This window comes from Nicotiana tabacum, chromosome 17 (genome assembly GCF_000715075.1).
Source record: "Nicotiana tabacum cultivar K326 chromosome 17, ASM71507v2, whole genome shotgun sequence".
NCBI lineage: Eukaryota > Viridiplantae > Streptophyta > Magnoliopsida > Solanales > Solanaceae > Nicotiana > Nicotiana tabacum.
The window spans coordinates 107,250,949-107,323,037 of NC_134096.1; the positions used below are offsets into that span (position 1 = coordinate 107,250,949).

A 72,089-nucleotide genomic window follows, 5' to 3' on the forward strand; every position below is an offset into this window, starting at 1 on the left:
TGTAAATTCCGGATTTGGATTATGAAAACCACTTGATGAGTTTCACTATACCTATATATATGCTCCAGTTAAGGAGCGAATTTCTAATGAAGAGCTTGAGTTCCTTGTAAAGAGAGGGGATTTGTACCACGTGATCTATATTTGTCTATTTCACTTACTTACTCTGCCTCATATTTGCTACCTCTTTACTGTACCTTATGTTATTGGACCACTAGTGAGTATCGATGTTGACCCCTCGTCACTATTTCTCTGGGGTTAGGCTAGATACTTACTGGGTACACATTGCTTACGTACTCATATTACACTTGCTGCATATTTTTGTGCAGGCACATATATGTCTAGAGGCCATGTGAGAGCAAAGGCGTGTATACATGCGGGGACCTAGGTGAACTGCATTCCATTTGTCGACCCGCAGCCAGTAGAGTCTCCTTCAGAGTATTTACATTTTTTTCCTTGTCCAATTTGTATTCCGGATAACCGCTGTATTTTATTTTATATTCCTAATAAATGCTCATGCACTTGTGATATCGGGTTTTGAGATGATTATGGGTAGTTCTGTATTGAATTTGTTAAAAGTATTATTATTTACTCTGTAAATCCTCATTCTTTACTATTTAAATTGAAGGAAAATATGATTTCAAAAATAATAAAATGAGAACCCAATTAAGTAATTATTGTTGGCTTGCCTAACAGTGGTGTCCGACATCATCACGACCTTTATGAATTTTGGGTCGTGACAGATACAATATGAATTATATTTTAAATTGTGAATTAAAGAATTTGCTGAAACCAAGAGTTCTCTATTGAGAAGCTTTTCTACTAAAATTCTTCATTTTGCTGAGAAGATTAAAACTTCGGCAAACGTTTTCGAGAAAATGTCGCATAGACTAGCCAAATTTCTGAAAAGTAATTCCAGCAATACATATCCATCAAACCAAAAAACAAAAAGAGAAATAAAAAAGCTTTTATTACTACTATAATAGAAGTTGGCTTAACTAATGTCTCTTCGACGAACAGAGCAACGTATTATTATTGCTACAAACATAATTAAGGATTAAAAAATTACTTAGATAGTCCTTTAAGAGAGAATGTATGTTGGCTAATGCTCAAAGGATCATTTTTGAAATAGGTTCTTCTTCCTCCGTGGATTTTAGGAAAGACGGACGAAGGAGATGAGAGTCCATTATTTTAAATAAACACTCAACTGTTCGAGATTATCTAGTAAAGTCATCTTTCTTTCGTTTGTACTAAAAAAAGTCACTTAACTATGTCTATAATACTCAGAAGGTCACTGAACCAGATTTCTCAAACTTTTGATTGTCAAATATTTATTTTACCCTCTAAATTATCAACTTTTATCTCTCCTTTTTTTTACTTTTTTTTTTTTACTTTTTTAAAATTATAACTTTTTCTCTTTTTTAATCTACATTATGGACTTGCCTATAAAATAAATAAATTTTATGTATAAAATAAAAAATAAAAAAATAGTTTTCTAGCATATATAATATTAGAATAATAATATAATTGAGCATAATTTTTAAGAATATATAATATATTTAAAATACTTTTATTTAAATAATTATTTTTTATATTACGTGCATGGAATATATATTTTAAATTTTTTGTTTTCTTTCATTCTTAATGATGTAAATAAATTATTGAGTTTTTGTTGATAATATCAAAATTATAATTACTAACAAATTATTCTAATTAAGTTTTTACTATGCTCAATATTTTATTATTCCAACATCATATATGCTTAAATACAATTTTTATTTTTTAATTTATAAATAATTTTTTATTTTATAGGTAAGTCCATAACATAAATTAAAAAGAGAAAAAAATCATAATATTAAAAAAAAATTTAAAAAAGAAGAAAATAAAAGTTGATAATTTAGAAGGTAAAATAGGTATTTGGCAATCAAAAGTTTAGAAAATCTAGTTGAGTGACCTTCCGAGTGTTATTGGTATAGTGAAGTGAATTTGCTGTTACAAACGAAAGAAATATGTCTTTAGTTGATAATTTCGGATATTTGAGTGACCATTTAAGTAATGGACTCCAGGAGATTAAATTTATTTACTGTTTTTATCTTTTTTTCTTTCTTATGTTTCTTCTCATTTAATATTGTGAAAGATATGGGAAAAAATTAAAGGTTAAATATTTAATCACTGAAATTTAGTTTGACATTTATGTAATCCAATTTCCAAAGAGATGCGAGCTGTGATCTATGTGTTTTACATACGTTTTTGGGTTAAAGAACGATAGATGGAAATTTTCGTTAGAATCTTAAATTTGCTATGCATTTTGGTCTTTTAATTCTTGTAAATTTTCTGAAAGGAGAGTTTTGGTAGCAGTAATTCTTCACCATGGACTGCAAAGAAGAGATGGTCCTCTTCTCTTTTACCATTGGTTCTTTAGTTTAGTTTAACTCTTCCCGTTGACTTTAGGTCTTTCCCGTTAGTTTTAGTAACACTGTTAAGAGTATAAACAAAAGCTGTCCAATTTTACAAAGATAAGGGATGTTATATATTCACTAGTATAGATGAAGGACAAAAATACTTCTATGCCCATACTTAAGGAACTATCAGTCTTTCCCTCAATTATGGAATTTCTAATATTCAAAATCAAAAGACTTATGATTCCTTCATTATACGCGGGAGCGAAGTTACATTCACTTAAGGGTGATTAATTGACCACCACACTGTATATATAGGTAAAATATTAGGTTTTAGAGGTATATAACTAATAAATGATGAAAAATGCATGTTTTTGAGTATGTTTGGATATTATTTCTTATGTGAGTTGCGGGAGATTACATGTTTATAAATATAGAATATGCTCATTACATGTTTATTGTGTGTAGGAATGAATTTGGATGGAAGTTGGCAAGAATTGGATGATTTGATGCAAAATAAGAGTTGAGATGCAAGACATGGGAGCGTGCCACAATTGGTGCATTGCATGAATGTAGGCGCGAAATGGCCTAGAAGATGAACAAAAAAAACAGCAAAGTATGGAGGTTGGTACTGGACCTGGCACGCGAAAGGAACAAAGAAGAAAAATGAAATAACTGGGAGCGTGCTAGAAGTCACGCGTTGCACCAACTCTAGCACGCGACTCAGCGTGTCCTTTTCGAATTAGGAGAGATCAAGGACGCCCCACATCAACCCTAATAGATATAAATACATCATAAACCGTCCTTTTAAAGGGGAGACACTACTTTAGGGTAAGACAACACCCAAGGAGGCAAGAATACGCGAGAAGCAAGAAGGAAGATTTAACCACGAGTTTTTTCCCTTCTTCTTCCTACTTTTCATTGTTGGTTATGACTTTTAGTATTGTAGTTTTACATACTATTATGAGTAACTAATTAATTATCTAGAGCTTTGATGGAACCTCTTGGAGGATGAATTCTTGTTATGTTTTAATGTAATTTAACCTTTGAATTTATCTACTTGTTCAACTACGTGCTTATTTCAGTTGATTGAATGGCGATCGATTGACTGTGCCTATTTATTATGTGTTGCTTGAGAAAGGATATATATTTAGGTGGTTGTTCAACAACGTCACTCCTAACGTATGTGAGAAATCAATACATCGGGTTTAAAGGTAGGTTTAGAAATAACAAGCCTTGACGTGGCCATAGTGAGCGGTTAGATAAAGTCAACTAGCGTAGTTCGAGAGAATATGTCTAGTAAATTGTTGTAGTTACTCGAGAGAGAATTACGACACCTAAAGTCCTCACGGTCAGTAGAGAATACATAGGCAAAATTGTAGGAAACATAGCGGGAAGGATTCCAACAATTGAGGAAATCATAACTCTAAACCTCCTTAATCTTGTTTCCAACCTTTAGTATCTTACTTGCTAATTTACTATTTTAATTTATTAGCTAGTTAGTTAGATATAAGAATCTTAATATTTATAACTTAGGAATTGTTCGAGCTTGCCTTATTGGTGATATTGAACAGTTATAGCAAAACCTTAGTTCTCTATGGGATTCGACTCCGGAATTTTAGACCGGATTATATTTGCAGTGACCGCTTATCCTTTTTAGGACTAGAGTTGGACGTGATCAAATTTTGGCGTCGTTGTCGGGGAACTAACGGTGTAGTTGCAGCTGTACATATTGCTAGGTTTCAAGTTTAAACTTTTATTTTGGTTTGTTCTTTTTTTTAAAAAAAATTATTTTATTTTACCTGTTAATTTAAAAAATATGACATCTTGGAATTATGAGAGTTTAGGTGTTGGTCATTCTACTTTTGATCCTTATACATATTTCGAAAAAATCCACCCGTGGCAAAATTATCAAAATGTTCCTCAGAACGAGTTTTGTGTACCAACTCAATCTTACTTGTGGAATGTGTGGTGGTTAAGATGGTCACTTTCATGGTTGTGCTTATATTTCTTATCCTCCCCCCACCCCTTACTATGATGGTTTTACTTTTTCTTGTGAAGTTAATAGGAACAAAGAACCTAGGGATGCGGACCTGAAGGAGATCAAGGATATGTTAAAGTTCCTTCTGGAACAAAATAATGAGAAACAACAGCATATAGAAATGCAAGAGGAAACTATTCGCAACTTGGAGGCTCAAGTGAGTCAAGTGGTTGAAGCTTTTACTGCTCAGCAAGCCAATTTTGGGGATAGTAGCCAAGAAGAGCATGAATTTGAGGTGCTAATTGAGGAGGTTAGAGTAGAACATCAACAACCTAGCCAACAACAATTTGAGGATATCGATGTTGAAGAAGTGAGACTAGAGTCAGCCAAGGACATTGAGGATATAAATTTTGTTGACTCTAGTATCATTGATGTTGAGGACGTTGAAAGTCCTGAAGTTCACGTGTTTGAGCGCATTGGTCCTCACTCTAAATATTGTTTTACATTAAAATTGGATGATGATATGGAAATAGAGTCATCCGAGCCGATTGAGGAGTCAAGGAATGAGGAACAATGTGCCTACATTCTGGAATTTTTCGTGCCAGAAAGACAGGATTACACACCTCATCTAAAGGCAAAGAAGTGTAGAATAGTACAGTGGTTGTTTGAGCCAACTAGATTTATTCCACCACCCATGGAGCATAGTAGAAAACTTGAAGCAAAATTAGGGGTCTAATTTCTAAGTTCGAGGTGAAGGCAAAAAGTGGTTCACGTCGTGCCGCAACGTTAAATCAAGCGCTTGTTGGGAGGCAACCCAATTTTACCGCTTTCTTTTATTTTTACTTTTTTTATTTGTATTACTTTTGTAGTGTCGTTTTTGATTTTATAGGAGCATGTGAAGAAAAAGCTATTGGAAGGATGAAATAGCAAGTTAGATGGTTAGAACTAAGTATTAGGTGCCCGCACAAAGGGTCATGCATGGGAGAAGTCTGAGTACCCCACGAGCTGCTAATGCTTCGGTCTTTGGCCTACCAGGGAGTTTCTTTTACCCTCTTGTATTTTTGGATGTGCATTGAGGACAATGCACAATTTTAAGTGTGGGGTGAAGAGACTGTTTGTGTGATTTCCTATGCTATTTTAGTTGTATTATTTTATGTGTATTGAAAATAATAAAAATAAAAATAATAATTAGGTTGAAATAATCCCTCTTAGTTTTTCTTATGGCCACAGTTCTTTTCCAAGGGATGACTCTTTGAACCGGGTAGTAGTTCTTTTTGGTAGGTAGAATTTTCAAAAAATTTTGGACTTTTCCCTATAATGGACTTTCTAGACAGTTTTTTTGAGGGTTAAAGTCTACAGAAAAATGCAAAATGAGTTTTTTTAACTGAATGGAATGGGAAAAACTTGAGTATCTATGCTTTTTGACATGTTTTATATTGGGGCTTAGAGGTGGTGCATTTGTGCTGAGTACCTTCTTCTTGATTATTGTGACTATACGCCTTGAGAATATGCGTGACTTCCTTTTGACCCTTGGGCTCGTTTATTGACTCGTGTTGTTACTTCCTAGTGTTTAGATTATATGATGACTGTGCTAGTTGCTTTAACTTGAGAGTCGGGTCTGAGCCGTCCTGAGTAAGTCATGTGCATTGTGTGCGGTGAGATTTTGGTTGTACTCTATGCCATCCCTTGTTAGTCTAGAACTTTCCCCGTGTGTGAGTCGAAGCGAAATGATTAAGTCTTGTGAGTTGAGGAAATGATATAGGCATTTCTTTGGTTGACCCTTGAGCCTATTTGCCTACCATTGATAACATTTTTCGTAGTCAGCCCTTTTGAGCCTGTAGACCTTTTTCTTTGGCACTCACATTACAAGCCAACCCCTATTTTGTTCTAAATTGTATCTTGTTTACCTTTTATCTCCGAAAGCACTTAAGTCGCTGAAAGAGTAAAGAAAGAGATTGGGTAGATTTTGAGTGGAACCATAGAAATGCCAAAAAGGTGCACTTATATTTAAAAGCCTTACTAGCTGGAAATATCAAATTAAGGAGAGTGTGAAAAAAGAAAAGAAAAAAACACAAAAGAAAAAAGAAGAAGAAAGATGAATGACACCTCCCATATCTTTGTTTGAGCTAGTGAGTATCTATATCTTGATGTTCTTAATGAAGAAGGGCTTAATTGTATATGGTTTCACGGCAAAACATTGAATTGGTCATGACAAGAATGTTTTTGAAAGTGAAGTGTGGTGTATTAAAGTGCTTAGGAGGGTTAGTCACTACTTTTCAAATATATCCTACCCGAATATATCCTACCTGTCCCTTAGCCTACATTACAACCTATAAAGTCCTACTTGATCCTAGATTTTACAAGCTTAAATTAGTCGAGTCTTACACTACGGGCAAGCCTATAGTACGAACTTGGGTGGCACATGAGTTAATTTCTTTGCGAGAGTGAGCGAATTCTTTTAATATGTGAGTCCTTAAATTATATTTGAATTCATGTTTGAGTGTGCGGACTGATTACTCTCTTTGCTTTGTTGGTGAGGGCACATGTTTTACGACGAATTGGTAAAGAACTCATATCTTTAGTGGGCACAAGAAGCGAGTCATATAAAGGAATGTAGTGGAGTCAATTTTTGAGGCTAGGATGTTAGAAGAGTCACACAAATATTTTAATTAGTCTTAGCATTGGTTTAGTAATAAGAAAAAGTGTGAAGGGTGCTTATATCGGGTTCTAAGCGTCGATAGAAACCATTATCATTGATATGATACTTGAGTATGCTTTGGAACTGTGTTACTTGTCAATGTGCTTAATTTTAAGTTGCTCGAGGACGAGCAAGAGTTTAAGTGCGGAGTAGTGATAAATGATGAAAAATACATATTATTTCTTATATGAGTTGCGGGAGATTACATGTTTATAAACATAAAATATGCTCATTACATGTTTATTGTATGTAGGAATGAATTTGTATGGAAGTTGGCAAGAATTGGATGATTTGATGCAAAAAAAGAGTTGAGATGCAAGACATGGGAGCGTGCCACAATTGGTGCGTTGCATGAATGTAGGCGCGAAATGGCCTAGAAGATGAGCAACAAAATAGCGAAGTATGGAGGTTGGCACTGGACCTAGCACGCGAAAGGAACAAAGAAGAAAAATGAAATAACTGGGAGCGTGCTAGAAGTCGCACGTTGCACCAACTCTAGCACGCGACTCAGCGTGTCCTTTTCGAATTAGGAGAGATCAAGGACGCCCCACATCAACCCTAATTGATATAAATACATCATAAACCGTCATTTTAAAGGGGGAGACACTACTTTAGGGTAAGACAACACCTAAGGAGGCAAGAATACGCGAGAAGCAAGGAGAAAAATTCAATCACGGGTTTTTCCCCTTCTTCTTCCTACTTTTCATTGTTGGTTATGACTTTTAGTATTGTAGTTTTACATACTATTATAAGTAACTAATTAATTATCTAGAGTTTTGATGGAACCTCTTGGAGGATGAATTCTTGTTATGTTTTAATATAATTTAACCTTTGGATTTATCTACTTGTTCAACTACGTGCTTATTTCAGTTGATTGAATGACCATCGATTGACTATGCCTATTTATTATGTGTTTCTTGAGAAAGGATATATATTTAGGTGGTTGTTGAACAACGTCACTCCTAACGTATGTGAGAAATCAATACATCGGGTTTAAAGGTAGGTTTAGAAATAACAAAGCCTTGACGTGGCCATAGTGAGCGGTTAGATAAAGTAAACTAGCGTACTTCGAGAGAATATGTCTAGTAAATTTTCGTAGTTACTCGAGAGAGAATTACGGCACCTAAAGTGCTCACGATCAGTAGAGAATACATAAGCGAAATTGTAGGAAACATAGCGGGAAGGATTCCAACAATTGGGAAAATCATAACTCTAGACCTCCTTAATCTTGCTCCAACCTTTAGTATCTTACTTGCTAATTTACTATTTTAATTTGTTAGCTAATTAGTTAGATATAAGAATCTTAATATTTATAACTTAGGAATTGTTCGAGCTTGCCTTATTGGTGATATTGAACAGTTATAGCAAAACCTTAGTTCTCTGTGGGATTCGACTCCGGACTTTTAGACCGGATCCTTTTTAAGATTAGAGTTGGGCGTGATCAATAACGTATATTGAACACTCTTTATCGGAATTTTTTTTTTCACTTTGCAAGTTTGAACACCCTTGAAGAAATTCTTGGCTTCGCCATTGATTATACCCTTCCATATCAAATAAAATCAGATTACAAAATCATATTCTTGCAGAGATGGATTTCCAGCCAAACAAAAACCCTCCCCGCTGCTTCCATTAAACGGTTTTAACTGGTAAATAATGATGGCTAGAAAACGACATCCTTCTTTCAACAAGTTCCGGGTGAGATCACAATCAATACTATTTTTGGACAATTTCAAATCCAGTGGTTCGATATTAATTAACGTCCATATTGTTTTAGATACAATCAGCAATCGTGGCTTATTTCCAAGAATAGCACACAAGTCAAACTCTTCCTATAATCGATCATTAAAGAGCTTGCATATGATGTGGTTTTGCTCTGTTGTTTCATCTCCACAGTCTATCTTCCCTAAACTTTTTAGATCTATTAAGCCTTAATTGAACCGCTCCACGTATCTCTGCTTCATACGATGTCCCTCACTTTCTCCTGTTGATTGGTAACCCATCTTATTTCTCTCTTGTTTTTTTTGAAATTTGGTGAATTTTGATTTTTATGATTAACAAATCTGGTATTTGTATTGGGTTAGTTGAAGGAACTGGTCCAAAGCGCTGGCACTTAATCCTAACCGGAATATAATTCACTTTTGCATGAGATATTTCTTGCTGGAAGAGAATTAAAATTGGAGTAGGAAACAAATAAAAAAAGTGTGATCATATATGATAAGTTCTTTACGAAGTAACTCTCTTATTATTGGTACCAACTTGTTACTTATATGTAGTCTAAGTTTATTTCATTCTTACGTGCACTTTTATTATTTTTTCATAGCAATTTGGGAGAAAAGCAAGAAAAAATGAGTTCAAAGTTCTAAACGCGCGGATATTGAATCTGGAACGTGCAGAAAACTAGACAGGAGAACTTGTTTCTTGATACATTGTCAAATTCATCATGTCTAGTCTAGTTCATTGTATTAGGCTTATTGAGTTGTAACCTTATTTGCTTATACAAGAAGCGATTTAAGAGGTTTTTCTCTATTAGAGAATTAAAGTCTTAGGTTAGAGTTAGCTTGACGTTCTGCTACAATCAATTGTTGTAGACAGTTAAGTGGCTAGGATTTAGTTGTTTAAATTTTAAGAATTTTCTAACCTGAAATTGCTCGTTGTTTTAGTGAAGTTCTTTGAGAGAAATACCAAAAGTGAGTCGTGATTTTTCCTCCCTTGAGGAAGAAGGTTTTCCACGTAAAAATCGCATATGTATTTAGTTCTACACTTTACTATTTCAATTATTTAACAAAGGAGCGTATATAAAAATAAAATTCTTATACATGTGTCTAAGTGATATACCAAATTAACAATGTTTGCTCTTGGATATTTTGTATTAATTGAATTCTTCCTTATGTGAAAAATGGTACGATTAGGATACTTTTAGGGCCCGTTTGGACATAAAATTTGGTTGAAGATTTTTCCAAAAAAATTTCGCTCTTTTCTGAAATCAGCGTTTGTTCATAAAATTTTCAATTTTTACTTGAAGATGCATTTTGGAAATTTTCGAAAATTTAAAAAACTGCAAAAAGTTATTTTTTAAAATTCACTTAAATCACTTACAAAACTTCAAAAACAACCCAAACTGAAATTTATGTCCAAACACAACTCTAAATTTCAAGTATCATTTTCACTCGAAAAACTTTTTCGCCATTTTTTCGAAATTTACAATTCTCATGTCCAAACGCCTACTTAGTTTTGCAATTGGGTCAATGAAAATATAGCCCTTCTAGTATTAAAATAAAAGATTAGTGGGGAGGGTTTTTCCAGCTGGAGTTCCATCTCAGCACGAATATAATACTTTAAATCTGACTTTTGTTGACATGGTACTCCATTAGTTTGGAGGGGTATAAATGAGCTCCTTCGTAATTAATAGATGGAAGATAAAATTATTTTATTTCTAACCGTTCATGGACATTTTTGGCCTTTTTGCGAAATTAACTAAGGCTTCGAACCAATTGGGCCAAAAAGGTGATTCTATATGCTGATCAGTCGGTTACAGTGTAATACTTGAACTGGCCACTCCAATGGCAGGACAAATTCAGTCCTAAAACCTTTTAAATCGGAAATGATTACACATCGGTTAATAAGAATATAAGTAGCGTATACAAATCGAACCGAAAAATCGTACCAAATCGAAAAGTCAAATAACCCGATTAGGTTTGGTTTGGTCTTGAGTAAAAAAAACCTGAACCAACCGACATATAAATATATACTAATTTTTATGTAGAATTTTCTTTAAAAAAATGTCTAGAAATATTTGAGATTCTCTTGCAGAATATAATATTTAATAGTATATGAAGTGCTCCATATTTATTAATCTTAAATAGTGGGTTGTATGATCACGTTCTTTCAAATGTTACTGAAATGCGTCAATCTCTTTGTCCTTCCATATTCGTATCATATGTTAAGATCTATTAAATTCTTGTATCTTTTTTCGAATGTAAAGTGATTATTATTATTTAGGTATCATATTGATTTTTATGTGTAATTACCAAATTCGGTTAACATTGAAAATATACATCAACGAAAAATTATTGTCAGACGACTAAAAAAATAATTATTATGTGTTACTAAGAAAATTCTCCCATAAGAATATTTTAATAGATAATATATTTGTCAATTTTTTATAATTTTATTAAACATATATTTACTTATAAAAAATTTAATAAAATAAGATTGAAATAATATTTAAGTAACAAAAAATCCAAAAAATCTGACAAAACCGAACCAATCCAAACCGATATGGTTGGTTTGGTTTGATTTTGATAAAAATCGAACCAACCCGGTCCATGTACACACCTAATTACCAGCTATTAATATTAAGTTTCTTGCATTTTAAACACGTAATTAAGCTATGTTCTATTCAAGAGGTTTGAAAGACCTAAGCACCCCTATAATATAAGGGAACACATATTCAGCTTATGTGCTAAGAGAGAGATAAAAGTGATAGGTTCATAAAACTAAACCCACATGACCATTTAGGAAATGGTCCTTCACGGCAATAGATGAAAGAAAGTTCCATGTGTAATAAATATAGTGAAAGAACTGAAAGGTCCCTCCCTACATTTTGTGGAACTGAAGTAATAGCCTCCACAAAAACGCGTAATTTTAAATTCCTTTTTGAAAATTTTCGATTATTTCAAAAGCTTCAAAGCCTTGAAAGCAGATAACTCTCCTTTATTTTCCATCGACTTCATATGCAGAAAAGTCAAGAGTCCAATGACAAAAAGTTGTGAAGACTTCAAAGACTGAAAAATCGGATTGAATCTTCCTAACAAAATGAGCACAGCCATTCTATTTATACCACGTTAAGCTAGCTTTTGAGTAGATGTGGATGGGGAAGACAGCTATGAGTTTCTTGAAATGGCTGGTCATTCTAATATTCCACTTTTACTACCTTTTCTACCTCAGCATAGCACAGCCTAATTTCGCTTTTCAATCGCCATGTGAAGGTAATGAGACAGAGTACTCTCCGAATGGTGCATATGGCACAAACCTTAACACAGTCCTCTCCTCTCTTTCACGTAACATAGATAGTGATGGGTTTTATAATACTTCCATAGGCCAAGATCCCAACAAGGTTAGTGTCATCGCTCAGTGTAGAGGAGATGTCGATTTACAAACATGCCGTGATTGTATAAAAAATGCAACTCGCTTGATTTTAGAGGTATGTCCTCACAAGAAATCCGCCTTTGGTATTTATGATAAGTGTCTGATAAGATATTCGAATGTGTCCTTCATAGGCACCGTCTTAACTGACCCAAAGAAAATTTATTATTACAACCAAAATTTCTCGAACCCCCAATTGTTCTTTAACCGATATCTGACACCCGTGTTGGAAAGTTTACGAAGTCGAGCTTCAGAGGGCGGGAAGCGTAAGTTTGCGACCAATATTACTCTTGCCCCAGATTTTGTGACAGTATATGCACTTGTACAGTGCACAGCCGATTTATCAGCTGACGATTGCTTCAATTGTTTGACCACTGGCTATCAAACTTTACCTGGTTGTGAGTGTTATGCAAAGCGGGGAAACTACTACTTGATGCCCAGCTGCATTATTCGGTATGAACCTTACTCTTTCTTCAACGAGTCATTTGCTGAAGCTCCGCCACCATCGCCACCACCTGCCTCATTGCCACTGCCACCCCCAGCTTCACCGCCACTGCCACAACCAGGTATTTGAAATCCTCTAATGGAATTGTTAGCCACTTCATCTTTGTATTCAGCTTCTGGGGACACGCTATTCAAGTCGAGCCTCTTATTTTGGCCTCGGCAGCAAAGAAGATCCAGATCCCCCGGCCATAGCTGTTCTCCAAGAGGAGTGACTGAGATTTAATTTATGTATACTCACAGTGTAAAGAAGCGTTTATACAATAAGTGTATTTTAACATGTCCTGGTAGTTTAAGTAACTTATTTTCCAAGATATTGATCCCAATTATCTGTGATTTGAGAGCGTAAAAATTGTTCTAGAATACTGCAAGTCGACAAAAGTTCAGATGTAAGGTGCATATCTATCTATAATTTGTTATAAAATAAAGACGGTAAAGTAAAGACAAGTATAGAGAGAAACTGATATATTATTCGATATTTAAACGGATTAACTGAATTGTTGACCATAATTTTACTCATATACCCTATGGTGCTTGTAATTTGGTCATTATAAAATATTTTGCCTAGTTAACATATGTATATATAATTGTTTGCAACAAATTATTTGTGATACAAAAATAAATTGTAACCACAATATAAATACGAAAAAATATAATTTTATTGATAAATGTTGCGGGTATAATTCTGTTTATCCCTTGATTCTTCCCTCCGATTTGTTATCTGTATGAATTTAGCATGATATGCATCCCCTTGATTATTTGATGATCAAGAAGCATGTAGCGTATATTTGATCTCTTTGTGCATATTCCGTGAGTTTATGGGATTTTGAGATATCTGTTTTTGAGATCTTTTTTAAGGGATTATATAACCTTTTTATATGAGTGGCCTAGGGCTAGGGTAGAGTAGCTTTCAAGATAGGGTTTTGGTAGAGCAGACTTTAAGCAACCCTCATAGACTCCTAGAATTTCAAGAGTCGTCTTGTAGTATCTTGAATTTTTGGATTTAGCTTGATCCGTTAAAATTTTGATGTATACAATAATTATATACTTCAATTCAAATTGCTATTTTTGTTAACATTACGTGAGAAGTGAAAAGAACTGTAGAAAATAAGAATAGTCAGTGTTGTAAATTTGTAATTTTTCTTGAATTATTCTAGAGAGGAAAAAAAATCTAAGAAGAAGAGGTATTATCTTTTTGTCTTTTATTGAGGGTTAGAAACTATGAGATCTTTTGTGTTTTAAAAAGGAAAATTTGTGTTTATAAGTTAAGTCGACAGCTACAATTTTCTCCTTAAACTTTTAACATCATTACATATTGCCTATTTGATTTTGTGATGTGGAACTTTGGGTAGATGCATTTGATCATGCTTTTACATGAAAAAGTATTTGCTAACCTAATACTAACTTGAAGCATTTTTGTAGGGAAGGATGATAAAACCGCACGAACTGTCATCATTATTGTTGTGCCCACTGTCACAGTTATTATTTTTATTGTTTGTATTCCTGTCATCTTGATGAAGAGGCGAAAGAGGAAGTTGGTGGACAAAAGAGAGAGTAAGTGTGGCGTATTAACCTACAATGATTAAGGAAAGTTGAATTTAATTGAGACCATGTTTCACTAATTTGTTCTGTGCTATTACTACTACGTTGGTGAAGGTATACATGTGGATGATATTAGTACTGCAGAATCCCTGCAATATGATTTTTCTACAATTAGAGCAGCAACAAATAACTTCTCAGATGTTAATAAGTTGGGACAAGGCGGATTTGGTCCTGTGTACAAGGTGATTATATTAAATTTACTTATTGTTGCATGAGTTTAACTTTTATAGCGCAAAAATTCTGTAAGTGTATATAATTAAATCATTCTTTCAATTTGTGCTCGTCTGCTTCAGGGTAAGCTTCCAAATGGACAAGAAGTAGCAGTGAAAAGATTGTCTGCAGACTCAGGCCAAGGTGATCTAGAATTCAAAAACGAGGTCTTGTTAGTCGCCAGGCTTCAACACAGGAATTTGGTTAGGTTGCTGGGATTTTGCCTTTATGGAATAGAGAGACTTCTTGTCTACGAATTTGTTCCCAATGCAAGCCTTGACCACTTTTTATTTGGTTTGTACTGCTTAACTTTAAATCTTTTAGTTGCCCTAATCTTTTACACTGCCAGTATTTAGAAGTTAAAACTTTTTATAGATATGAAGCTTATTAGTATTTATTTTGTTTGTCCAATGAGAAAGCAGATTCGGTTAAACGTAGGCAATTGGATTGGGAAAGGCGTTCAAAAATCATAGGAGGTGTTGCTAGGGGAATTCTTTATCTTCATGAGGATTCCAGACTTCGGATCATTCATCGTGATCTCAAAGCTAGTAATATTCTACTAGATGCAGAAATGAATCCTAAAATCTCAGACTTTGGCATGGCATGGCTATTTACACTGGATGAAACTCGAGGCAGCACAAGCAGAATTGTTGGGACCTAGTAAGTTTTATAACTCTCACTAGATCGACTGTTATTTTTCATATCGCTGGGGCTTGGGAAGAATTCTTAAACATTTAACAAGAATAAAAGCTGCATCGAGACATAGGCAAATCTTCCCTTGAAATGTCACTTGAATTTTCAACATGTCATTGTAATCTCTTCTGGACTGGTTACCTCAATTTTATTGAAATAGGACTTTGTTTGTGTCTAGAATTTGAATTATTCGAGGTGAATGGTCATATACCTATAGTTTTGTTCTCAATTTGGTCACTAACAAAGGTGCATTGTCTGATGATGAAAATGAATTTTTTTTCCAGAGTCAGTTCTGGGAATGAATATGCACAATCTTGATCTTGTCTTGAACAATTTTTTTCTTGTCCAGAACAAAACTTTTCCCTTTTTCTTATCAGCATATGAATTCTCCTTGTTCAGAGAGGTTAATTACATATGATCTCTTGGCAGCATAATATAAGGTGTAGGTCTTAACTTATCAAACTTTTTGTTTGCTCAGCCAAGAATAGATCAATGGTCTAAGAGTTGTCTTCACATTGCAGCGAGATACATTCTCACTAAGGGAAGGCAGAAAAAAGAAAGCAGACATCAGGAGACCATAAATACCCAATTTGCAGTATAAATTGCAGCACAACGTTTTACTGTGTCTTCCTAAGTTCATTAAAAAATATTTCAGTTCTTTACTGGCCTTTACATGTGGTCTGAATTTTAACATCAAGGAGTTCCCAGTTTTGACATCTTATTGAGTGGCTGATCGCACTGTTTCTAGACAATAAACTTCAGAATTGATTTTTTGGCCTTTTTACCTCAGTCTGTTCATGTGAAGTGAAACATATATTTGTACCCAAAAAAAAAAAAAAAACTTTAACAGCTGAATCATATCTAAGTTGCCGAATGTCATGTAACTCTTGTTTTTGTTTTCCAGTGGATATATGGCACCAGAATATGCGATGCACGGACAATTCTCAGTCAAATCAGATGTTTTCAGCTTTGGAGTACTAGTCCTAGAAATTTTAAGTGGCCAAAGAAACACTTCTTTCAGAAATGGAGAATCCGTGGAAGACCTTTTGAGCTATGTAAGTAACCAGGTCAATCAATTAAGTATTCATCAACCCTAAACTGGTCGGGATCTGCTACATATGAAATATATGTTACTCCCTCTACCTCCCAAATATAGTCTTTTGGTAAAGTAAATTTATTCCAAGGTACTTTTTCTTTTTCAAATTCACACTGCTCCAATAAGTTGAACGCTAACTAAGTGAGACGTTTAAGAGAAAAATAAAGATTTAATTTAGACAAAGGCTCTTATATTTTTTTCAGTACAAATACTCTTATGAGTAGGGTTGTTTAGTGTTTTTCTTAAGGGTTGTGAATACTCTTATGATCGGAGGCAGTATGATGATATATGATTCGTCTTATTCTGAGAATTGAATTATCACTGCAGACTTGGTCGAACTGGCGCCAAGGAACAGCTGCAAATTTGATAGACCCCATGTTGAGGGGAAGCACGGGACTGGTTCGTGACATAATGAGATGTATCCACATTGCTTTATTGTGTGTTCAAGAAAATGTGGCAGATAGACCAACTATGGCTGCAGTAGTTCTCATGCTCAGTAGCCTCTCTTTGAGTCTTCCAGTTCCTTCAGGGCCTGCATATTATATGCACAATGATATTAGCGCAGAGACTTCGCTTATTCAAGAATACAATTCAAGAATGTCAGAATCTAGAGAACTAGCCAAAAGTAAATCTACTTCTTCGTCACGAAATGAGGCGTCGATAACTGAGTTATATCCTCGTTAACATCCTTGGACATAATAGCCTTTTCTCTGAGTTTTCTTATTTACTTTTTTATTTGTTCGACCTCCTATTAGTTTAGACTTGAGATTGAGTGATTGATGACTTTGCGTTTCGCACTAGGATTTAATCTGAATCATAAGTAATAGTATTTTTTTTGGTTTGAAAGATAATTACACTAATCTACAATTGAACCAAATGACTCCCTTTGTAATTAGTAATACATTATCGTTCCATTTTAAGTGAATATTTTTGCTTTTCGAGAGTAAACTATATAAACTTTGAACTATATTTGAAAACGTATTTTTTTTTATCATGTTGTCGTGAGAAGAATTGTAAATTATAATACTTCGTTTTTAAATATCTAAATTCTAAATATTGAACTATTCTAATTTAATTTAGCTTCAAACATCTCAAATTCTCCAAAAGGGAAAAAGTTATTTTTTGGCATACTAAAAGAAATTATTAAAATAACCTGACAAGGGATGCAGGACAAGTGGCACGGGTATGAGAAGGTAAATTCTTGCATTAAGGGCTACTTGCTTGGTAATGCTAAAAAGCTGAGATTAATGCTAACTTGACGTTTTGTGGGGGAGAAAAGGATGATAAATCCGCTCGAATCATCATTACAATCGTTGTGCCAACTGCTACAATCGTTATGCCTATTATTTGTATTTCTGTCATCTTTATAAAGAGGCGAAAGAGAGAGCTGGTGGACGATATTCAGAGTAAGAGTGGTACATAGACAATTCAATTTAACAAGTGTATTCAGTTAAGCCAAGAGATGATCCTTCTCAAAGCATAGCAAATGATTCAAACCCAAAAGACTGCTTATCCCAGTTGCAGGTAATCTTTTTTTTTTCCTCTAAAAAATACTTGTGCTACGTCACAACACTTGGAAATCTAACCACATCACCCCTACGCTTTCTCCTTAGCATGCCAAAAGTCGGTGCAACTCCGGAAAGACAGATACGTTACTCAAGCGTTATGTCGAACAAGTGGTGTGCATTCTTTCAGTGTGCTTGTATGTAAGAATTGGGCAAAGATGTGCCCTCTTAGAAACAGGGAAAGCAAAAGATAGGAGTGGGAGCAGATTGTAGATGCAGAGCCAAAAATAAATCAGGGAGTTTTAATGTGTCACTTACCTGGTGGCTCGCTTCTTACCTTAAGGCAACAGGGGCGGAGCTAGTATTCGGTTTATAGGTTCCGTTAAACTTAGTAACTTTAGTTTCAAATCTTGTATTTGTCATATAAAAAATTTATTAATATATATAAATTATTAATTTAAAATCAAGTAACTTAAAAGGATTAAAATCTTGAACATAACCCTACTTTTTGTGCCCCATTTTCTTTCCACATTCTTGAGCTCAGTGTGACAAGAGGGTTGCTCTGATGGTAAGCAACCTCCACTTCCAACCAAGAGGTTGTGAGTTCGAGTCACCCCAAGGGCAAGGTGGGGAGTTCTTGGAGGGAAGGATGCCGAGGGTCTATTGGAAACAACCTCTCTACCCCAGGGTAGGGGTAAGGTCTGCGTACACACTACCATCCCCAGACCCCACTAGTGAGATTATACTGGATTGTTGTTGTTGTTGTAAAGAAACAAAAGCTAAGAGATAGCTACATGAAAAAATAAAATAAAAAGGAACTACTACTTCTTTATTATTAAGGATATAGTTGGAAATGAATAACAAATTTAGTATTGAATTCCTGAAGTTACATTAAAATTTGAGACATTTTTTTTTATAATCTAAAGTGACAAGTTAAAATGGGACAGAGGGAGTACTAAACTCCCCTGTAATATAAGGAAATAAAATTTCAAACTTTAAAAAAAGTTGTAAGTCTGAAATCCGATCACAGATGAAAGAAAGTTCGATGTGGTAATAGATTTAGCGAAAGAACTGAAAGGTCCCCACATTTTTGGAAATGGGACAAGAGCCTCAAAAAAAACGCGTTATATTGAATTACCTTTTGAAAGTTTCAAACTTCCAATAATACGTATCTTCTCCTTAATTAGTATCCACTATTCCACTCCCATCCTTTTCAATGCTTTTAATCCTTTCATATTGTCCAGTGACTTCATTAGCTGAAAAGTCAGAGTCAATCTTACCAATAACTAAAAAGTTGTGAAGACTTCAAAAACTGAAATATCAAATTCAATATAATCCTCCTAACAAAACGAGCACAGCCATTCTCTTATACTGTCTCTGAAACGCTAATTAAGCTTTGCGTAGATTGGGAAGACAGTTATGGGTTTCTTGAAATGGCTGGTTATTCTTATATTTCAATTTTACTACCTTTTCGATCTCAGCATAGCACAGCCTAATTTCACTTCTTATGCATGTGCAGATAATAAGACTGAGTTCTCCCCAAATGGTGCATACGACACTAACCTTAACACACTCCTGTCCACTCTTTCACGCAATATGGATAGTTATGGGTTCTATAACACTTCCATAGGCCAAAACCCTGACAAGGTTAGTGTCATCGCGCAATGCAGAGGAGATGTGGAATCACAAACATGCCGTAATTGTATAACTAATGTGACTCTTAAGATCTTAGAGGTATGTCCTTACAAGAAATCGGGCTTTGGTTATTATGATGATTGTACGCTACGATATTCAAATGAGTCCATCATAGGCACCATGTCAAATAACCCTTTGGTTTTTATATATTACACGGCAAATGTCTCGAGCCCCGACGAGTTTATGCAAGAAGATCTAAGAACCTTGTTGGAAAGTTTACAAAGTAAAGCTTCAGCAGGAGGTAAACGCAAGTTTGCTAGAAATAGTACTCGTGGACCTGATTTTCAGACTATACATGCACTTGTACAGTGTACTGCGGATTTATCAGCCGAAGAATGCTTCAACTGTTTAAGAACTGGTTATGAAAGTTTACCTAGCTGTCCATGTTATGGAAAGCGGGCTGCTACCGTTTTGATGCCCAGCTGCAATTTTATATTTCAAGTATACCCTTTTTCCAATGAGCTACCGACTGAAGCTCCGCCACCCGTATGGCCACCGCCACCGTCACCCTTATGGCAATCGCCACCACCACCACCTCCACCACCATCAGGTAAGTGAGATCTTTACGGAATTGTTAGTCACTTCTACTTTTAACCTCTCCGTCTTTCAGATTTTAAATTCCATGTTGGTCGAACAATAAGGTTATACGAGCATATTACCTGACATTATTTCTTTACTAAGTCACCAAAAGTGAACCCCAAAGCAAAAAGGTGATTGGAATTCCTCCTAGAATTATGGGATTGCTAAGTCTATTGGGAGCAAATATATGGATGATTCTAGATCCAATATTAATTATAATTGAATAGAGACCACGGATATCAAAATGAGACAATGTGTCACCTATCAAAGTAAGAACTTTAGGAAATGAAGACAATAAGAAAATGGGGAAGAGCCAAATAACATTTCTTCATTTTTTCTTTTCTTTTTTGAAGCTGTGACTGAAGCCATCTGTCCATCATTGTTCCCTCATTATCTCAGTCTATCCATTTCCTTGTCGAAAGAGACTTGACTTTTTAAAGCTGTGACAGAAGCTGTAGAACCCAAATTGCTTTTTGAATTGGAGAATGAAGAAATGGTATATATCTCTAGGACCGAAATGTAGAAAAATGTTGGGGCATTTGGCTAGAAGGCGATCTGTGAAGAAATGTTCCTTAACTTTGTACAGCTTCTCAAATCTGTGTATTGAGAGAAGGAGAAGAGAGAAAGTGGGGGACGGGAGAGAAGGATGGCGGAGAGAATCAGAGGGAGGGAGGGATTGTCGGGTGAGCCGGCCAGGGACTCGGGCTGGGGGCTATCAAACTAATCTGGGTTTTGGGAATTTTGATGAAAGACAAAAAAAGTCCCTACGTTCCGGGCACGAAATTCAAAAACATAGAAAGACTTTTGCAACTTGTAAGCTTAAAGAAGCCACAATATATTTGTGTAACTATAAAACTTGTAATATTAAATATACCGTAATATTTGTGTGGCAATAAAAGTTTCTCATTACGTGTAAAATGGGAAGTTCAATTTAAATTGTTTTCCGATTTAAGAAGTTGTTATTCTCTATTGAACGAGGGAGTTTTGGTAATTAACGGCTACCAGCACACTAATTTGAGGCGTGTTTTTGTAGTAACCGCTCGAACTGTCATCATTATTGTTGTGCCCACTGTCACGGTTGTTATTTTTATTGTTTGTACTTTTGTCATCTTGAGGAAGAGGCAAAAGAGGGAGCAGCTGCTGAACCCAATTGAGAGTAAGCGTAGTTTATTAATAGACAATGATTAAGGAAAACTGAAAATTTTAAGACCATGTTTCACTAATTTATTGTATGCCTACTACTACTACTACATTGGTGAAGGCATGCATGGGGATGATACTAGTACTGCGGAGTCCTTGCAATATGATTTTTCGGCAATTCGAGCAGCAACAGATAACTTCTCAAATGCTAATAAGTTGGGACAAGGAGGATTTGGTCCTGTGTACAAGGTTATTTAGTTTACTTGTTGTTGCAAGAGTTTAACTTTTATTGTGTAAAAATTCTCAACACTCTCAATGTAAATAAGTTAAGTCCTTGTTGCATAACAACCTAGTTGGACCAATAATACTGTTTTTTACTTTGTTCTGATATGTTTCAGGGTAAGCTTCCAAATGGACAAGAAGTAGCGGTAAAAAGATTGTCAGCAGGTTCAGGCCAAGGTGATCTAGAATTCAAAAACGAGGTTTTGCTTGTTGCCAGGCTTCAACACAGGAATTTGGTTAGGTTGCGAGGATTTTGTCTAGATGGAACAGAGAGGCTTCTTGTCTATGAATTTGTTCCTAATGCAAGCCTTGACCACTTTTTATTTGGTATGCATTAACTTTTTGTTTATCTGCTAGTCTAATTCTTCTACTCTGTTAATATATAGAAGTTATACTTTTCATAAAATATGGAGCTTGAGCATCAATAATTTATGTTCTTCGTTTAATGTTCGTCCAATGAGAAAACAGATTCGGTTAAACGTAGGCAATTGGATTGGGAAAGGCGATCCAGAATCATAGGAGGCGTTGCTAGGGGAATTCTTTATCTTCATGAGGATTCTAGACTATCGGATCATTCATCGTGATCTCAAAGCTAGTAATGTTCTACTAGATGCAGATATGAATCCTAAAATCTCAGACTTTGGCATGGCAAGGCTATTTACATTGGATGAAACTCAAGGCAACACAAGCAGAATTGTTGGGACCTAGTAAGTTTTACATCTCAAATGAGAGACTGTTATTTTTCATATCGTTTCGAAGGATTTTTTAACCATTTAGCTAGCAAGAACAAAAACCTAGAGACTACTCGTAAAACAAAATCATTCGTCGAAATGTTACTACAATTTTTAAGATGAACTTTAATTTGTTAATGTAACTGCTTTCTAAATGGTTACCTCATTTTTGTATTTTTTTTTCTGCACCTCAATTTGTCCAACTAGAATTTTTATCGTCCCTACAGTGATGGTGCCGTATGCTAGAAAAGTCTTATAATCGTTGTTTCTCTTTTGCAGCGGATATATGGCACCAGAGTATGCAATGCACGGACAATTTTCAGTCAAATCAGATGTTTTTAGCTTTGGAGTACTAGTCCTAGAAATTTTAAGTGGCCAAAGAAACACTTGTTTCAGAAACGGAGAATCTGTGGAAGACCTTTTGAGCTATGTACGTAACCTAGTTGATTAATCAACTAAACCTCAATGCCAAACTAGTTTAGACCATCTTCATGCATATAACCCTTTTACACTGCTAGTATATAGAAGTTAAACTCTTGAATCATAATGTCACAGGCTTGGACAAACTGGCGTGAAGGAACATCTTCAAATTTGATAGACCCCATATTAAGGGGAAGCTCAGGACTAGTTCGTGACATAACGAGATGCATCCACATAGCTTTATTGTGTGTTCAAGAAAATGCTGCTGATAGACCAACCATGGCAACAGTTGTTCTCATGCTTAGTAGCCTCTCTCTGAGCCTTCCATTGCCTTCAGGGCCTGCATACTCTATGCACAATGATGGTAACCCGGAGAATTCGCTTATTCAAGAATATAATTCAAGAACGTCCCGTTCATCACAAAATGAGGTGTCGATAACTGAGTTATATCCTAGATAATCGTCTTGTATTCAATTGCCTTTCGTTTGAATGATGAGATGCATGATATGTGGAGGCACCTGTCAATGATAAACGAGAAACTTGAAATTAAAGCCTCAGAGATTAAACCAACATGCTCTTGTGATTTGCCCCCTTTCCCCCTCCTAGTCTAGTGTTAGTGGCTACGATGCAAAATGAGAAATAACTTGTTTATTTGACTTAGTGTCCTCTTGGATTAAGTAAACATGTTACCATCAGTATTGTTTCTAGGTATGGTTTTTATCTGAATTCGTTTGTTTCTGTGTATGGTTTTTGTGTAATTGGTTATTGGATTTCTTTACCCGAAAAACGGATAGAGTTGAATTTGTACGTAGTTCTAAGAATATGTGGTATAGCTTATTACAAATCGTAAGGATAAATAAAAATATCAAATATGGATTGCAAAGAATGCAAAGTAAACAAGGTTGTAAAGAAGATGATTTTTAGGACTAAACAAGTTGAATTACTTTATGAAGCTTAAAAGAATAACTCTTCAATATAGAAAAATATTGTGCTTGAATTACAATGTAAGCCAAAAGACTTGGTCCTTACAGAAATAATAACCTCCCCCTTTATAGTAGATGGATCTTATTTTAGATATAATTAAAAATACACAGTGGGAGACCCATGATAAATCAGCTTTTTCATGATTCCTACCAGGATTCTCTCCTCTAGTGGGATTGCAACGGCTCTTGTCTATGAGCTCGATATTAACTCGAGTTTTCGGTTTTGACTCGAGCTCTCGATCTTGACTTGAGCTCGATTCTGACTCGGATCCTTGAATTGATTCATGGTCAGTGTTGGTCGGTCTCTGAATCATAAGCTCGACAACTTTACTTTGTATCATAGTTCGACTTGGATTCGAGCTTGATAATGATATCGAGCTCGACATTGATCGGTCCCTCGGGCTTGAAGCTTGTTTGTACCATCTTCGGAACCTATCTCGAAGTCTTACTTGGATCCATTATGTTTTGACCTCGATCAATCGTACGAAGGACGAAATCTAATTCGACCGTATACAGATAGTCCCCTCGTTTCTCGGGATGGATGTGGTGAGAAACGATATGATTTTTCAACGGCTCGATAGGATTATAAGCTGACGCTTACATTGGGCCCGACCATGACGCACGTGATAGCTGTCCCGTCGATTTAGTCTTTCAAGGCATTTAGCGCATGTCAGACGGTGGTCAGCAACCGCCGATACTGAACCGTCATTGCTTTAATCTATAAATAGCCCTTCCTTTTATCATTTATCACTTTTACATCTTCAATCTTCCAAGTTTTCCAAATTTTTTTTCTCTGAGTTTATTCGCAAATCTGTGATTCCTCTTTGTAAAATTCTTCTTCTAAACCACCAAATCTTTGTCACCTTCTTTAAATCCAAAATGGTGAAGACATCAAAAATCGTACCCCAAAAAGAAAAAGCTTATTCTTCCCAATCCGCCACCGACAAAACACCGGTGGATCCACGTCCCGAGGAGTGCGTTCCGGCGGCGTGAGTTCTTACCTCCGATTTCAAACTCGATAAAGGTTCGCCGGTTCCTGGCCGATGTGAGCCCGTATTGAGATATATTTGTTCGATAACCCGGGAGCACATCGAGCGGATAAAAAAAGATTGTAACTGGGAGAACAAAGAAGTGGTAGTGCCGTCTCCCGAAGAGGATATTACTACTCACGTAAGAGGGTTTTTAAGCGTGTATACTTACCCTTTCACATTAGGTCCCATCGACTCTGCAATCATAGATTTTTGTCGTAAATACCTAATAACCCTAGGCCATATACATCCTTCCTTTTGGCGGATCGTTATTTTGATATGATATTTTGTGAGTAAAATCAAGGGGATGCCTTTCACCCTCGATCATCTTGTCCGATTATACCGTCCTCGCCTTTTTCGAGGAGAGTTCATAAAACTCCAACGTCGAGCTACCAAAGCTCTATTCTCGAGTATAGACGAGGATAAGGATCGAGGCTGGATGAGCAGGTTCGTTCGAGTAAGGACTTCGGACCTAATTCCGACCGAAAAGATGCCTTTTCCCGAGGAGTGGAACATGAAGCGTAAGTGTAATTCTGCTGCTATCTCTTACTATTTTGTCCTTTCATTTCTTTCTCACCAATATCCCCCTTTTTGTGATGCAGCGGTTCCCTGGATTCCCGACGCACTGCCCGATCTCAAGAACTGGGTACGTGATATGGTTTCGACCTCCTCATACGCCGAGCGCTCATGGCGCGACTTGTCAAAGGGCCGATGGGAGGCAAAATATCACGGTAAGCACCTTTCTCGTATCTTTTGGTAATTCAAATAAGGTGCTTTTCACACACTTTAATAAAATTTTCCGTATTTAGGTGTGGGCAAAGATGCAGTTTTGAGGCCCTCATCCGTCGAGGAAGAGGCTTCGTCCTTTGTCCCAAAGCCGGTGAAAGATAATAAGAGGAAAAGAGCCCCCGTCCTCGAAGATCAAAAACCGAAGAAGAAGACGGCTCGTAATCCGAACAAGATTATCATTCCTTTGACCGTAGAATCAGTTCTGCGTCTGAGGTAAGAAGAAGAAGAAGAAGAAGAAGAAGAAGAAGAAGAAGAAGAAGAAGAAGAAGAAGAAGAAGAAGAAGAAGAAGAAGAAGAAGAAGAAGAAGAAGAAGAAGAAGAAGAAAAGAATGATGGGTCTGCGCTGGCGGCCCGAACGAAGAAGACCATCGACGTTCCACAGGCAGCTGGATCGATGGTGGTTCATAAGGCTCCGCCTCGAACTGAGGATATATCGGAGAGAGATTCGAGCAGAGTCCTCGAGTTGTTGGAGATCGAAGATGCTTCCCATCGAAGCCAACAAATGGGGAATATGTCTGAAGAGGCTCTTCCTGAATCTTTTCGAACGGAAGAGAATTCCCCAGGTGATTCACTTGGGGCAGTAACAATCGAAAACTCGCCCACCTTCCCTGTTTTTTCCGCATGGGCGATTCGGGAAGCCCAAGCTTTGGAGGCCCTCGAATTAGATAGGCCTCATGATGGAGAGGATCCTTTTCGTGACCTGTTTATCGGTGTCGAGGACACTACCGGTACAAGTGACGCATTAGATCTTTTTCACGGAGTGCAGCAGCCTTTGAATCAGGTAAGCCTTAAATTATATGGTGTTACCTTTAAGTTTACTTTTCTTTTCTAACTTCATTTCTTCTTTCTTTGGAGGCCATGGCAGTTCATCAAGAATCATGTTCTCGGTCCCGAACCGAGCTGCATCGATACGAGGCTAAGCTTCAACGGGTTACGGAGGAGAGGAACTCCCTAAAACTCCTCTTAGGCCAAAGGGGAGAGGAAATAAAAGACCTCTGAGCTGAGTTGGCCAAGGCTCACCAAGATCAGATCGATCTGTCCGAGCAGGTAATAATACTTTTAAAAGCCTATGGGCTCGATACCGGAACGATGGCTAATTTTTCGGTCTCATAGTTGCAGCAGAAAATTGAGATGATCGAAAAACTCCGTGAAGAAGTCGATGTGATAAAAGCAGAGTCTTTGAAGTGGAAAGAAGGAATGGACCGCTTTGCTGCAGAGAAAGAAACTGCCCGAGCCCAATTGTCATCGGCCGAAAACTAACTTCAAAAAATGAAGGAGAAAGGCTCGGTCCAAGCAAGAAGAATAGAGGAGCTCGAGGTTCGGTTGGCTTCTGAACTTGCCACGGCCGAATCTAACACAGAAAAGGCAAAGGCCGATGCTGATGCACTGTCATGGGCTGCTTTCCATCATCGACCCATGACCCCTTGGATGCGCCCCGTGGCGTCCCGGCAAGCCTCCCAACGCCTAGCGCCACGGTCGGCCCCGTGGTCTCGGCAGCGCCAAGTGACAAGCGAGCATGCGCCTCTGTCGCCCCACCGATATTCAATGCCAGCGCCCAGCGGCTGGCCAATGCCATCAGTGCCGCGCGCACCGACAATGCCGCGCGCACAAATCATCATGTTGCCATCAGCGCCGCACACCCAGACAGTGCCCCGCGCGCAGACCCAATGCCAAGCACCAGCGCCCAGCCGCTGGCAGATCCAAATAGTGCCGCGCGCGCCCACAGCAATGCGCGCGCAGACCCTGCTACTCAAGACAAAGTTGCTGCTATCGGACTTGCTTCCATAGAAGACTAAGTCCTTTTCATTGTAATTATAGAGTAGTTTTACTTCATTCATTTTCAGTGTGCTTCTACAGCTTTCTTAGGCCAACTCATGTAACTTTGGTTTATTTTTTTTAAGCATTATTAAGGGGGACCAAAGCATTCAAACATTCAAGCATTCAAACAATTCTCTGTACTGGTGTCTCTCCCCCCCGACACCGCATAGCATCTTGTAATAGCTTTCATCATCATCATCAATACAATCATCAGCTTTCATCATCAGTTGCTCATTTTTCGCTGCTCAATTGCTCACGACATTGGTTTTCCCGTACGGCACTGACAATCTAGTCTAGCGTACGGCGAGGACCTCAGTTGGCGCATAGCAACCGCACTGACATCGGTTGCTTAGCCTTACGTCGCCCTTCCAAGGAGCATTAGGAAGGCGCCGCGTAACAGTTGGTATCAGAGCCTAGGCTCGACATCGGACGAGGGAACTCATTGGCATCATCATCACCATTTCTGACCATGGTGAATCATGGGGATCGAATCACGACCCTAGAAGAGACGGTTGACGCATTGCGGCCCATCGTGGATACGTTGCCTGATCTAAAAACCAGCCTAGTGCAAAGGTTGGACGACCTGGACCGCCGAATGCGGCAGGCCGAAAATGACATAGCAAACATCAGTCAAGACTCTGAGGAAGATCGACAAACGGCTGCCGTCGAGGCAACCAAAATTCATGGCCAATTCGAGGACCTCCAACAGGAGCGTGCCGAGGATTTAGCCCATCGGGAACTAGAGGCAGACAGACTGACAGTCATGCAGCAAACCATAGACAACTTGACAGGCCAGCTCAATGTTGTCAATGCTGCACTACAAAGCCTGCTCAAAGGAGGCGAAAACCACATCAGGGGTGCCATGAACATTGCCCCCATTCCACAAAAGCTGAAAATTTCGGAGCCCAAGCCATACAACGGAGCCCGGGATGCTAAAGGAGTGGAAAACTTCATCTTCGACATCGAACAATACTTCGATGCCGTTGGACATTTGGAAGAATCCAAAAAGGTAGCAACTGCTGCCATGTATCTTCAAGGCGATGCAAAACTCTGGTGGCGAGTCAAATACGAAGCCATCAGGGCCGGTGAAGATACTCTCCAGACATGGGCAGAACTGAAGGCCGCCATACGCCTGCAGTTCTTCCCCGAAAATGTGGAATACAATGCACGAAGGAAGTTGCGTGAACTCCGCCACACCAGGTCGGTGCGGGACTACGTGCGTGAATTCTCCGCACTCATGCTAAACATACGGGATATGGGGGACAAAGACAAACTGTTCGCATTCATAGAAGGTTTGAAACCTCATGCTCGTATGGAGCTGCAAAGACAACGGGTAGATACCCTGCCCAAGGCCATTCAAGCTGCTGAGTGCCTTGGGGATTACCAGTTGGAAACTCAGAAGGATAGGCCCCAGCCGCCTGTCCGAGTGGGATACAACGGGAGCCAATCTAGCAACGGTGGCCCCAACAAAAACGGAAGAGATCGAGGTGCATCCAAATCCAAGACTCCTACATCAAGCAGTAACACTACTGCATCAGTTAACAACCATCAGGGCAGAAAGCCCCCATCAGAATGCCGTCATTGCGGCGGGGAACATTGGAACAATCAATGCCCCAATACACAAGTCAATGCTCAACAAACTGTTGACGATGACGAGACAAATTCTCAGACGGTACCGATCCAGTAGGTGCCTTCAACGCATTTGTCGGCTCCATTCATGATACCTTGGCGGGAACCAGTACTGGCAACCCCAAGAAAAAGGCATTCCCAATCGACAAGAAAGGGAAAGGAAAGGCGGACAAGAGGCCTCCCACATCACAAAAGAGGACCTTAATATTCGTTGACATGAAAGTAAATGGCAGACCTATTCGGGCATTGATAGACACGGGTGCTAGCCACAACTACCTGGCCTCAACTCAGGTGCAACGCCTCGGTCTAGCAGTGCAAAAATGCAAGGGTCGTGTCAAGGCTATCAACTCTCCATCTCAGCAAGTGAGTGGAATAGCCAAAGAAGCGCCAATCCAGCTTGGCCCATACAAGGGAATATTCGACCTACGCATAGCTATCATCGATGACTTCGAACTGATAGTGGGATTGGAATTCCTCAGGCAGACCAACACCATCCCGGTACCATATGCCAACATGCTCCTAATGATGGGAGACAACGGGGCCAGACCCCACACCATACCGTGCATATCCAAGAAGATGGCCGCTGGAAACATCACGGCCATGCAGTTTAAGGAGGGAACCAACAAACCTGAACCCATAGTTCCGGCTGCCCTCAACATCATCAAACAGGCATCACATCATCGGGGTCCAACAGCTCATGGCACCCCTCATTGTGTGAAGACTTGCCAAGCATTCCCAAAGGCCAAGTCGGATCATCCAGCACAAGCGGGACTCTTGGAGCCGCTACCTGTCCCACAGAGACCTTGGGAAAGCATTTCCCTGAATTTCATCACAGGATTACCCAAGGTCGGAAATCATGCAACCATCATGGTGGTAATAGACTTGTTTTCCAAGTATGCTACCTTCATCGCAGTCCCACAGAACATGTCGGCAGAAGAAACAGCTCGACTCTTTTTCTCCCATGTCGTCAAACATTGGGGTATGCCCAGCAACATCATCAGTGACTGCGACCCACGCTTCACTAGCAAGTTTTGGACCCAACTCTTCAGTTGCCTCGGATCTAAATTGAGTTACAACTCAAACCATCATCATCATCATCAGCAAACACATGATCAAACAGACCGGTTCAATGACATGCTGGAGGAATATCTCCGCCAATTTGCTACCGGGTCACAAACACATTGGGTGAAGCTTCTGGATGCTGCTCAGCTGTGTTTCAATTCACAAAAGTGCGCCCATACAAACAAAAGCGCTTTTGAAATTGTTACCGGACAGCAACTGCTATTCCCACATAATGTGAATGCACCAACCATTCCATCATCTCATCGAGCTGCCAGTTTCTCTACAGAATGGGAACAAACTTTGAAGATAGTGCGGAGCTATCTTGTCAGGGCCCAAGACAGGGCAACGAGGCATGCCGAACAAAACTGTCACTTTGCCCAACATCAAGCAGGGGACAAAGTGATGGTAAAAACCCCGAGGCGGAACTTGTTTGCAAAGAGGACCCAAGATCCTCGCCTATTGCCAAGCTACATCGGGCCTTTTTCCATTGAAAGGCGCATCGGGAAATCCACATACCAGCTGAACACACCAGCCTGGTGGAAAATCCATCCAGTCTTCCATGTCAGCCGCCTCAAGCCATTTCAGAAATGCATGGAAGATCATTCAGAAAGACAGCTCACAGCACCGAGGGGAACAGACCTCCCAGCCATCAAGAGCCTGACCAATCATCATCATCCTGCAGGTAAGGCTCTGAGGACGTCGCCAACTCAGGTGGGGGAGAATGTCATGGGCTGCTTTCCATCATCGACCCATGACCCCTTGGATGCGCCCCGTGGCGTCCCGGCAAGCCTCCCAACGCCTAGCGCCACGGTCGGCCCCGTGGTCTCGGCATCGCCAAGTGACAAGCGAGCATGCGCCTCTGTCGCCCCACCGATATTCAATGCCAGCGCCCAGCGGCTGGCCAATGCCATCAGTGCCGCGCGCACCGACAATGCCGCGCGCACAAATCATCATGTTGCCATCAGCGTCGCACACCCAGACAGTGCCTGTGTGTAGACCCAATGCCAAGCACCAGCGCCCAGCCGCTGGCAGATCCAAATAGTGCCGCGCGCGCCCACAGCAATGCGCGCGCAGACCCTGCTGCTCAAGACAAAGTTGCTGCTATCGGACTTGCTTCCATAGAAGACTAAGTCCTTTTCATTGTAATTATAGAGTAGTTTTACTTCATTCATTTTCAGTGTGCTTCTACAGCTTTCTTAGGTCAACTCATGTAACTTTGGTTTATTTTTTTTAAGCATTATTAAGGGGGACCAAAGCATTCAAACATTCAAGCATTCAAACAATTCTCTGTACTGGTGTCTCTCCCCCCGACACCGCATTGCATCTTGTAATAGCTTTCATCATCATCATCAATACAATCATCAGCTTTCATCATCAGTTGCTCATTTTCCGCTGCTCAATTGCTCACGACATTGGTTTTCCCGTACGGCACTGACAATCTAGTCTAGCGTACGGCGAGGACCTCAGTTGGCGCATAGCAACCGCACTGACATCGGTTGCTTAGCCTTACGTCGCCCTTCCAAGGAACATCAGGAAGGCGCCGCGTAACAGCACTCATGGCCGTCTATCGAGCCAATGATGAAGCTGCACAGGTCCAAGTAAGAGAGGTAGCCGAGACCGCCAATACTCGAACACATTGGGTCGCTGAACTTGCTAAGTGCCGATCTCGGAGGGAGACCCTCGAGGAGATCCATGCTCGAGGTTTCGACCTTGCTGAAGAGATTAAAAGGGTCAAAGAACTCGAAGCCAATGTTGAAGCCTTGGTTTCCGATGATGATGATAATAATGATGATAATGGGAGTAAGAGCGGGTCCGAGAGCGGGGTGGGGGGCGATAGAGAAGAGATCGCTCCTGGGGATAACCAGGAAGCTTAGTCCTTAATTTTTATGTTGTAATCAATCATGTAAACAATCTTGTAAAAAATATCCCTTTTTGCTGACTTGCTTCTGTTCTGTTTCCTGTCTTGTGAAGATTTTATTCACGCCTTATGAATATATTCACAAGGATTTAGGCAACTTAATCAAATTTGGACTTCGTAGACTTTATAACCGAGTGAGCGCTTACTCAAACTTGAAAAAAGGTAGCTCATATGCTTAGTAGTCGAGTTGAGTGATTGTTTGAACCTTGGCTTACTCAAACTTGAAGTGATGTAGCCCTTAGGCTTATTAGTTGAGTGAGTGATTGTTTGAACTCGAAGTACAAATAGCCCGTAGGCTTAGTAGTTGAGTGAATGATTCGAACTCGAAGTAATGTAGCCCATAGGCGTAATGGTCGAGTGAGTGCTTGCTCGAACTCGAAATAAAAGTAGCCTGCAGGCTTAGTAGTCGAGTGAATGATTCGAACTCGAAGTAATGCAGCCCGTAGGCGTAATGGTCGAGTGAGTGCTTACTCGAACTTGAAATAAAAGTAGCTTGTAGGTTTAGTAGTCCAGTGAATGATTCGAACTCGAAGTAATGTAGCCCGTAGGCATAATGGTCGAGTGAGTGCTTGCTCGAACTTGAAATAAAAGTAGCCCGTAGGCTTAGTAGTCGAGTGAATGATTCGAACTCGAAGTAATGTAGACCCGTAGGCGTAATGGTCGAGTGAGTGCTTGCTCGAACTCGAAATAAAAGTTGCCCGTAGGCTTAGTAGTCGAGTGAATGATTCGAACGCGAAGTGATGTAGCCTGTAGGCGTAATGGTCGAGTGAGTGCTTGCTCGAACTCGAAATAAAAGTAGCTTGTAGGCTTAGTAGTCGAGCGAATGATTCGAATTCGAAATAATGTAGCTCGTAGGCGTAATAGTCGAGTGAGCGCTTGCTCGAACTCAATCCTGTTTACATAATAAATCTCGAAATAGAGGAATTTTTCTGGGATATAAGATATGGGTAAAGAAGAGAACTTTCTTTGCAAGTCATTATACATGTGTTCATGTTTTGTGTCAGGGCTCAGGCCGATTACACGAGCATGGTTCGTTTTGACCATTTGGCTCTTATAACTTTTTGTATTGGGACCATGTTGTAACGAAATAACTTTCTTGCATCAGAACATGATATATTTGAGGGCTAATGCCCCTCCCCCCAGTATTCGAGGTCGATTGTAAAGAGGCCTCAGATGCTGTCGAATTGTTTCTAAGTTTAGTACGATCACTGGTTTCTAAGTTTAGCGTCGCTCAGCCTCTTCTTTAGGTTTTGAATGATAGTTTTGTTTGTTGATTCGGCCTGTCCGTTCCCACTAGGATGATACGGTGTTGATAATATCCTCTTTATTTTGTGGTATTCGAGGAATTTCGTCACTTTGATGCCGATAAACTGTTTCCCATTGTCATACACTATTTCGGCGGGTATCCCGAATCGACATACGATATGATATCAGATAAAGTCTACAACCTCTTTCTCTCTTACTTTCACGAAAGCCTGTGCTTCAATCCATTTAGAGAAATAGTCAGTCATAAATAAAATAAATTTAGCTTTACCTAGGGTCGATGGCAGAGGGCCGACGATATCCATTCCCCATTTTATGAATGGTCATGGGGATAGGACTGAGTGAAGTTGCTTTCCGGGCTGATGGATCATTGGTGCAAACCTTTGACATTTGTCACATTTTCGAACAAACTCCTTTGCATCTTTGCCCATATCGATCCAATAATACCCTGCCCTGATTATTTTTCGGACTAATGAATCGTCCATGGAGTGATTCCCACAAGTGCCCTCGTGCACCTCACGTAGGATGTAATCGGTGTCTCCTGGACCCAAGCATATTGCCAATGGTCCATCGAATGTCCTTCGATATAGCGTTCCATCTATAATTTATGTGAATCGAGCAGCTTTGGTTCGTAGGGCCCTCAAAAATTTAGGGTCCAATGGGAGCTTTCCATTCTTTAAGTATTCAATATATTTATTTCTCCAATCCCAGGTTAATCTCGTAGAATTTATCTCGGCATGGCCTTCTTCGATCACGGATCTTGAGAGTTGAATGACAGTCCCCGAGCTTATCCTGTCTTCCTCGACCGATGATCCCAAATTTGCAAGTACATCAGCCTCACTGTTTTACTCTCGTGGAACATGCTGTAAAGTCCATTCTTCGAAATGGTGCATAGTGACCTGCAGTTTGTCCAAATACCTTTGCATTCTATCTTCTCGAACTTCGAAGGTTTTGTTTATTTGATTTACCACCAGCAAAGAGTCACACTTGGCTTCGATGACTTCTGCTCCCAAGATTTTAGCTAGCTCGAGACCTGCAATCATGGCCTCATACTCGGTCTCGTTGTTAGTCAATCTAGTAGTTTTGATAGATTGCCTAATAGTGTTACCCGTGGGTGGCTTTAAAACGATGCCTAGCCCGGACCCCTTCACGTTCGAAGCCCCGTCCGTAAAAAAGGTCCATACCCCCGATGACATACCCGATTTTAGTAAGAGTTCTTTTTTGACTTAGGGTACGAGGGTCGGCATGAATTCGGCCACGAAGTCCGCTAATATTTGAGACTTGATGACTGTACGGGGTTGATATTCAATATTGTACCCACTGAGTTCGACGGCCCATTTGGCCAATTAGCCTGACAGTTCGGGTTTGTGCAAAATATTACAAAGCGGGTAAGTGGTTAATACGCATATGGGGTGACATTGAAAGTACGGTCTTAACTTTCTAGAGGCGCTTATCAGTGCAAGTGACAATTTTTCTAGGTGCGGATATCTAGTTTCTACTTCTCCTAAGGTTTGACTTATATAATAAACGAAAAATTGCGTACCTTGCTCTTCTCGAACTAGGATACCGCTTATCGTGATTTTCGATACTGCCAAGTACAAGTAAAGTTTTTTGTCTGTTTTTGGAGTATGAAGCAGTGGTGGGCTCGATAGATATCATTTTAATTCCTCTAATGCTTGTTAGCATTCCGGGGTCCAAGCGAAATCGTTCTTCTTTTTTAGTAGAGAGAAAAAATTGTGACTTCGATCTAACGACCTCGAAATGAATCGGCCTAAGGCTGCAATCCGTCCCGTTAGCCTCTGTACAGCTTTCACACTGTCCACAATGGTGATGTCTTCGATGGCCTTGATTTTATCGGGGTTAATCTCGATCCCCCAATTTGACACCATGAAGCCGAGGAACTTGCCCGAACCGACTCCGAAAGCACATTTATCGGGGTTGAGCTTCATGTTGTATTTCTTTAAAATCTCGAACGTTTCCTGCAAATGGGTCAAATGGTCCTCTGCGCGTAAGGACTTAACTAGCATGCCATCAATATAAACTTCCATTGATTTACCTATTTGTTCCTCGAACATTTTATTTACTAGGTGTTGGTAAGTAGCTCCCTCATTTTTTAGCCCGAAGGGCATCACATTATAACAATATGTTCCATACTTGGTGACAAATGAAGTATTTTCCTGGTCTTTCAGGTTCATTTGGATTTGATTATACCCGGAATAGGCATCGAGAAAAGTAAGGATCTTGTGGCCGGCCGTGGCATCGATCATGCGACAGATGTTGGGCAGCGAAAAGGAATCTTTGGGGCATGCTTTGTTCAAATCCTTATAATCTACACACATTCTAAGTTTATTCCCCTTTTTAGGCACTACAACTACATTGGCTAACCATTCAGGCTATTTCACCTCCCGAATGAACCCTATTTTGAGAAGTTTGGTTACTTCGTCCTTTATGAATGCGTGCTTTACCTCGGACTGTGGTCTTCTCTTTTTCTTTACCAGTCTGAACCTAGGGTCCAAGCTCAGCCGATGTGTCATTATATCCGGTGGGATTCCTGTTGTATCTAAATGGGACCAAGCAAAACAATCCATGTTATCGATAAGAAATTGAATAAGTTTGTTCCTGAGTTCGGGGGTTAATCCCGTTCCCAGGTATACCTTTCGTTCGGCCAAACGCTCGATTAATATGACTTGTTCCAATTCTTCAATCGATGATTGGGTGGCATCGGAATCATCGGGAAGCACGAAGGATCGAGGAATCCTGTGATCATCATCTTCATTGATCTTCTGATTTTCTGGTTGGGTTAAAGCTGGTGTTTGTGATTTCTATTTAGCACTTTGTTCCCCTTTTGAGCTCGATCCCTTTATTGGAGAAGGCGAGGATATCAGGTTCGCTTCCCCGACGGCAAACATTTCTCTTGTGGCCGGTTGCTCCCCGTACACTGTTATGACCCCCTTCGATGTTGGGAATTTAAGAACCTGGTGTAGGGTCGAGGGTACAACTCTCATGTTATGGATCCATGGTCTTCCAAAAAGGGCATTGTACCTCATGTTGCCTTCGATTACGTGGAATTTCATTTACTGGATGGTCCCAGCCACGTTTATCGGCAGAATTATCTCGCCTTTAGTGGTTTCACATGTCATATTGAATCTGTTTAGGACCAGGGTCGCGGGTACGATCTGGTCCTATAGACCGAGTTGTTGTACGACCTTCAACCTAATGATGTTGGCCGAGCTCCCTGGATCAATTAACATACACTTAACTTTAGTTTTATTCATAAGTATGGATATTACCAGTGCATCGTTATGAGGTTGTATCACTCCTTCTACATCTTCATCATTGAAAGACAAAGTTCCTATGGGTGCGTAATCCTAAGTTCGAGATCGCTTTTCTCTCATAATCGATGTCTTAGTGCGTTTAAGCACGGGCCCTTGAGGGGTATCGACACCGCCGATGATCATCTGAATGACGTGCTGTGGTTCTTCTTGTTTGTTCTGCCTGCCGAAATCCCTATTTTTGAAATAGTTCTTCGCCCTGTCGCTTAAAAATTCTCGAAGGCGTCCTTTATTGAATAACCAGGCTACCTCCTCTCTTGGTTGCCTGCAATCTTCTGTTCTGTGGCCATGAGTGCCATGATATTCGCACATTTGATTGGGATTTCTCTGGGCAGGATCGATCTACATGGGTCGAGGCCATTTAGTGTCTTTGATGCGTCCGATAGCCGATACGATGGCGGATACATGAATGCTGAAGTTATACTCCGATAACCGAGGCGTTTCCTTAGATCCGGTAGGCTTGTCGAACCCACTTCTGTTCATCGGTCCCCGAGACCCTTGACCTTGATCACTTCTTTTGTTGATTTGTCCGGGGTTACATCTCGATTCATTGATTCTGTGGTTTCCGTTATACGGTCGATATCGATCCCTGATCGGACCTTGTTCTCGATTGATATCCCTTCGAGCAGCGGGTTCATCCCCCAACTGATCGTCTTCGACTCTTATTTTTGATTGGTACCGATTATGCACATCGGCCCAAGTGATAGATGGGTACTCGATCAGGTTATGCTTCATTCGTCGTGATGCCGTCGAACTTCGTTCGTTCAAACCTTGAGGGAAAGCTTGAACAGCCCAATCGTCTGTGACTAGTGGCAGGTCCATTCGTTCTATTTGAAAACGAGATACAAACTCCCTTAGCATCTCGTTATCTTTTTGTCTAACCTTGAAAAGGTCTGATTTCCTCGTTGCGAACTTTATGGCCCCGACGTGTGCCTTTACAAAAGAATCAGCTAACATGGCAAATGAATCTATCGAATTCGGTGGTAGGTTATGATACCAAATCATTTCTCCCTTCGAGAGGGTCTCTCCAAACTTTTTCAGCAACACAGATTCGATTTCATCGTCCTCCAAATCATTACCCTTGATGGTGCACATGTAAGAGGTTACATGTTCGTTGGGGTCGGTCGTTCCGTTATATTTGGAAATTTCGGGAATACGAAACATTTTGGGGGTTGGTTTTGGAGCCGCGCTCGAGGGGAAAGGCTTTTGCACGAATTTCTTGGAATCCAACCCTTTTATCAGTGGTGGATCCCCCGGGATCTGGTCGACTCTAGAATTATATGTTTCTATTTTTTTATCGTTGGCTTCGACTCGCTTTGTGAGCTCCTCGAGTATTTTAGTGATTTCGGGAGTAGTCCCCGATTCTTGCTCATTTGACCTTATTATGGCTGGCTCTGTTCCGTGGGCAATTTTTCGGGGTGGAATGGGCTCCGGCCTACTTGGTAGCTGGGTTTGGCTCTGCAACTAAGCTATCGCTACCTGTTGGGCTTGTAACATTTCAAAAATCATACGCAAGCTGAAGCCGTTTTCCTCAATGTTATAAGTGTTTCGAGCTGCAGACCGAGTGCCACCATGAATGCTATTTTCAGGTTCAGAATGTATGTTCACCTCAATGGCCATATGCGAATTGATATGTATCGGCACTCTGATCTGAGCTCCAACGGCGTTGACAAGTGGTCTTTCGGTACTGGGTGTCAAGTTATTGTTCTCATCTTGAAGACCAGCTTCGTTGCCGATAGGTAAGGCCATTTGATTGGTAGTTAGTCGTTGCTAATCCGAAATCCGAGATACTTCCGGAAACAAGCACAAAACGGTGTGTTTTTACAGATTCGTGTCAAATAACCACTGTTATCCTTAGTCCCACGGTGGGCGCCAAACTGTTTATCCGAAAAACGGATAGAGTTAAATTTGTACGTAATTCTAAGGATATGTGGTATAGCTTAATACAAATCGTAAGGATAAATAGAAATATCAAATATGGATTGCAAAGAATACAAAGTAAACAAGGTTGTAAAGAAGATGATTTTTAGGACTAAACAAGTTGAATCACTTTATGAAGCTTAAAAGAATAACTCTTCAATATATGAAAATATGGTGCTTGAATTACAATGTAAGCCAAAAGACTTGATCCTTATAGAAATAATAACTATCCCCTTTATAGTAGAAGGATCTTACTTTAGATATAATTAAAAATACACAGTGGGAGACCCATGATAAATAAGCTTTTCCATGATTCCTGCCAGGATTCTCTCCTTTAGTGGGATTGCAACGGCTCTTGTCTATGAGCTCGATATTGACTCGAGTTTTCGGTTTTGACTCGAGCTCTCGATCTTGACTTGAGCTCGATTCTGACTCGGATCCTTGAATTGATTCGGGGTCAGTGTTGGTCGGTCTCTGAATCATAAGCTCGACAACTTTACTTTGAATCATAGTTCGACTTGGATTCGAGCTTGATAATGATATCGAGCTCGACATTGATCGGCCCCTCGGGCTCGAAGCTTGTTTGTACCATCTTCGAAACCCATCTCGAAGTCTTACTTCGATCCATTATGTTTTGACCTCGATCAATCGCATGAAGGCCGAAATCTATTTCGACCGTATGCAGGATTAATGTGGGAATATTGTTTGTTGTGATATGAGTTGTTGGGATTGGCGTTGGATGGTGAACCTAAAAAAAACACAGTTTGGCAGCAAGAATATCATATTCTTGACGATCGCACTCCAATTTTCGACATAACAATTGCTAAAAAACATTTTCCAACTATCCAGATATATCTACTGTCTGAAGAAATTTCAACTTTCTGACTGAATTTATGTGAGATAGTTCAAAACTTCTTCTGGAAAAAAATAGATATTATCCGCAGCGTAGCATTATATAATTATTTACCAAATTACACATCATATAATTATTTACCAAAATATGTAATTTTTCTATGGCATATCTGTTACTCGTTCTGTTTCAATTTATGTGAACATATTTTATTAGGTACAGAGTTAAAAATGAAGTGAAGACTTTTAAAACTTAACCTAACAAATAATAATATTTGCGTGACTATAATTCTTTTTAAATTTATGGTCTTAAACATGTCTTTTATATAATGGCTATTGTAGCTTCTCATTGGAGATAAAATTGGAAGTTTAGGTTAAAGTTTTTCAATATTTAGAAATGAATCATTCTTTTTGAATAAACTAAAAAAAATAGGTTCACATTAATGGGAACAGAGCGACGTTTGGGCGGTGAGGTTCGTGTGGGCAACTTGCAAGGTTAATTGCTATGTCAATTCAATTGAATTACTTAAAGAGGTGAAGATGTTTGTCCTGGGATATCTACAAGTTAAAATTCAGGAGAAATCACTGTGGAGTAAAGCTATAAAATAAACAAGATACCACAAGTGAAAAATCAGTTGGATTTTCCTTGAAATCAGATAAAGTTGAATCAACGTTCAAAGAAGAGCAACTGACAGCAAGGATTTTCGACCTCTTTGGCTTGTTCTCACCAAAATCCCGTCTCCATCTCCCCCATAAATTAGAGTTGTTGAATCCATTAATTAAGGCTAAGAGTCAACTTGTCAATGCCGGCCAAAGGAAAAACCCAAGTCAAGAGAGTTTACCAACTTTAGTTTTAGGCGTACTTATCACACATGTTTTACACTTAATAAAGCAATTTAATTACTGTGGTAACATATTAAAGTAAGAATACATATTACGTCATCATAATGAAGATATTTTGAATTAATTCACTCATTTGGTGTAAATACTCGATTAGATAAAAAAGAAGTTATGGCCGTAGAAGAATCAATCTCTTTTCTTACTTGATTAACTTGGGTTTAGAAACTAGAGTTTTTCTGCTCACGCAAATGTACCTGTACCCAAATATTTAATAATCTCCTATCTTGTAGTGTATGGTTCGCCTCTTCTTAGATGTGAATTTCTTTATCTCGTACCCCTTTTGGTACATTTCTTTAGCTCCTAGCTGTGAACGCTAAATAATTAAAATTATTTGTTTTCTTAGTATTTGAATGTTTATAATTTATCTTTGTTTTAAAAATAAATATAAAAATGAGGTGTTGTTGCTAGCCAGGCTTCAACATAGGAATTTGGTTAGGTTGGTGGGATTTTGTCTCGGCAATTCATCCGGTGACTTCACGGTCGCCAAAGAAGCCCCAAGAAGCATCAAACATTTCCGATGAGATCCATGGAGCAATTCTTAGATAGCAAGCACTGGAGCAGAGAGACTTCTTGTCTATGAATTTGTTCTCAATGCAAGCCTTGACCACTTTTTATTTGGTATGATTGCTTAACTTATATTTTAGGTGATTCGATAGTATAAGTTGTCACGTAGGAGTTGAACACTATCATATAAATCGCCAGGAGTCTAGACTTCGCATAATTTATTATGATCTCAAAGCTAGTAATTAATGTTCTTCTTTCTAGATGCAGAAATGAATCCTAAAATCTCAGATTTTGGCATGGCAAGGCTATTTGCACTGTCTGAAACTTAAGGCAACACACACAAATTTGTTGAGATCTAGTGAGTTTTACATCTCTTATTAGATAGACTGTTATTTTTCATATCGCCAGGAAGAATTCTTTGACTATTTAGCTAACAAGAATATAAACCTCTAGATGAGAACAAACCTTTTCTCGAAATGTTACTAGAATTTTCAGGATGAATTTTGTTATGGTAATTGCTTCAGGAATGGTTACCTCAATTTTGTTGACTACAATTCTAAACACCCCTAAAATTAATACTAATTGTTCCAGATAAATAGCTATATACATTTTTAATACTAATTATTCTAGATAAGTGGTCATATACATTTTCTTTTTCTCAATTTAGGGTGTGTTTGGTATGAAGGAAAACATTTTCCGTATCAAGAGAACGGAAAATATTTTCCAAAACTCTTTTTAATCTTCCCCACTTTATTTTCCATCCCCACCAACCCAACCCCCCACCCACCCCATCCTGGTCTCAACCCCCGCCCTCAACCCCCACCCTAAATAGAAATATTATTGATGATATTTTCTTTTCATATTATAGATAGAGTACTTTCTTCTATTTCAACAAAATAAGTACTTTATTTTCATGTTGTAGAAAGAGTACTTTCTTTTGTAACAAAAAAAAGTATTTTCTTTTTAGTTTTGGAGCACAAATTTTAACGTTATTGTAACACTCCTCAAATCTATAAAAGTTTCAAGACACGTAAAATATAGAATTTAATTTTTTTAATCTTACCTTGAGTGCATAAAAGTTATACTTCTATTACGGATTTAACCCTTGTGATTGACTTTTGAGTTACTTCTCTATTTATAAATAATCGAATATACAATTAGAAAAATATTAATAATGTTAATCTTATTAATTATTACAAGTGGGTATCATTAATTATTAGTTAAGTCAAAAAAAAAATGAGGGGACAAGCCTAAAGCCCATAAAGGGTTGTTGGAAGGCAAAAGGATTTAAAAAAAACCCTTATACGAAAAACAGAACAAGTGTTCTGTTCACTCATGAAACAAAGAACCACGAAACAGAGGCAGCCTTGCTGCTTACTCGCTCAGGCATCGGAAAGTTCTGAATTTTTTTTACAAATCACTAGTTCTTGAACTCGGGTATATAAATTTTCTATTGTCAGTTATCCTACATTAGTAGTAGGTAAGAATTGGATTATTAATTCCCTTCTTTCTTTGTATTAACATTAAGTTTCATGTTTAGATGTGAAACTTTAAAATTAATTAAAGTGCATTGGTTGTTGTAGAATCGATTATTTGATGGGTATAAATTGGATTAGGGCCTACGTATTGGCTCGAGGAGTTTTGAGGTGAGTTGGTATAACCCTTTATTAAAGTGGTTTAACTCGCACAAGCACACATACAAGGTGCTTGATGAATTATTTAAAATAGTTAATATGTACTTAATTGGAGCAAGTGAGTACCTATTAACTTAGTTTTGTTCTAGCTAAAGTTTAGATGAGTTATTCTGATATATGTGCATAAATTTTCAGATTTTTGTGTTATTCTTATATGCTATTTTCATGTTGAAAAATCATGAAAAAGCAAGAATCATTAGAAATACTTTTGAATGTTTATTTCATACTTTTGCCATGCTACATTTAAGGATACCAGTATGAGTATGTATAGGTTGTTCCAGAAAAGATTTAGACTTGAATGGTCAAGAAAGTTGAGAAGTTGATTTTGATCCTAGCGAGGTTACACAGAACAATTTATTATTAAAGTATTTTTGGGAGTATCCTCTATTCTGCGAAGGGGTCATCATCCAGGCCGAGGGTCCTGATCAAGGTGTTGAATTCATGAAACTACTTGTGCTAAAGTAGGGAGCACACGAGCCGAAGGTCTCGTTGTTTAGAATTTACCTAGTCAGGCTAAGGTATGATACATGAGCGTTGAGAACCATGAAACGAGTGGCACCTCGTGGATTGTGCCTATTTGATCAGGTTGGGATCGAACCCGTACCGATCACACGGTAACTAAGACAGAAATAAGTCAGGATAGTTGGAACTCCCGAAGCATAAAGTGATGTATTTTTTTAGATAAGAAAGAAAAAAAAAGAATTTCTTTTAGAATATTCATAAACCGCTGTCATGCAATTATTTTAGAATTGTTCGTAGAATCTTTATGTTTTTCATGCATTTAGAATCTTTGCTTGTAATATATATTTATTAAAGTTTCTTCCCCAGTTGTTGAGACTCACTGAGTAAAATGGATGGTACTAACATTCTCTTTTGAGAATCTGCGTTGGTCTGCGGTACGACGTAGGAACCGATTTTGCAGCCGAGTAGGCTACAGGTTAGGACTTCCCTCACTTCCAGTGCTATTGGTGAGCTCTGCTTTTGTTCGTAGAGTACTTATTTGAGTCGTCATTATTTAGTTATTTCTTTGTTTACTTAGAGAACTGGTCAGAAAATCTCATGTCCTGAGCAGTGCGTCAGTTTATTAGTAGAGACTTCATAGACACAGTCGGTGGGTTAAGATTCAGGTATTTTTGATAATAACTTTGCAGTATTTCAGTAATTACTACGAATAAAATTTTGTAATTAGTTTATTTTAGATATTCAAATTAATTAAAAGTATTTGGTTAACGTATTTTCTTGTTGCATATAAAGTTTGAGGTTATACTGGTTTTGATAGGCGCAGATGGTTCGCTCGGTCAAATTTAACGATCGGGTGCCGATCACGGCTGTTCAGAAAATGAGTCGAGACAAACTTGGTATCAGTGCATTAGGTTTATGGAGTCCTAGGGGTCTATGAAGCCGTGTTAGTAGAGTCTTATTTATGGGTATGAAGCGTGTCATACTTATAAATAGGAGGCTACAAGCATTTAAGAAAAGTCTCATGTTTTCCATACTTTAAATCGTGCAGTAGAGCCTACCTTTAAGAAATTATCTAATGTATTTGTTTCTCTAAAACTCGCAGAATTGGCTCGTACTCACAACTCTGACACCGACACTGAGGATACTGCTCGAGAAACTATTGCTACTATTATGGCTCAAGGTAGAACTAAGAAGGCTTCAACTCAAAAAAGGAAAGGTAAATCCACAAAGGGGTTCAAGTACCCCGAGTTGAACATGAAGAATGGGTAGAGCATGATGAGGAAGTACCTCAGGATCCAGTGCCACCCCCAACAGTATTTCCGACTCAGACAACTATATCTCCAGAGGTGGGTCAAATGTTTAATGTTGTCAACAGTGCTATGGAGGTGTTTAAAGCCTTCATGGCCAACCAGAACAAGAGAAGAGCTGAGATTCCACCTCAATCAAATAAATAGAACAATTCTAAGTCTTCAAGAGTGAATTAATTTTTGAATTTGAGTCCTCCATTGTTATGTGATACAATAGTTGATGAAGATCCAATGTTGTGGCTGGAGGATGTCAAGAAAGCCCTCCGAGCGATGAAGGCATTTGATGATAAAGATGTGGAATTGGCTGCCTACCAGCTTAGAGATGTGGCTAGAGCTTGGTTTGAGATGTGGGAAAAGGAAAGAGATGAAGATGATGGTCCGCCTACTTGGGAAGAATTTGAAAAGGCCTTTATGGCTAATTTTATATCAGAAGAGGAAAGGGAAGCTAAGGCTACAGAGTTCGAGCAACTCAAGCATGTGAATAAAAGTGTGCAAGAGTACTATATAGAATTCATAAGTTTGGCTAAGCATACTCCTCACATGGTTAAGACAGAAAAGGCAAAGATCTGCAGGTTTGTTGGTAGTTTGGCTTTCCACATTAAGGACACGACATCAGCTGCAGTGGTAAGAATGACACTTTCTCCTCTGTTGTGGGTTTTGTCAAGCACTTAGAAAAAGACAGATAACAAAGAGATAAGAAAAAGAGCATAGCAAGAAATCCAGGACAACGGACGGGTTTAGTGGTACATCCAGCGGAGGAGGAAGGGGTTCCTTCAATAAGGGGTCATTAGCACCAACTCAGTCCAGTCATCAGTCAGGTGGTGGGTCTTCCTTCAGACGTACTCAAAGTTATGGAAACCAGTCTCGCCAGAATCAGAATTTTAGGATACCATCCTCATATAGCCAGAGTCATGTTGAGCAACAATCACAATAACAAGGTCTTTATGGTACATGTAAGCGGCAACATTCAGGTTACTGTAATCTCGGGTTCCACAGTTGTTATCATTGCGGAGACAATGGTCATATAAAGGTAAACTGCCCAAAGTTGCGACGTAATTTCAGTGGGGGATAAACTCGTTCTTCTAGTTCCTCGGCTACTACAGTTGCACCTCCTCAGGTTTGTGGTTATCATAATCAGGTCGGACATGGAGCATGCAGAGTTGCAAATCGAGTTACTCAGGGAGGGGGACAACCCCGTTTGTTTGCTACACTTGATCGTCAAAGTGCAAAGGCATCTGCAAAAGTTATTACAGGTATACTTCTAGTGTGCTCACATAATGCTTATGCCATAATTGATCCAGGTTCAATATTTTTGTACGCGACTCCATACTTTGCAATTAACCTCGGGCTAGAACCTGAATAACTTAGTGAGTAATTCCTAGTATCTACTCCAATTGGCGAGTTAGTTAAAGCCACAAGAGTCTATAGAGGTTGTATAGTTTCAGTCCAAGGTCGCGGCACCGAGGCCGATCTTATAGAGTTAGAAATGGTAGATTTCGATGTGATCATAGGTATGAATTGGTTGTCTTCTTGCTATGCCATGTTAGATTGATGTGCCAAGATAGTCAGGTTCCAACTGCCATGTTAGGATAGTTGGAACTCCCGAAGCATAAAGTGAAGTATTTATTTTAGTTAAGAAAGAAAAAGAAAAAAAATTCTTTTAGAATATTCGTAGACTGATATTATGAAAGTATTTTAAAATTGTTCATATAAGCTTTATGTTTTTCATGCATTTAGAATCTTTGCTTATAATATATATATTTTATTAAAGTTTCGTTCCCTGTTGTTGAGACCCACTGAGTACAATGGATGCTACTGACATTCTCTTTTGGGAACCTGAGGTACAACGTAGGAAACAGTTTTGCAGGCGAGCAGGCTACATGTCAGAAATTTTCTCACTTTCAGTGTTATTGGTGAGCTCCGCTTTTGTTCTGGAGTACTCATTTGAGTCATCATTATTTAGCTATTTCTTTGTTTACTTGGAGAATTGGTCAGAAAATTTCATGTCCTGAGCAGTGCGTCAGTTTATCAGTAGAGGCTTCATAGACACAGTCGGTGGGTTAAGATTCAGGTATTTTTGATAATAACTTTGCAGTATTTCAATAGTTACTACGAATAAAGTTTTGGACTTGGTTTATTTTAGATATTCAAATTAATTAAAAGTATTTGGTTAAAGTATTTTCTTGTTGCATATAAAGTTTGAGGTTATAATAGTTTTGATAAGCGCAAACGGTTCGCTCGGTCAAATTTAGCGACCGGGTGCCGATCACGGCTTGTTCAAAAAATGGGCCGTGACAGTTATTTTTGCGTAAAAAAGTAATGCAACACATTATTTCCTTTGGGTTTGTGTGAATTTTTAGAAGAATAATTAAATTCTTAAAGAAAAAAATATTGGGTATTTGGATGGGGGAGGAGAACATAGGAAATATGGAGACTTGGGGGAAGGGGGTAAGGAGAGTAGCATAAAAAATTATTTTCTAAAAAATATTTTCTACTCTCTAACCAAACATTAGAAAATATTTTCCGGAAAAATTTTTTCACTCACCTACCAAATAAGAAAAAATAAATTATAAAATCACTCATTTTCCATAAAAATATTTTCTACGAGAATATTTTCCATAAAAAATATTTTCTTTCGTACCAAACAAACTTAGTTACCATCTTAAACGCAATATCTCTGTTGTTGAAAACGAAGTGTATTTCCAGAAATATGATCTTCTGACAGAAGTGAGTTATGAATAGGTAATAGGTTAAATGTATTTTGTCTAGAACAATTCTTTTTTTCTCTTTCTCTGTCATACGCAGTGTCGGCTCAATGGCAAGGCCACTAAAGTAATTCCCTTAGGCCTCGAAAATTTCCAAAAATTATTATTTTTTATGCTATTTACATATTATATATTTATTAATAAATAGATTAGATTTTATATTTCAATTTTTAGAATATGATAGAGGTTATTCAGATAAATAACTGAATTTTATAAGAAACATGCAATATATGAAAATGAATAACTGAATTCACTACTTTGACAATTAAAAAAATAAAGTATCTTTTAGATATGATTATTTCTTATAAAGAGTAGATAAAGATATTTTTTCACTTCAAAATATACTTAATTTATTCTAAAAGTATTAAATTTCTTTAGTATATACTTATGTTAGCAAAATTGAGATTATTATATTATAAGAATTTATAAATACACTATCTTACCGTCAATATATATTTCTTATAATATAATATAAGTCTTAGTGAGTCTGAGTTACCAAGTATTTTCAGTGATGGGACCTAGCAAGTAATTGAGTGAATGACCAAGATATGTACAAAAAGATTAGTACGCAATAGTTACAAAATTAAAACAAGAAACAAAACGAAATAATAAATAATTTAAAGTCTTTTATTAAATTTTAGTTTTAGGCCACAACTTAAGTTGAACCGCCTCGGGTCATACGAATCTGAACTTTGTCTTGTTCAGAAAGGATATATACGATCTCGTGGCAGCAAAATATAAGAAGATAGATGTACTAAAAGTTTTCTTCACAATGCTGTGATATACTCTCACCAAAGAAAGGCATCAAAAAGAGGAAATATCTATTGCAGCACAAGGTTTCAATGTTTTCTAAGTTCTTTGATAAATGTTGTAGCTCATTAATGACATTTACTTGTATTTTGGCTTTTTTTGATGAGAAGTGCAAAATATGTGCACAAAATAAAATTACCTTGTTTTAATTTATGTGAACCAATTTAATTAGGCACGGTGTTTAAAATTTTTTTTTGAATTTATGGTGTAAAATGAGTCACATATTTTGTGTGACTATAAATCATTGTATAAAGGTAAATTCTTTCCAAATATGGAAAGGGGTGATTATTTTTGGCACGGATTAAAAAGGAAATAGGTTCACATAAATTAAAATAAATGGAGTATTAATTGAGCCCTATCTAGCAGTGTTTTAAAAGGCGTGGGAGTAAGACGAGGCGTTTTACATATGCCTCAGCGAGACGTAAGCCCAATAAGTACTTAATTTTTAATATTTTATAGAATAATGTAATTACAGTAAATATTTATCAACACGTAAAATTGCATAAAAATTAAAGTAAACTATAAATATGTGGAAAGATTTTATATATATGTGCGTGTGTGCGCGCGCGCGCGCGCTCCATCGCCACAAAAAACTAGTCAAAATAATATATTATACGGTACTTATAAGCACAAGTAACTTGAGTCTAAAAGAATAAAGTTTTCTACATGAAGGAACAAAAAAGATGACTAACCTGCAATTTGAACTTTGAACTTGATGCTATGAAGAAAAATGGAGTTCTTTTTGTATTTGTAAAAAAGAAAGTTGAATATTCGTTGCTTTTGGGAGATATTAACAGACTAGATGACAAAATAAAGAATCGGGAAAGACCATGAATTAGGGCTTCAATCAATAAAAATGGTCTTGATTTTTAAATTTAATACATTTCAATTCCTTTTTAAAACTTTGAGTAATTACCAAGCTGACTTTTGAGAATTTGGGTATTATATGGAGAACTTATTCAACAAATTTTGTTTTAATTTAAAAAAGTCTATGGGGTTTATGCCTCACTAAAGAAATGCGCCTCAAATGCCCCGAATGCTCGGGCATACGCCCCGAACGCCCGAGCGTATGCCCCAAATTGTTGGGCGTAAGCCTTTTGAGACTTTCGCCCCACACCATCGCATCGGGACGTTTTTGGTGCGCCTCGCCCTAGGGATCGCTCCGAAAACGCCTTTTAAAACACTCTCATCCAGTATCTACGGTGCCGAATGCTAGAGAAGTCTTGAAACTCTTGTTTTGGATTTGCAGTGGATATGTGACACCATAGTATGCAATGCAGGGAAAATTGTAAGTCCAATCGGATGTTTTTAGCTTTGGAGTGGTAATCCTGGAAATTTTAAGTGGCGAAAAGAATATGTGTTCCAAAATTGGAGAATCTGTAGAGGACCTTCTGAGCTATGTAAGCAACAAAATCAATTAATCAACTCTTCCACGCACAATAATGTTAAAGCCCAGAGATTTCACATATTCAAGAATGTGAGAATCAAGTAAATTTATGCACATCACAGAACGAGGCATCGATGATTTAGTTATATCATAGATAACAACCTTAGCTATAATTACCTTTTTTTTACTTTTAATGTTGTTACTTAGAGAAGTGTATTATTTGCTCAATCTCCAATAAGTTTGCGATTGAAATTGATAGATTGATGATTTTGTGTTTCAAACAAAATTCAATTTGTTTCGCAAGCATATTACACCTGCAAAAATGGTGGAAAATTTTCAATTAGAGGGTTTATTTTGGTACAATATAATGAAAGTAAAAGGACCTTAGATATTAGTACTATTTGTTTTTGTTTGGTCTAAATTACTACTCCATATTTGTTACCAGCATAGGTTTTTGCTAACTTTAATTTTTCCTTTCAAAGAATAGTTGATGAGTGGTGGTACCATCTTATCTTTCATCAATCCAGACTTTAGAGACGATAGATAATATTCGACCAGAAAAATCATTTGGAATATTGAAGAGCATGAAAATAAACTGGTACCACCACCAGCTATAAAGTTTTAGTAACACAAGACTTAAGTCATTTATATTATCCTTCGTCCCATGTCTTCTTTTTTCCTTTCCCACTTTCATGGCAGTTTACTAACCAAATACAAGGCGAAATTATTAATTAGTAGAAGTCATCACAAGTGTTAAAATTTTCTGCCTATTACTTTTGATACTACTTTTTTCCCCTAGTCCTATCACAAATAAGTGCCCCATATATATTCTTCCTCTTTGAGTACCTTAAAATATTCTATGACGACATAATATAATTTTTTTAAATATCTATATAATATGTAAAATTTAATCAGCTTCTTTTAATCAAAAGTGCTCAATATTCTTTGAAAGCAGTGTACAAAAAGTTAGTTTCTTCGGATCTATTTGATTCACTGTGGATAAGAATATCATAAGATGGATTCCAGGGGCTCAATATCATCCAACTAGATAAGCACCAGCATTTTTCCAGAGCAATAAAGCTTCAGAATTTGAGAAACTTCTCCCCCATTTCTAACAAAATCTTACAAGTAAAGAAACTATAATTATTAGGCCATTACCACCAATCTTAACCTTTTTTTAAAAAATTAAACAATTACCTTAAACCTTAATTTCAGGTGTTTATTATCTAGTTCCATCAGTAGTATCTGTAGTAGTTGTTAACAGAAAAAATAGAAAATTACCACTAGATAGTTTCAGCTACACACTAGTCCATCCTTCCTCCTCAGCTCAAAAAGAATAGAATTCACTAGTAATAAATATGGATAAGAATAGTTTATTCCAATATAATTTCAGTTTACTAGCATGTTTGGCAAACTTCTAAAATCTGCTTATTTTAATATGTGTTTTTTCCAAAAGTACTTTTCAAAAAATTACTTTTGGTGAGAATCCGTTTGTGTTTGATTTGAAAAGTATTTTTGAGCAGCAATTAGTATTTAACCAAGTTTTTAAAAATCGTTTCTAAATATATTTTCTTAAAAGTGCTTGTCAGAAAAGTTGTTTTGGAGAGAAGCTATTTTTTTTTGCTTTTCAAAAACTGTTTTTGTTTCTCCACAAAATCACTTTTTCCCTTCTAAAAGGTTGGCCAAACACCTTATTTTTTTGGAAAAAAAAACACTTTTCACAGTTACCAAACAGACTATAATTCTAAACCTCCTCCCTGTCAATTGAAAAAGAAAATTGATAACAAGGAAGAGAACAAGGACTAGTAATGAATAGGCAACAAAATATGTAATGATATTTCCAATCTTGGCATAATCAATCAATGTAATATTAATCTTTCGGCTTGACAAATATACAAAGAACAGGAGGTAGGTGTAGGTGTGTACTGCGCCAACGTAATATGCAACAAGATAAATGACTAGAGGTGTAAATTTTGGAAATATTTTTATGTATGTAGTCTTGCTAAGTAAGAAATTTTCCTTTAGAGTTGAAACTCTATAATATTTTTTTTTAAAAAGGACAGTCTGGTGCATTAAGTTTTCACTATGTGCGGGGTCCGGAGAAGGGCCGGACCACAAGGGTCTATCATACGCAATCTTAGCATGCATTTCTGCAAGAGGCTGTTTTTACGGCTTGAACTCGTGACCTCCTGATCACATGGCATCAACTTTACCAGTTATGCCAAGACCTCCTTCTCTCTATAACATTTTTAATGTGGATTATTAATTAACAATGATTAATTAATACTAATTATTTATACAAAAATATATACATTATATATTTATAGAAAATTGATATAATTACCCGATACATGCATGTATATTTTTCCAGTTTACTTTACTCAACCATGTAAACCAAAAATCATCCAACTTATCAAATCCAAGAAGCTTCTATGATGCTTCATTTCACCCGTGCACTCCAAAATATGGCTGATAAGCTTCTTGCGTGATGTCTCAATTGATTTAAAAGCAAGTTACACGTCATTTTCGTCTATTCTAGGTGAGGACTAGTAGGCTCTATCATCATTACATTTGCAAGTATTAGAATAAGCTTAAAACGATCATATGCATGTAGTAATAATAACAACTAGAACTATATAGAAAAGTTACATAGATCATCTCATGTTATAAATGTTACCACGATTATATTGCTTTTTTCTTTCTTTTTAGACATTTCAAAACTTTGAGGCATCACAAGAGAAAAGTGCTTGTCAAGTTCAACAGATAGCATTTAGTAAGTGCAAGACTGACATTAAAGAACTCCTGTAACGATCCGATCGGTCGTTTTGAAAGTAATAGTTCCGATTCCCTATTTACTGCTTCTCCCATATCTATTCCTGCTATTCTGACTTGCCGGGAGGTTTCGTTTTGGTTTTTGAAATATTTTGGGATACTTAGTCCCTAAATGGAGGTTTAAGCCTTAGGATTTGGACCGTAGTCGGAACTGTGTGAAAACGACTCCGGAATAGAATTTTGTCTGTTCCGTTAGCTCCGTTAGGTAATTTTGGGTTTAGCTGCGTGTCCGAATTGTGTTTTGGAGGTATGTAGCTCATTCAGGCTTGAAATGGCTAAAATAGGAATTTAAGTTTGGAAGTTTGACCGGGGAGTTGACTTTTTGATGTCGGGGTCGGAATCCAATTTCGAAAATTTTCATAGCTCTGTTATGTCATTTATGACTTGTGTGCAAAATTTGAGGTCAATCAGACTTGATTTGATAGGTTTCGACATCAGATGTAGAAGTTGGAAATTCTTAAGTTTCATTAAGCTTGAATTGGGGTGTGATTCCTGGCTTTAGCGTTATTTGATATTATTTGAGGCTTCGACTAAGTCTGTATGATATTTTAGGACTTGTTGGTGTATTTGGTTGAGGTCCCGAGGGCCTCGGGTGAGTTTCGGATGGTTAACGGATCAAAAGTTGGACTAAAACAGCTGCTGCAAATTTTCTTATGCTAGAAATGCAGAAATCGAGCCCAGGGTCGAAGGCCATGATCGAGGGCCAGAATCGAGGCAAAACCGAGGGTTGCCTGGGCAGAATTATAAAACAGGGACTTCGTCCCATTTGTCATTTTTGACAAATTAGAGCTTGATGAGAGACGATTTTTGATAGATTTTCAAGAAAAAACATTGGGGGTAAGTAATTCTAACTCGAATTTGGTCAATATACACGAATATATCATTGTTTTCACCATTTAATTAGTGTTTTGAGATGGAAATTTGGGAAAATTTTAGAAATCTCATAGAAACGAATTTTTGAGATTTTGGTGTCGATTCGGAGTCGGATTTGAGTGAAACTGGTATGGTTGGACTCGTAATTGAATGGGTTGTCAGATTTTATGAGTTTTGCCAGATTCCGAGACGTGAGCCCCACACTTGCGATTTTTGAGTTAATTTTTGGATTTTTATTGAAAAATATAGTATTTTCTTATGAAATTGATTCCTATAATTTTTGTTGACTCTATCGAATTATTTTGGTTTGATTCGAGCCATTCAGGGTCGGATATTCGTGGAAAAGGCATTCTTACTGATTGATTGAGTTTGGTTCGAGGTAATTGACTTGCCTAACTTTGTGTGAGGGAACTCCCTGTAGGATTTGTATCATTTTTGATATATGAGCGTCGTGTACGTGAGGTGACGAGTACGTACACTGGCTAATTGTGTAAAAACCCGATTTTTCTTCTAAGTAATAACCTTATTTCCTTCTTATTTGAGTTGCATCAGCATGTGTGATATCCGGCTACACTAGAATAGCATGCCTACTTGCCTTAACTGTTGACTTGAACTACGTGCATCATGTTTAGTGAATCTACCTGTCTTTCCTTAACTGGTAACTTAGGTTGAACTGTAGAATTTCGTATCGTAACTATTGAATTCTATTGTTTGGCTGCATATTTACTTTGGGACTACGGAATGGCATTCCGGGAGATCCCCTTGTACTGCATATTTACTTTGGGACTACGGAACGGTATTCCGGGAGATCCCCCTATACTGCATATTTATTTTGGGACTACGGAACGGTATTCCGGGAGATCCCCTTGTACTGCATTTGTACTTTGGGACTATGGAACGATATTTCGGGAGATTTTCTTGTACTGTATATTTACGTTGGGACTACGGAACGGTATTCCGGGAGATCCCCCTTGTTCTGCACATTTACGTTGGGACTAAGAGAACGGTATCTTAGGAAATCCCCAGTTGTTATCTATGTGTACTGAGTTGTTGTCTTCTATGATTTCATTCTTGTTAAATTTTAGTCTTTATTTTATTGCGATGTTTCATTTTATCTTATGTTATTATATATATACCAGTATGGCCCTGATCTGACCTCGTCACTACTCGATCGAGGTTAGGCTTGGCACTTACTGGGTACCGATTGTGGTGTACTCATGCTACTTTTCTGCACATATTTTTTATGTGACGATCCAGGTACTCCTTATCAGCCGCACTATCAGTGAGCCGGGACAGCTTTGGAGATTTCAAGGTATATGTGTCGTGTCCGCAGACCTCCGAGTCCCCTTCTACTCTTCCCTATGTCCATTATCTTCTGTATTTTCTTTTGATAGACTTTGATGTATAGAGACACTAGATTTTTCTTTTGTAGTTTGTGATTCACAATGTTCCGGGTTTGGGGAATGTTGTATAGTATATTAAGGAGTTGGTTATTGTACATGCCAAGTGTCATGGTACTCAATTATAGTGTTATTGCTACAGTTAGTTGTTAAATTTATGTTTTCATTTCAGTTATTCCATAAAATGTTAGGCTTACCAAGTCATAGAGACTAGGTGCCATCACGACGTCAAAAGGAGGGAAAATTGAGTCGTGACAAGTTGGTATCAGAGCTCTAGGTTCATAGGTGTCGTGAGTCACAAGCCGGTTTATTAGTGTCTTTCGGATCGGTACGGAGACGTCTGTACTTATCTTCGAGAGGCTATGGAACTATTAGGAAAATTTCACTACATTGATTCCTTGTCGTGCGAAAATTATTGATTTCAAATAAAAAAATTCTAAACTTCTATAGTCTATTCTCTCACAGATGGTGAGGACACGTACAAGCGGATCTGATGACCAGACACCCATGCCCTCTGGTAGAGCCGCGAGAGGCCGAGGCCGGGGCAGAGGCCGAAGACGTCCACATGGTGCAGCCAGAGTACCCGCACAAGCTGCTACAGAGGAACCCCCAGTAGCTCCAACTGGAGGGCAAACACCTAAGGTACCTGTTTCTGCACCAGTCCTCTAGGAGACTCTAGCCCAATTTCTGAGCATGTTCAGCACCTTAGCTCAGGCTGGATTGATTCCACTTACTCCTGCCACATCTCAGGCCGGGGGAGGAGAACAGACTCCGGTCGTCGGTACTCAAGAGCAGCGGGTTCAGGTCGACCAGGTTCTAGAGATTGTACCAATGCAGCCGGTAGCTCCAGCTCAGCCCGAGGTTAGGGCAGCAGCTTCTAAGGTGGAGCAGCTCGGACTTGAGAGGTACATGAAGTACCACCCACCTACCTTCAGCGGATTGGCTACAGATGATGCTCAGGGTTTCCTGGAGGAGTGTCATCGTATTCTCCGTACTATGGGCGTAGTGGAGACGAGCGGGGTTTCTTTTATTACATTCCAGCTTAGAAGAGCATCCTATCAGTGATGGCGTGCTTATGAGCTGAGTAGTTCGGATGAGGAAGTTTCGCTTACATGGACTCAGTTCTCGGACATGTTTTTGAGAGAGTATGTCCCTCAGATCCTCAGGGACTCATGGCACGCGGAGTTTGAGCAGCTGCTCCAGGGATCTATGACTGTGTCAGAGTATGCAGTCTGTTTCAGTGATTTGGCCCGACATGCACCGGACTTGGTTGCCACAGTTTGAGAGAGGGTTCAACGGTTTATTGAGGGACTCCACCCCAGCATCTGGATTAGTATGGCCAGGGAGTTGGAGATGGATATGTTTTATCAGCAGGTTGTGAGTATTTTCAGGATATTAGAGGGCATGCTTGCCCGGGACAGAGAGAAGAGAGAGGCCAAGAGGTCGCGAGAGACTGGTTATTATTCTGGTGCTCGTGCCCCAGCAGCTCACCATGGTAGGGGTTATGTGAGTCACCCCGATCATTCAGCTCTTCCAGCCGTCAGTGGTATCCCAGCCCCTTCTAGGCCCTAGGAGCCTTATTATGCACTGTCGGTATCTAGTGTGCCTCCTGCATGGGGTGTTCCTAGCGGCCAATCCAGTAGATGTGGCCCGAGCCAGCCACAACAGCCACGCCCTCCCAAAGCTTGTTTTGAGTGTGGTGACGCTCGCCATATGGTGAGGGATTGCCCCAGATTTAGGAGGGTTGCACCTCCACAGACTTCTCAGCCACAACGTGCTCCACCGGGTCCTCAGGCTATGATTATAGCACCAGCTGCCACCCCACCTGCTTTGCCAGCCCGAGGTTGAGGTAGGGGAGGTACAGGTCGCCCTAGAGGGGGAGGCCAGGCCAAATATTATTCCCTCCCTATTCGTACAGAGGCAGTTGCTTCTGATTTTGTCATTATAGGTATTGTTCCAGTCTGTCATAGAGATGCGTCAGTATTATTTGACCCAGGCTCTACATATGACTATGTGTCCTCTTATTTTTCCCCGTATTTGGGCGTATCTCGGGATTCTTTGAGTTCCCCTATTTATGTGTTTACTCATGTGAGAGATTCTCTTGTTGTGGACTGCGTGTATCGGCCGTGTTTGATTGCTCTTAGTGTTTTTGAGACCAGAGCTGATTTATTATTGCTCAGCATGGTGGACTTTGGTATTATTTTGGGCATTGACTGGTTGTTGCCCCATTATGCTATTCTTGATTGTCACGCTAACACCGTGACGCTGGCTATGCCAGGATTTCTGCGATTAGAGTGGAGAGGTACCTTAGAGTATACTCTCAGTAGGGTTATTTCATTTCTTAAAGCTCAACGAATGGTTGAGAAGGGTGTGACGCGTATCTAGCTTATGTGAGAGATGTCAGCATTGATAACCCTACAGTCGATTCAGTTCCAGTAGCGAGGGACTTTCCAGATGTGTTTCCAGCTGGTCTTCCGGGCATGCCACCCGACAGAGATATTGATTTTGGCATTGATCTGTTGCCGGGCACTCAACTCATCTTTATTCCTCCGTACCATATGGCTTCTCCTGAGTTGAAGGAGTTAAAGAAGCAGTTATAGGAGTTTCTTGATAAGGGCTTCATTCGGCCCAGTGTATCACCTTGGGGTGCTCCTGTCTTGTTTGTGAAGAAAAAGGATGGTTCTATGTGTATGTGCATTGATTATCGCCAATTGAACAAAGTCACAGTGAAGAACCGGTATCCTTTGCCTCGTATTGATGACCTATTTGATCAGTTACAGGGTGCCAGAGTATTTTCCAAGATTGACTTGTGTTCAGGTTATCATCAGTTGAAGATTCGGGAGCCAGATATCCCGAAGACTACTTTTAGGACCAGATATGGTCACTATGAGTTTCTTGTTATGTCTTTTGGGCTGACCAATGCCCGGGCAGCTTTTATTAACTTGATGCACAGTGTGTTTCGGCCTTATCTTGACACATTCGTCATTGTGTTTATTGACGATGTGGTATACTCACGGAGTCAGGAGGATCATGAGCAACACCTGAGGACTGCGCTTCAGACCTTAAGAGAAAAAGAAGTTATATGCAAAATTTTCAAAGTGTGAGTTTTGGCTAGACTCAATGGGATTCTTGGGTCTTATAGTATCGAGTGGGGGGATCCAGGTGGATCCAAAGAAGATTGAAGCAGTGCAGAGTTGGCCCAGACCGTCCTCAGCTACAGAGATCCAGAGTTTTCTTGGTTTGGCGGGGTATTACCGTCGATTTGTAGAGGGTTTATCATCTATTGCAGCTCCAATGACCAGGCTGTCCCAGAAGGGCAATTTTTGAGTTAGTTTCGCCAGATTCCGAGACGTCCCCACAGGCAATTTTTGAGTTAATTTCGAATTTATATTGGAAAATATAGTATTTTCTTATGAAATTGATTCCTATAATTTTTGTTGAGTGTATCGAATTATTTTGGCTAGATTCGAGCCATTCAGAATCGGATATTTGTGGAAAAGGCATTCTTACCGATTGATTGAGCCTGGTTCGAGGTAAGTGACTTGCCTAACTTTGTGGGGGGGAACTCTCCGTAGGATTTGTACTATTTTTGATATATGAGCGCCGCGTACGTGAGGTGACGAGTACGTACACGAGCTAATTATGTAAAAATCCAATTTTTCTACTAAGTAATGACCTGATTTCTTTCTTATTTGAGTTCCATCAGCATGTGTGGTATCCGGCTAGACTAGAATAGCATATCTACTTGCCTTAACTGTTTACTTGAACTACTTGTAGCATGTTTAGTGAATTTACCTCTTTTTCCTTAACTGGTACTTAGGTTGAACTGTAGAATTTCGTGTCGTAACTATTGGATTCTATTGTTTGGCTGCATATTTACTTTGGGACTATGGAACGGTATTCCGGGAGATCCCCCTGTACTGCATATTTACTTTGGGACTACGGAACGGTATTCCGGGAGATCCCCCTATAGTGCATATTTACTTTGGGATTACAGAACGGTATTCCGAGAAATCCCCTTGTACTGCATTTGTACTTTGGGACTATGGAATGGTATTACGGGAGATCCCCCTGTACTGTATATTTACTTTGGGACTACGGAACGGTATTCCGGGAGATCCCCCTGTTCTGCACATTTACGTTGGGACTAAGAGAACGGTATCTCGGAAAATCCCCAGTTGTTATCTCTATGTACTGAGCTGTTGTCTTCTTTCTATTATCTCATTCATGTTAAATTTCAGTCTTTATTTTACTGCGGTATTTCATTCTATCTTGTGTTATTATATATATACCAGTAGGGTCCTGACCCGACCTCGTCACTACTCGACCGAGGGCTGACCCGACCTCGTCACTACTCGACCGAGGTTAGGCTTGGCACTTACTGGGTACCGATTGTGGTGTACTCATGCTACTCTTCTGCACATGTTTTTCGTGTGCAGATCCAGGTACCCCTTATCAGCTGTATTATCAGTGAGCCGAGACAGCTTTGGAGACTTCAAGGTATATCTGTCGCGTCCGCAGACCTCCGAGTACCCTTCTACTCTTCCCCATGTCCATTATCTTCTGTATTTTCTTTTGATAGACTCTGATGTATAGAGACACTCGATTTTCCTTCTGTAATTTGTGATTCACGATGTTCCGGGTTTTGGGAATGCTATGTAGTATATTGAGGAGTTGATTATTGTACATGCCAAGTGGCATGGTACTTAGTTATAGTGTTATTGCTATAGTTAGTTGTTAAATTTATGTTTTCATTTCAGGTATTCCCAAAATGTTAGGCTTACCTAGTCATAGAGACTAGGTGTCGTCACGACGTCATAAGGAGGAAAAATTGGGTCGTGACACTAATGGTGCATAAACATCAATTAATTAAGTGGAGGAGACACCTATGTTTCATTCCATTAATTTGACAATCATAAACTTGGCTACAAACTACCTTTAACAAAATTGTTTCAATGAAACATGCATATATATATAATTTCTCAAAACTTAATCCAAAAAAACATGCATATAGCTTCTATTTCTCAACAAGTCATTTTGAAATTCTGCTTATTTATTGTGATTGCAAATACGTGTTATTGCCATGAAGACAATGTTACATACATAGAGTTTGAGGCTTTAAGCATTAATTTGTCCCATTATTTTAACTTATTCTTCGACCTCTTTCTTCACTTAAAAGAGTAGCAATTTGATCAGTCACCATTATGCGCGCATCTGATTTAATATCTCATTCTATGAAGCAACTCCACTGTTAAGAAGCCAAATATGCTTGGATGTTGACATGGACAATTGGTGAAAGTTATATAGACGATGACAAGTGGCAAAAAGACCCAAAATAAATTCTAGTTTTCCTCCCATGTCTTTGTACTATACCGTCATATTTTAAACCATCAACGTTTTTTCCTCTTAGGCCTCTACGCCTTCTTAAAACCCTCTCCTCCAAAGCACACTCTCATTGTAACAAAACATTTCAAGAAAATGAATTGTCACAACAGCTACCTAAAATGGACATTCTTTCTTATTTTTCTTACCACCTGCAGATTTTCTATAGCAAAACAAACAAACCTCGCTTCAGATATACCCAAATTGGATCAATTCTTGAATGCAATCTATGAATGGAGGGCTAATCAGCAGCAAAAACAAGCAGATACCGGTCTAAAATTACTTGAAGCTCCCACTGTAGTAGCAGGGGTGCTCTGTTTTTTAGCAGCCTCTATATCAAGTGCTGGTGGGGTTGGAGGTGGAGGTTTATATGTACCAATTCTCACTATAATAGCTGGTGTAGACCTCAAAACAGCCTCCAGCTTTTCTGCATTTATGGTCACAGGTGGCTCTATTGCTAATGTTGTTTGTAACATGTTCATTAAAAATGGTGGCAAGATTTTGATTGATTTTGATATAGCATTGCTGTCGCAGCCGTGCATGTTATTGGGTGTTAGCATTGGAGTTATATGCAACCGTGTTCTCCCGGAATGGCTCATCACTATACAATTTGCTGTTTTTCTTGGTTTTTGCACTTTCAAGACATGTAAATCAGGGTTTTGTTTTTGGAAGTTGGAATCGGAAGTGGAGGTGATGAGGAGAAATGGGAATCAAGAATTGGAGAATGGGTTGCTGAAAAATGAAAGTTTTGGTGGAGCTGAGCCTTTGTTGGAGAAGGAAGAAAAGGGATTAGGAAGCAGCAGCATTCCATGGATGAAAATGGGGGTGTTGGTGATGTTCTGGTTTTCCTTCTTTTTCCTCTACCTTCTTCGTGGAAATCGATATGGACAAGTATGCCCTGTTTTGTTTACACGTATCTTTTTTCCTTTGTCTTATTTTTCCTTTTTTGGACACTTTATGCCATAACTGAGTCCTAGAGATATGAATTTATTTCCAAAAAAATCAATAATTTGGAGCTCTCATTTCTCGCACTGGTTACTAAAATTACCTAGAGGCTAGAGACCTTCGCACTTTACTGAACTTCATAAAATCCTCTTCTCCTTTTCCCTTCTGAGGCCAAGTTCAGTTGTATTTCACATCATTAGAATGTAATGCTGAATTCTGTTTTTATACTACTTTTGGCATCACAAATATATGCCCAATTCTTGTGCTCTTGAGAATCTCTGTCCTCTTCCCCTGTTAAAAGTAATAATTGCGACCAAAAAAATGATCTAGTTTGTGTTGAGACCTCTTGTTTTAAACAAGGCGTTTTGCGACGCGTACCAAAAACGCTCTGGGGCGATGGTGTGGGACGAAAGTTTCAAGAGGCGTACGCCCGGGCGTTCGGGGCGCATTTTTTTAGTAAGGAGTAAGCCCCGGAGACTTTTTCAAATTAGAACAAAATTTATTGAATTAGTCCTTCATATAATACCCAAATTCTCAAAAGCTAGTTTGTTAATTACTCAAAAGTATTAAATTTAAAAGTAAAGACCTTTTTTATTGATTTAAACCCTAATTCATGATTTTTCCAATTTTTTTATCTTATCCGCTAGTCTGCTAATATCTCCCAAAAACAACGAATATTTAATTTTTTTATACAAATACAAAGAGAACTACATTTTTCTTCATAACAGTAAATTCAAAATTCAAATTGCAAGTTAATCATCCTTTTTGTTCCTCCATATATAAAATTTTATTCTTTTAGACTCAAATTACTTGTGCTTGTAAGTAACGTATAATACATTGTTTTGATTATTTTTTTGTGGGGATGGAGCACACATATATATAGTTTTCTTCAATTTTTATGCAATTTTACATATTTATAAATATTAATTGTCATTATATTATTTTATAAAATATTAAAAATTAAATACCTATGGGGCTTATGCCCCGCTGAGTAATATGTAAAACGCCCCGCCTTACGCCAACGCCTTTTAAAACACTTGAGACCATGAAAACTAAAATTGGGAAAAAATAGAGCGTAAGAATCTTTTAAGTGTTAAGTTACTTGTTTGTAACATTGTAACAGAAATTGATTGATCAATGTGCAGGGGATTATTCCTATGGAGGTGTGTGGAGTTGGATATTGGATCATCTCATCAGTGCAGTTTCCTTTGGCTATCATCTTTACATCATGGATCTTGTATAATAGAGAAACTCAGCATAACATACCTTCCAAAAAGCAGGTATTTATCCATTAAAACCAAATTATCTGTCTTTTAAGAATTTTGCACAAAAAGAGACATTTAATAGCCTTAATCATAAACTTATGTGGCATTACTATCATTTATCTCTCCTTAAACATGCAACTGTTAACACTTCATTGCAAAAGTAATACGTACATGACTTCTTTGTTTTTTCTAAAACATCAAATCAGGTGCGGCTCAATGGATCTCATGGCCTAAGACGAAACCATATTGAGAGACCCTTAAATTTATTTTATAAAATATTTATACTAACAACAAAATTTACTTTCTAAATAATAAATTAATCATTTAAGACAAAAAATAAGCAAATTTCAAAACAAAATACTAGAAAGAAGAGCACAAAAAATAAAGTGATGGACTATCGGATGTTGAGGTCCACAAATTTTGATTTGGCTATCATCACAAACAAGAAAAAGAAATAAACGTACATAACGTAATAGCTTAAGTTTTGAGCATTAACGGTGTCAAAAATATTTACTCCTTATGATCAATTTAAACAATAATTGTAGTTCATTCTATTAAGTAGCACTTATTGGTGAATATCTAAAATAAATCATAAATAACCTAATATAATATGTCGAATTACACTAAAAAAAATGGTGCATGAATGTTTTACTGTTCATGCAGTTTGAGAGAATATTGTAAAAAAAATTCATTATGTTGTCGATATATATAAACTTAAGTCCTATATATAAAAAGAATAAAATTAAAATTGAAGACCGTGGCAAATATAATAATTAATCAGTAAAGAAAATTATCATAATTTATGAATTTATTGATATAAAATAACCTCAATCAAATAAAAAAAAAATTGTAACACTTTTCTTTATATTAATTATTTATATAATATATAGTAATAATAATAATAAGAATTTAAAATAAATTTGGGTACTGCCCATGCTTTTAGAGCCGCTGCTCCTGCGTCAAATGTTTTGGAACCAATTCATTTAGCTAATACAACTACGAGAGAGTAACTTGGCTCGTTTATTAAATAAATGCAGGAAGGAAGCAGTGAAACAAAACATGGACCTTCAGGGAAGCTCATATTCCCATTAATGGCACTACTAGCAGGGGTTCTGGGCGGCGTTTTTGGAATTGGTGGTGGAATGCTAATTAGTCCCCTTCTTATCCAAGTTGGAATAACTCCTGAAGTAATTAAGCTTTCCCTTAATTGCCTGTTATTCTTCCATCTTAGTTATCCTTAAATTTGACTTTTTTCTTGTAGGATTCTGATGACTTTAATTTGTTTTACAACAGGTGACAGCAGCAACCTGTTCATTCATGGTTTTTTTCTCCTCTAGCATGTCTGCTGTGCAATATCTATTGCTAGGGATGGAGCAGGTGGATAATGCCCTAATCTTTGCGCTTGTCTGTTGTGTTGCCTCGATCGTTGGATTAGTAGTAGTTCAGAGAGCCATAGAACATCATGGGAGAGCATCCCTCATTGTGTTTTCTGTTGGCATAGTTATGGCTTTAAGCACTGTTCTCATGACCAGTTTTGGAGCTGTTGATATCTGGAGGGATTACACTAGTGGGAATTACATGGGTTTCAAGCTGCCTTGTTGAGAAAAGAAAAATATGAATGAAGTCTTAAGAAATGCGCCACTTCAAGAAAGTTTTGCATTTTTATGTTCTATTTCTTGGGAAGCTTTTGTTAAGTGAAAAAGTGAGCTCTGAGATGTTTGTAACGTCGATTGTGAAGTTTAAGCCATGATTTTACATTTACTTATGTATTTCCAATTGTTATGCCTAAGCCATGATGATTATATAACAACAATAGCTTGTACTATAATTGTCTCATTTAGAGAAGATGTTTCTTCAATGAAAACCTACTTCAGTATCAAACATAATACATACACGGCTCCACTTAAACTTGAGCTAGTTCCTATTGAACACTTAAACTCAAGAAAAGTATTTCAATTAGCCACATTTTATTAAGACAATCAGAAAATAGAACGCAAATACCAATAAGGTACAGAAATAAAGCTCTTGAGGAAAAACAAAAGCTATGTTCGTTGCTATGGCGTCCTCTCCTCTCTCTTCTCTTCTCTATCTCTTTTTCTCTCTCCCCAATATGATGCAATCAAAGATACGAAATGCCGACAACGTAAACTGCTGAAGAAAATTCGAGAATCATCAACCTCACCTCTAACACCGGCGTTATTTATCAAAGAATCAATCCGTCCAAAGGCGTCCCAATCTTTATGTACGCCGGTTTAAATGGCAGAACCATTATCACTAATGCCAATCTCATAGCTGCGACTCGTTCCTAAATCGAACTTACCTCGTTCGAGTTTGAGTTAACTCTGCTGATCTCATCGCAGAGAGATATCAATTGAGTAACACTACATTTCCTAAGATACTCCGGTGACCATCACTACTTTTCCGGCTAGTTTCCTCCATGGCTCTAACTAGCATGCCACTTTGGCATAGTTCTCTAGTATTCTTTTTGGTTTGCTCTTATGGAAATAGTGGTTACTCAGTAGTTACTTGGACATAACGGGAGTGAAGGGTATAGTCAATGGTTGTTAAAACGGAGTAAATGATAAGATTATTTATGCTATAATCTTAATACAATCACCGACCCAGGTGAAAACTCCATAAACTGACATACATGGGTCATGGGTGAAGATTGGAGAAACAAATTTGAGGTTTTTGAGAGTATTCTGGAATCTGGTGGGGAAGTGAGAACAGAATTTGGAAAGCCAGCCATGGGACTTGTCGTCCGTCAACAAAATTTTTGGAAACGCGGCTTTAAAGAAAACCAGCGAAAAAAGATAATGGAAGAAGATAGGGAGAAAAAAATACCAAAAAAATTAATTAACCATTTTTCAGATATGTACGCGCTCAAAGAGAGTGTAAATCACATACTTTCCCATGTCAACAAAATGTGTTTAACTAAAATATTTTTGTTGAATTTAAGTGTTTAATAGGAACTAGCTTGAATTTAAGTGCTTAAATGAAAAAAAAGGGAACGAGTTTAAGGGCTACGTATGTATTTGGCCTAACTGAAATATAGAGTTAAATGCTGTCAGATGGACAAACATGACTCCCAACAAATAAATTGCATATACAGCAAACCAGACCCAGAAAATAAAAATCATTTTTATCGTTTTATCTAGGCGGATGAGGAAAATTATAATCCAGAAATAAAAACTAGCATGAGAGCTTAGTAATTAAATGAGTGCTCAACCTCTTCCTTCCAAATCCATAAAAATTGGAGCAAGTAGTAGCTGACAGTATATTATCTACAGGGTAAATGACAAGAAAGAGCATATGGTAGCAGCATTTATAACAACAACAACAACAACCCCAGTAAAATCTCACTTCATACATAGTCGCTGTAAAACATCTGCATTGTTGACCTAGAGGATATGAATTTATTAACTATTAACCATTCCTGCTCTAACAACTAGAAGCTGTTAGCTGACTGTAACTCTCGATTCAAAATTGTACAGTCAAAATTGAACAACCAAGAATAGCATGTCTTGAGGATGCTATGCTTGGTAGGTGATATAAATCAGATAAGGTATTCATGTAAACTTCAACAAGATTTACACGTTAATATACATAACCAGTTGATCGACTACCTCATTATAGTATGATGCACCAATCTGATTATATTAGGAGAACAAAATGTCAGAAAACGTCAACAAACTTGTTGACATACGAGTCAAAACATTCCCATAGTTCTTAGTAACAAAAAGTCGCATAAGATTTAAGCAACTGGGGGACGGAGAGCATGATCCTCTGAGGTATCAACTGCAGCAGGAGGCACAAACTGCCACATAGGGATTCCAGGGTAGCCAAGATATGGCATCATTTTGCTTGCATAGACTTGATGTGGGGAAGAAAAAGGAGAAGCCATTGCAGGAGGGTGTGGTAAAAACCCAGGTTGAGCGTTCGTGGTCTTCAGTTGCTGCTCAAGTTTGTCTTTCTCTGCTTTCAGCTTCTGTTTCTCATCTCGGAGTTCATTTTTCTCAGCCTACAACAGAACAAAAGAATAACCACTTTATACATAGCTCATGAGTGAGAAAATACCAACAAAATAATGAGTTCAATGATCACACCTTCAATTCATTAACCTTCTCCTGCAAGTTGTCATAAGACTCCTTGAGCTTCTGAGCTTCATCTCTCAACTGCACCACCATTCGAACCGCATCACTCAAGATAACAGATTTATCCATTTTGGGCTGCTTTCCAGGTTCCAGGATAGAACTTAATTCTTGGAACCTTGACGAAATAAAATAGAAGAATACAAAAACAATTTTATATTTAAAGATAATTCCAGCAACCAGCAGTAACGAATTTAAATGCAGCACTAACCATCAGTCAAGCATGCAAGAGTTGGATAACACACAGAAAAAGAGAAGGAGAAAGAGAGTGTGTGTGTGCCTGTCATTCAGCTTGTCCCTACGCATTTTCTCCCTGTGTGCTTTTGAATCAGATGCACATGCTCCAGATCTTGCCCTGAAACAAAAAAAAGTTTCATATAAAGGAAGATTGGGAAAGAGGCATAAGAAACACTTCAAAAACAAAGAAAGAATAACATGATATTGTTAATGCTACAAGACATCACTGATGCTTTTTCAACTTTCTGATATACAATACAATAGAAAACATAATACAGTAGAACAAGAGATATTCTGATGTTATGTGCTCTGGCTACTGTTTTCAACTCTTTCAACTGTTGTTTAAAAAACTCGCAAATAATTGATTAAAAGAAAAATACCTCTTTTTGGAGCCGCAATCCTTCAAACTATCTGAATTGCCATAGGAATCATCTAATCCAGAACTGTAATTAGGTAAGAAACACATCACAGTCACCACCAATTCTAACGATCAATCGGCTTAGTTGTGCAACAAAAAAATGGAAACGTTTTCATAATATTAAAGTTATTAATGCAAGATATTGAAAAGACTGAAAGGACTTAGCACATACAATCCTCCTCATACAAGATTAAAGAAAATAGATGAGTATCTCTTCTACGGATAAGACTGCAGATTAAACTAAAACAATCTATAGGCGGAGATAAAATCTCTTCAAAATCAAGTGTCTCTAAACCTCCAACTTTATATATGAAAGACATATCCATACTCAATCTTCCTTTTCCTTGTTTTGGAAAAGGAAAATGGGTGCAGAGGAAGGAAGGCCACAGAAATAATTTTCATATTCCTAGAAGCTTGTTTTATCCATGAGCTCTGCATCTTACTTAGCATAAATCCTAATTTGTTCATCAGTATTTTACGAGATCAGCTAAAGCATCTAACTTGGAAATCTTTGAAAACCTATATGTTTATGGATAACTCAATCCAACCAAGAGCAGAATAACAATAAAATCAATAGCGGAATAACAATAAAATCAATCATTTGACAGCTTCAGAACAGTGAGGCACCTACAGACCGAATCCAATTAGACTAACAAAATCTTCTTACTTCTACGCTATAGAGGCCACATACAACATTGGCAGTAGAAGAATAAACTTGAAAATACTACAAAACTCATTATTTCCCTTGTTTAATCACAAACTAATCATTTATATAACCTACTGAGATAGTCACCATCCTCATCTTACTCACACCCTCCTTTATTCTGAAATATACCACATAATAGCACAAAATCACCCTCAGAACTCAAATTGAACTTTCCTCTGCTTATTGAAACTGAAACTAAAGCTATTTGACAAGTGTACAAGCAAATTTTTCTTTTTTCCTTTTCTTTTTCAATAAGGAAGTGAACAAGTTAAAATTACTTGTAGCAGTCAACACTCAACAGATAATGAGTTATATACACTGCCACAAAAAATGTTTTCATTGTCTTCTTTTTGGCTTTTTAAGCAGTACACTTAAAGTTCAGTTCTTTTTTTGTTTTTGGCATTTTAAATAGTTCAGTTCAATTCTTAATTCAAGAAAATTCAACCCCACATTCCCATTTCACCAACTTAATTAATTTTTAAAAAAGGATCAATAAAAGAATGAAACTTGAATTGCAAAATAAGATAAGAATCAATCTAATGAAATATCAACTAGAGTAAACTTCAATTAATTTACTAAAAGTTCTTGAAAAACAAAGCTATGAATTAAAAATTACCTGAGATTATTAGGAAGGGAAAAAGCAGTAGAGGGCCATTGAGCATTGGGTTCAAGGGAAGGAAGGTCTTCCATTAACCCAAGTTCTAGGAGCCAATTTGAACCATCTTCTTCTGTTTCCGCCATTTCTTTTCTTCGAAAGGTGGCCGGAACTGAGAGTTAGCTGGCGCCGGGAAATTTTCTGTTGAAGAGTGTTTTTGGACAGTGGCGGGCGTGTTAGGTGGAACGGGAAAAATGGAGGAAAATGAGGAGGAGATGGAGAAGTGGAAGGAAATTATATGAGTGGTGGAGGGAGATTTTGGTTTTTGACAGTTAAAAATTGAGCCCTACTTTTACGTCACCTTCACCTTCAGTGACATTGGCTTTTGACACCATTATTCCTTCTTTTTAAAGCATCTGCTATAGAATTACTAGTATAAAAAGTTGCTACTCTGCATATTTTAATCCGAATTTTCACCTGGAATATATGTCCATTAAGGTAGATAAAATTCTTTTCTAAACTAGCCAAGATTGTTTAGCCAAGTTTCCAAATTTATTTTTTAAGAAAAATATTTTTAGTGAGAAGCAGTTTGTTCGGCTAATTAATTTGAAAGAACTTTTGAAAAAATACTTTTAAAGGTATTTTTTTCAAAAGTGCTTTTAGGAGAAGTTATTTTTTCTTCTTCTCAAAAAATGCTTCTATTTTTACTCAAAAATAACTTTTTTTCTTTCTAAAACCTGACCAATTACTTCAAATTTGAACAAAAAGTACTTTCCGTAAAAAATACTTGGCCATAAGATTTCAATTTTCAAATCTATACATTATTAAAAGGAGAGAAAAACCCCTCTCCTTAAGCCAAGTGGCAGCCTAGAAAAAAGCCAGCATAAGTAGTTAATAATTAGTTATTGATTATTATTTTTAAATTTAAATATCTATAAAATAAAAAATAAATTCTATATATTATTAAAAGGAGAGGAAAAAGCCCTCTCCTTAAGCCAAGTAGCAGCCTAGAAAAAAGCCACATGGCATAAGTAGTTAATAATTAGTTATTTAGTTAATAATTAGTTATTGGTTATTATTTTTGAATTTAAATATTATAAAATAATAAAATAAAAATATTTTACAGTAAAAAATGAAAATTAACAAAAAGCACTGACCATTCAAATTGGAGAATAGTTTCAATTTGGAGTTTTTAAATTATTTTAAAATAAAAAACTAAAATTACAAAAAATAATGGCAATTCAAAATTTCTTTGTTTTTCTTAATAATTTTTGTTTTTCTTTTTAAAACTACAAAGTTTATTTATTCAGAAAATATTATTGAGAATAATAGAATAAAATATAAAATATATATCTTCTATTATATTATTAAAAGAAAGTGGCATACAAAAATTTAAATAAAGTAATATCTAAATAAAGCAATATGCTAATAAAAGTTTCTATTAACAATGTAATAATACTAAATATTGGATAATATAATAAAGAAAAATACATAACATAAAAGTTATTCGATGACTATATAAGTCTCATTAATTTAATAGAAATTTTATTCATTAAAATTAATAATATTATTGAGAATAATCTATATCTATCTATATATTATTAAAAGGAGAGAAAAAAGCCCATATGGCATAAGTAGTTAATAATTAGTTATTTAATTAATAATTAGTTATTGGTTATTGATTTTGAATTTAAATATCTATAAAATAATAAAATAAAATATTTATTAATAAGAAACGAAAATTAAAAAAACTATCCATTCAAATTGGAGAGTAGTTTCAAGTTGGAGTTTTTAAACTATTTTAAATTAAAAAACTAAAGTTACAAAAAATAAAAAACTGCAAATTCAAAATTTCTTTGTTTTTTTTAAAGAATTTTATTTTTATTTTTAAAAATAAAAAGTTTAGTTATTTAGAAAACATTATTGAGAATAATAGAATAAAATATAAAATATATATCTCAATAATATTATATAAATTTTAATGAATAAAATAATAAATATTTTATATTTTATATTTATTGTTTTTGATATTTTAAATAAATATATATAAAATAATAAAATAAAATATTTTATAAAAAAAAACGAAAATTTAAAAAAAAAATGTCCATTCAAATTGGAGAGTAGTTTCAAGTTGGAGTTTTTAAATTATTTTAAAATAAAAAAACTAAAATTACAAAAACATAAAAACTGATTTTATTCATTAAAATTCAGATAATATTATTGAGAACAGTAGAATAAAATTTAAAATAAAAGAATTTTTAAAACGTAATAAAATATATATCTTCTATTATTTTACAACAAGAAAGTAGTAGACAAAAATATTAAACAAAGTAATATGCTAATAAAACTTTCTATTAATAATGTAATTATACTAAATATTGGATAATATAATAAAGAAAAATATAATAAAAAAGTTATTCGATGACTATATAAGTCTATTTAATTTAATAGAGTTTTTATTCATTAAAATTCAGATGATATTATTGAGAACATCAGAATAAAATAAAAATTAAAAAATAAAAAATATTTCAAGATTAATAAAATATATATCTTCTCTTATATTACAAAAAAGAAAGCGATTAGACAAAAATATTAAACAAAGTAATATGCTAATAAAAATTTCTATTAACAATGTAAAATTACTAAATATTGGATAATATAATAAAGAAAAATATAGAACAAAAAAGTTCTTCAATGATTATATATCGTATTAACAAATAAGATGACAATTTTAATTTATTAAAGCAATACGATCTAATATGTTCAAACAAGCACGATCACAATTTAATTTAATTAATATTGTTAATATTGCGACTACTAGTGATAATCTGTGGTTAAAAGTGGACACATATCATTACGCCATGCCAAAAGAAGTGCTAAAATTGTTCCAAAAGAATAATCAACAGTTTTCTTTAAAAACTTTTTTTCTGTATTGGGATAATTCAGTTGTCTATCGAAAAAAATAGAATTTAAAGTGGCTAGTCATTTTGTTTTTCTTTTTCTAACTTCGTAAAACGTAAATATTATATGGAGAGGAAAAGGGAGAGGAAAAAGCCCTCTCCTTAAGCCTAGTGGCAACCTAGAAAAAAGCCACATGTTAATAAGTAGTTAATAATTAGTTATTGGTTATTATTTTTAAATTTAAATATCTATAAAATAATAAAATAAAATATTTTATAATAAAAAACGAGAGGAAAAAGCCATCTCCTGAAGCCAAGTGACAGCCTAGAAAAAAGCCACATGGCATAAGTAATTAATAATTAGTTATTTAGTTAATAATTAGTGAATTTAAATATCTATAAAATAATAAAATAAAATATTTTATAATAAAAAATAAAAATAAAAAAATATCCATTCAAATTGTAGAGTAGTTTCAAGTTGGAGTTTTTAATTTATTTTAAAATAAAAAATTAAAATTACAAAAAATAAAAACTGACAATTCAAAATTTCTTTATTTTTTTAAATAATTTTTGTTTTTGGTTTTAAAAATAAAAATTTTATTTATTCAAAAAATATTATTGAAAGGAGAGGAAAAAACCCCCTCCTTAAGCTAAGTGACAGCCTAAAAAAATGCCACATGGCATAAATAGTTAATAATTAGATATTTAGTTAATAATTAGTTATTGGTTATTATTTTTGAATTTAAATATCTATAAAATAATAAAATAAATTATTTTATAATAAAAAACAAAAAAAAAAAGCTCTCTCCTTAAGCTAAATGGCAGCCTAGAAAAAAGCCACATGGCATAAGTAGGTAATAATTAGTTATTGGTTATTATTTTTGAATTTAAATATCTATAAAATAATAAAATAAAATATTTTATAATATAATATTAAAATTTTATTATTTTATTCATTAAAATTTATATAATATTATTGAGATATATATTTTATATTTTATATTTTATTTTATTATTCTCAATAATGTTTTCTACATAAATAAACTTTTTATTTTTAAAAAGAAAATATGTCTCTCAATAATATTATCTAAATTTTAATGAATAAAATAGTAAATATTTTATATTTTATATTTATTGTTTTTGATATTTTCATAAATATCTATAAAATAAAAAAGAAAACATTTTATAATGAAAAACAAAAAATTAAAAAATAAATTCCATTCAAATTGGAGAGTATTTTCAAGTTGGAGTTTTTAAATTATTTTAAAATAAAAAAATAAAATTACAAAAA

General features: G+C 37.0%; 3 protein-coding genes across 3 annotated transcripts; 2 read left to right on the forward strand and 1 right to left on the reverse strand.

Moving 5' to 3' along the window:
* The first annotated feature begins 11,733 nt into the window (after nucleotides 1–11,733).
* Nucleotides 11,734–23,418, forward strand: LOC107777885 (uncharacterized). Its single transcript, XM_075235783.1, is given in 17 exon segments — nucleotides 11,734–12,786; nucleotides 14,144–14,275; nucleotides 14,378–14,505; nucleotides 14,617–14,827; nucleotides 14,956–15,193; nucleotides 16,131–16,281; nucleotides 16,650–17,004; nucleotides 17,561–17,728; nucleotides 17,773–17,846; nucleotides 19,232–20,072; nucleotides 21,135–21,257; nucleotides 21,363–21,490; nucleotides 21,640–21,850; nucleotides 21,992–22,089; nucleotides 22,091–22,230; nucleotides 22,534–22,684; nucleotides 22,810–23,418. Coding segments are annotated over 17 exon segments (4,320 nt in total). The 5' UTR covers nucleotides 11,734–11,939; the 3' UTR covers nucleotides 23,134–23,418.
* A 36,125-nt stretch (nucleotides 23,419–59,543) lies between these two features.
* On the forward strand, nucleotides 59,544–63,560 carry LOC107816466 (sulfite exporter TauE/SafE family protein 5). The gene is made up of 4 exons (XM_016642189.2): nucleotides 59,544–60,472; nucleotides 61,672–61,806; nucleotides 62,829–62,978; nucleotides 63,085–63,560. Exons 1-4 carry the CDS (start codon nucleotides 59,678–59,680, stop codon nucleotides 63,391–63,393), a joined length of 1,389 nt encoding a protein of 462 aa, XP_016497675.1. The 5' UTR covers nucleotides 59,544–59,677; the 3' UTR covers nucleotides 63,394–63,560.
* Nucleotides 63,561–65,291: 1,731 nt separating this feature from the next.
* LOC107816467 (transcription factor ILR3) lies at nucleotides 65,292–68,273 on the reverse strand. The gene is made up of 5 exons (XM_016642190.2): nucleotides 67,920–68,273; nucleotides 66,560–66,622; nucleotides 66,223–66,297; nucleotides 65,898–66,060; nucleotides 65,292–65,812 (listed from the first exon to the last, which is right to left on the reverse strand). The coding sequence occupies exons 1-5, from the start codon at nucleotides 68,042–68,044 to the stop codon at nucleotides 65,546–65,548; spliced, it is 693 nt and encodes a 230-aa protein (XP_016497676.1). The 5' UTR covers nucleotides 68,045–68,273; the 3' UTR covers nucleotides 65,292–65,545.
* Nucleotides 68,274–72,089: the final 3,816 nt, after the last annotated feature.

Excerpts from the sequence above, each read along its gene's own strand:
- LOC107816467 (XM_016642190.2), bottom strand. The coding sequence starts at position 68,044 with ATGGCGGAAACAGAAGAAGATGGTTCAAATTGGCTCCTAGAACTTGGG. Across the intron at positions 66,623-67,919 it reads TCCCTTCCTAATAATCTCAG|TTCTGGATTAGATGATTCCT; the intron begins GTAATTTTTAAT and ends ACCTAATTACAG. Across the intron at positions 66,061-66,222 it reads AGGGACAAGCTGAATGACAG|GTTCCAAGAATTAAGTTCTA; the intron begins GCACACACACAC and ends TATTTCGTCAAG.
- LOC107816466 (XM_016642189.2), top strand. The coding sequence starts at position 59,678 with ATGAATTGTCACAACAGCTACCTAAAATGGACATTCTTTCTTATTTTT. Across the intron at positions 60,473-61,671 it reads GTGGAAATCGATATGGACAA|GGGATTATTCCTATGGAGGT; the intron begins GTATGCCCTGTT and ends ATCAATGTGCAG. Across the intron at positions 61,807-62,828 it reads ACATACCTTCCAAAAAGCAG|GAAGGAAGCAGTGAAACAAA; the intron begins GTATTTATCCAT and ends AAATAAATGCAG.